Here is a 63,652-nt window from a genome sequence, read left to right as displayed (position 1 = left end):
CACAAATTATATTATAATCAAAATTTATAATAAAAAAATTCCAAACATATATATATATATATATATATATATATACATATATTTAAATCGATAAAAAAAACTATATTGTGATAAAAAAAATATTTTTAATGACTGATATTTTTAATTTAAAAAATATTAAAATTTAATTTAAAACTAAAGATAGAAATGATTGATTAATATAGATAAGCAATAAGATGAATGTTAGCAACATTATTTCTTAAAAAAATTCTACTATTAATTAAATTTATTATAAATTATAAATTTTTGTGAATCTTGTATCTTATTTAATTATTTTTTCTTCTCACTTAATAATAAGACTACTAAAATTTATGGTTTTTAATAAATTTGAATAAATAATGGAGAATATTAAAAAAATGAAAAAATTAAATGGAAGAATGAAAATAAAAATACTGTGGTTTGACTTTGAGATAAAAGTTTTTTTTTTTATTAATTGATAAATTAAATTAAAATTAGAATTAAAATTATATTTGAAATGAATAAAAAATAAATTTGATTGCTCGATACATAAGATTAAAATAAATGCACTGAAACTAATAACAAAGAATATGACTTGCAGCTCAATGCAAAGGAAATAATTAACTTTCGAAAATACTTTCATCCAAACATATTTCTTAAAAGGGCTCCTATTTAATAATAGCTTCTAAAAAAGTGATAATTTCATTAGTAGTATAATACAAATTCAAATTTATAATACAGGAGTAGCTAGATGGTAATAATTAATTATAAATTTCTAGCTATTACTAATTTTTTTGGAGATTTTCGAGATTCACATGTTATGGGATAGCGTTAGCCTGTTTATGTGGTTTTCACAAGATAGTATAGTACAGCCACGGGTTACACGTGCATATGTGAAGACAAATATTATTTTGGACTATCCAAAATACTGGTTTATGATTTGGCATATATATCATAAATAAATCAACATTAAATATATTTTTAAGTCTTCATAATTTTTTTTTTAATTTTAGTTCTTGTAAAAAAACTATGAAAACTAAAATGAAAATATACTCACTTTTTAAGAAAAAAAACATATTTAAACAAATAAATTATAACTTACATGTAAGAGTTGCATCCAACACACCCATCAAGACAAATGTTTGTGTAATACATTTAACTTTATTATAAAAAAAATATTTATTAAAACAACATAAATAATAATATATTTTCCTTTTAGAAAAGTCTCGTTTTTGTGTGTATGTAGGTAAGCACCCGACTTTAGCCTATTTGTTTTATATTATGCTCATCACAATTCATAACAGTGCCAAAATTGATCCTCTTTGGCACAAAAGTAAAAAAAGAATACTCTATTCTTACTCATATTTTAATAACTAATTTTACAAAAAAAATAAAAAAATAATAATAATAAAAAACGTAAAACAGGAGAGTAATGCAATGAAAAAAAAAAGTAGTGAAAATAAGTTTGAGCCTTTAAAATCCGAGAAATGAGGGAGGTGAAAAATAAAAAGAGTGAAAATACGAATGAGGGAAGTTGAATTTACAGTTTTTTTTTTTAAATAAAAAAAATCAAAAGTTTTTTAATTGCTACACTATTTTTTTTAATACATTTCTTTTATAAATATCGACAGCTTTAAAACTGCCAGTTATATTTTTATAAGAATCACAAAATATATATATATATATATATATATATATATATATATATATATATATATATATATATATATATATATATAAACACATACATATTTCAATGATTGAAAAACTTTTTAGTAATAATCAAAAACAAAATCATGAGGATTTAGATCCAAAGCGGACAATATCTCATCATTATGGAGTTGTGTGTAAAATAACTTTATAAAAATATAAAAAAATTATAGCTCTTATAAAATATCTCTTCAGACAAATACCATAAATAACTCTAACAGTAATATCAGAGCTACAAGTTGGATTCGATGACAACTAATAAGTTATAACCCTTATAAAGTGATAATGTGATATACAAAGACAAATTTTGTTGTATGAAAGATTAGGTCCCTTTGTTGGAGTTCAAGTATAAAGTGAAATCTCAAATTTGTTAGAGTTAGGCATGCTAAATAGTATATAAATGAGAAAGAATCACCTATCTAATGCCTTAAAATTTTAGGTTATGTTATGGTGTCAAAATTCATTCGTGTGACTTACTCACTACATCCTTGTACATCAATAAAATAAGAAGAGAAATATCAAGTTATAATCCTTATAAAATATCACCTAAAATAAATACCATAAAATAACTCCAACACAAACAATAACAAAAATATATACCAAAAAGTGTGTACATGTGGAAAGATCAATTTATTAACTATTATATTGTTAATAATTTTACATTAAACAAATTTTGTTGATTCAGAACTGTTAATTATAATTTTATATTATTTTATATATTTATATTAATTTTTTTAAAAATTAAATAATAAAAAATATAATCAAAACAATTCATATTTTTAAGTATATTTTAAAAAGTGCATATTATATCAATTTTGATTTATATATAAATGAGATATCAAATAATTTTGTATTAATATAAAATTTTGTATATATAATGTAAGAGAAATGAATTTTTAATTTAATAGTAAATTTTTAAAAAAATAATAATTTAATTAAAATTATTAAAAATGATGTAACAGTTTATAAAAGTTACACCAATATAATTTTATCATTTTTCCCACACATATGTATTCTTTGGATTTTAATATTTTCACGTTGTACAACTAATTTATTGAAAAATAATTTTATACCGAAACTTAATTTCATTCAAATGGAAAACACTATAAGGATATTTGTAAGTTAAAAGTACCTTTTGAATCATATATATATATATATATAGAAGGGATTCTTTTACTCTAAAAGTAAGTCTACCTAGACTTATTCCGTTCAATGACTCATGTTCTATATCAAATTTTAACGATCCAACCATTCAATTTAAAGTTCTTAATACATAGATCAAATCTACAAATTTTTATAAAATTTAAAAATTATTTAATACTTCGTTTCATTAATTTGAATCAATGTATAAAATAATTTTATGATTATCCGTCAATTTGAATTAATGAAACGAAGTATTAAATAATTTTTATTTTTTTTTTAAATTTGCATATTTGATTTATGCATTAAGAATTATAAATTGAATGGTTATATCGTTGAAATTTGATGTAGAACATGAGTTATTGAACGAAGTAAGTTTAGGTAGACTTACTCGTAGAGTAAAAGGATCCCTCCTCGTGTATATATATATATATATGTGTGTCGTGTTGTGTTTATTTCAATCATCTGACATTCGATTCACATGTTTATATATTTTAAATATTTTTTACACCATCTTTTAAATATGTTAATTAATTATTATTTGAAACACTCCAGTAATGGAGCTGGAATCAATAATTGAGAATAATAAAAGTTTACTTTTTTAGTTGATTTATGACCTAACATACAGGTTTTTGCACGTGCAAATACTTCTAAACTTATAACTGTTTGAATAAATTTATCTAAAAACATTTATGAGAGAATAATATACAAAAAATTCTTTAAAATTAACCTTTAAATAAACTAATTTATAAAAATAATCTCATATCATGATGTTCAAAAAAAAAAATATTTAACTTATGTACATATATAAACTAAATAGAGCTTCCCCCACCCCTTATTATAAGTATTTAGAAAAATTTATCTAATTAAATTAACTTGTGATTGATTTCTCGCCATATATTAATTTGTTTCTCTATAAAAGCCAACCCCGGGGTCATTGAGTTTACATGTTCATAGTTCTTGGGATCTTGGTCTGGGTGAATGAAGATGGCAGTAGGTAAGAGAGTCATGTACGTGTTTTTGACTGCATTTTTGTGGTTGAATGCTCAACATGCTTTTGTGAGCTGTACTTTGACATCAGAGTTGCAAAGCAAAATTGCTAAAGTAAACCAAGAGGGTCCTTATCTAGGTTTAATCATACCAAATTCGTTTGAACTAGACCCTCTTCTTAACAATCCAGGCTACACTGCTAGTGATACCATCATAGATGTCGCAGGTAATTTATATTAAATATCTATCCAACACGGTTATATTTATAAGTAATTTTTCCAGGGTCAAATCATGTACAATAATTTTTCTTTTACCATTTTAATTTTTATGACTATTACGAAGGAAGGAGATTCCGGTTTGGAGCCATTGGCGATCAGTCTGTGATTTTGGTCATGACAGGCTTGAGTGTGGTATGGTTTCACTAACATTGTTTTCTACATTTTTTTTTTCAAGTTGATATTTTTAAGGGTATATTGGTGACTGATGAGTTGAAAAATGCAGATAAATGCAGCTATAACGACTCAGCTTCTGTTGAGTTTATTCTCAGTAGAAGGAGTGGTGCATTACGGCATTGCTGGAAATGCAAACCCCTCCTTGCATATTGGAGATGTAGCCATTCCCGAATCCTGGGCTCATCTTGCACTTTGGAGCTGGCAGGTGCATTACAATATTTCACTTTTTTAGTTTTATTTTTAACAAAATATATTTTTTATCCCCTCTATTTTTCTTAGTTCCTAAATTTTTTCATACATTTTGATAATGTAAAAATGGTCTCCTGGTTTAGAAGAAAGACATAGAGTTGGAGTGATAAGGAGTGAATATATTTTAATTCACTCAATTAACATAATACATTAATTATTAACATTTTTTTATAAAAAAAATATTTGGATACCTCCATAATTTTACATCTCGTCAATATTTATTATTTCTCTTTATCTTCTTTTTATAAAATCTAATAACTTATTACATCTATATTTTTCTTTTCTTCCTCTTCTTCTCATAGGTGCTGTGGTGTGAAAAAAGAAGAAAGAAAACCTAAAAATGTAGATATGAACTGATGAGATATATATTTTAGGAAGAGAAAATAACAAATGTTTGTGAGATGTTCAAATATCGTAACTCTTAATAAAACATTTATAGGACTAACACCATTATTTTAAAATATTTTGGGACACTGCAACAAAATTTAGTATTACTGATAATTATTTAATGACAATAAATTAATTGTCTCTATTTTATTATTTAATAAAAATATTAATGACTATTATATAATGATCACTAAAAATATATTTACATTACATTAAAATTTACTATTAGCGATAATTATTTGTTAGAAAAAACTTAAGTCCCACATCGACTAGAAATAAAATAATTAAAGAGTATATAAGTGAATGATAACTCTCACCTTACAAGTATGTTTTATAAGGTTGAGTTTGGCCTATAACTTACTATTCTAAGTTGGTATTTAAGAGATAAGATAATTAAAAAAATTAAAGAATATATACTTAGAAGATAACCTTCATCTTCTAAGTCACACATCAATTAGAAATAAGATAACTAAAGAGTATTTGTACTCATCTTACAAGTCCTACATCGATTAGAAATAAGATAATTAAAGAGTATTATAAATCTTTTTTAAATTTTTAGCAGCAATTTTAAATGCCAGTAACAAATGATACAAAAAGTTATACACTTTTTTTCGACCATTATGAGGGTTTTTACCAGTATATAGAATAATTGCCGGTAAATATTTTGGCGACACTACATATAATGGCTAATGTGTGAAATGCCGGTAAAAGATTTTTTAACGATTTTTATTGTCACTAAAAATCATATTAAATGCCACTAAAAATTCATTTTATTGTAGTGGGAAAAACATATCTTTTATATATACATACATATATATATATATATCTTTTTACTTATTTATTGAGTTTGAACTGCGCACGAATTTAATAAGAATAACTAAACTCTTTTTGCTGAGTTTTTACAAAACTACATCTATTTTTCTACTAACTAAACTCAATGGTTCGCTGGTTCTTATTATATCATCTCTTATTTCTTCGAAACGAAAGAAAGAAAAAAAACTCATATATCATACATAAGGTATTTATTGTCACTACAAGTAAAAGTGTAAATAAGTGTTATTTATTTATTAGAAAGAGAAAGAAGTTAAGATTAATTTTTTTATATGCAAAATATTATTGAGAAGGGGTTAAAAAAGTACTCCAACTTGTTATCAAGATACGACCTATCCAAAAGGACAAATTAATAAGAACCTTTCAATTGTAATGAAAAAAGTAAGTGCATGCTTTTACTTTTGGTCTGTAGACCTATCCAAAAGGACAAATTAATAAGAACCTTTCAATTGTAATGAAAAAAGTAGGTGCATGCTTTTACTTTTACTTGTTTTGTGTAGATGAAGTACAAATGACTTTTTCTGAATGCTTGGTAACCCATGGCGCGGAGACAAAATAAATTCTAATTAAAGAAAAAGAATTGCGAAATGGTTTTTAAGAAATTTATTGCAAAATGAATTAGAAAAATGTTTTGAAAACGTAGGATGACATAATATGCCAGAATTCAAACAGCCTTCGTTTTTATATATTTAATTTCTGTAATGTGTTAGTTAATGGATGTGATCTGTCACATTAATTAATTAACCGACCCCGTTTGGAATTTGACTGTGCAATTTATTAAATCATTATATATAGATGCGTGGAAGATTAAGGAATGATTTGGGTGTTATATGTTTGCAGAGGTATGGATTAGGGGCAGATAATACATTACCATTGGAAGACAATGGAGACTACACGAGGGAATTCGGATACATAAAATTTGCAGATTTCACCTCAAACGTGACTGGGGACAGTCCAGTTGACAACCAACTAAACAATATATGGTACCAACCAGAGGAGATTTTTCCCGTTGATGGCACTCCAGAACAAAGGCAACATGCCTTCTGGGTTCCGGTTGATTCCAAATACTACCACATTGCTAAAAAATTGGAGGTAAGTCACCCCAAACCCTAATGCTATATCTAGGTTAGCTTTTAATTATAAGAAAAAAAATTAAAAATAAAAGAGAAATTAAATTGAAAAGATATGTTGTTTTGTTGGATATACATAAGGAAGTTTGTGGAACATTTAATTTAATTATCTTCCTCTTTTCTAATGACCTACTTTATTTATGTATGTACTATAAATAGATAATGATGAGAGCAGGTAGCCTCGGATTAGAAGCTAACAACAATTTGTTTCTCCCAACATATTAAAAAAAAATGCGTAGTTAAATAAGGAATCAATTTAAGATGATAGTTGGGTTGGGTGGGCCGAAAACGATATATTATTGGAGCTAGCTACCTACTTGATCGGGAAAATCTAGCGGGTGACGTATAGTTTTGTTTTTATACTATATTTTAATAATAGCATGGCCACCCAAAATTGAAATTGCAAGTGGTGGACACGTGTTTTGTCCAATGCCAAAATATATCAATAATATAATTATTTATATATATATGAGAGACTAAGAATGAATGAAGATGATGTATTAATAATATTGTGACATGTGGTGTTAAAACATGAATGAATTTTTGTCAGGGCTTGGAGCTAGAGTCATGCATAAACGCGACGACGTGCTTATCAACAACACCAAAGGTGGAGCTTGTGAAACGAGGCATTAGTCAAAGCATATACCTAGACAATGCAGCATATCGTTCTTTCATCTACAACAAATTTGAAGTGAGTCCAGTGGACATGGAAAGTGCATCGGTGGCTCTTATATGCCTTCAACAAAGGCAACCCTTCATTGCCATTAGGGCACTCTCCGACTTGGCCGGTGGTGGCTCCGCCGAGTCCAACGAGGCTGATACCTTCTTGTCAATCGCTGCCACCAACTCCGTCACCGTTGTCATTGAGTTTGTCAAGCTCTTGTCACTTCACTCTAAGTCCTGGTCCATGTAATATCATGCTGTTTCTTTCAGAACTCCACGTGTACTTGTCTTGTTTTGGAATAATAAAACTCCTGTGGACCATATTTTGATAAATTTATAAAATTTATCATTTTTAATAAATTTTAGATAATGACATTAAATGTTAAAAATATAATATAGAAAGCATATTAATTTCTAGCATTTATGTACCGAGAAATTCTAATTCCTCCGAAAATTTGAGCAAAAAAATAAGTCGACCCATTTAAAAACCTACACCAGTCATTGCATTTGATTATAAATTAATTGATTTTGAATTTTAAATTTTTTTTATCTTTGATCGAAGGACATGTGGTTGTCATGTGATGGTTCTTGCTTGGTAGTAGAATATATTCTCACGGATTTCATGAACATCAAATGCGACAACTAACGTTTCACCGTTTAACTATCTACATGGTAATGGTATAGACTAGAGTTTTAGCATATCGTAAGATGTTAACCATTATTATTTTAATAATTTATTATTATTATTATTATTATTTTAATTATCAATCTTATCAATTAAAGTATATATTTTTTATTTAAAAATTACGATACCGGATATCACGAGATATGCCTTGAGACATTTAAATCTTTTAATAATTTTATAAATCTCCGGTCTCCACGATAAATTAATTAATCAAGCAAAGCAAAAGGTTCGTTTCTCGCGGAAGGTAATACTTTTATACTCCAGTAATACGTTTTTTTTTTTTTTTTTCACTTATACCTCTCTTTCTCACTTTTTAAGAGTCAAAACATTTGTGTCACAAAATTAAGGTATCAAACTTTTCACATTAATATCGCTAAATAATTTAATATAGAATATGAAATTGATGAATTTAACTGTTGAATTAATTTTTTTAAAATAGATTAAATTTATAAAATTTATGCAAATTTAAAACTAAGATACTTTATTGCACTTTTTCTTTTATGTTAGTCATAATTTTTTTATTTAAAATATAAGTCGATATCGACATTCTCTATCTTGACTTTTGATTTAGGTTAAATTGTATTTTTTGTATCTTTATTTTTATTAATTTATAATATTAATTTTTTTATTTTAAAATAGAGATATTTAGTCATTTTTATTTTAAAAATACAAAATTTTGATTTTCCTATCAAATTAATATTTATTAATAATTAATTTTAATGTTTAATCATACTTAAATAATGTAATATTTAATAACATGACATTTAGAAATAAAAAAAAATATATACATAAATTTTTTATTAATAAAATAAATATTAATCACGCGTAAAAATATACATAAACAAAAAAATTTGCATGTTATTTTTTTTTTATCTTTATGTATCATGTCATTAAATGTCACATCATTTAAGTAATGGTAAATCATCACACAAAATCAAAATTTAATAATTCATAAATATCAATTTAATGATAAGACCAAAATTTTTTATTTTTAAAAATAGAAAGACTACCTTAAAAAAAATAGAAAGACTAAATATTTATTTTAAAATAGAGGAATTAAAATTACAAATAGATAAAATTGGGTTAATAAAAATTAACTTATAAAAAAGTAAAATATAATTTTTCTCTCTATGTGTGTGTGACCTTTTGATTAAATAATTGATTTGATAAATTTAATTTATAAAAAAATTACTCTGTGTATGTGAGACCTATTAATTTAATAATTTGGTTGATAAAAAAATATCTTTACTAAAGCTTCATTTTTACCAAGAATGTCAAAAGGTAATTTCCTTTGAGACATACAAATTATCAAAGTAAGAATTGTCATTTTATTAATTTAAATTATAAAAAATTTAAAAAATAACTTTTCTAGAGTTGTTTTTATCATGAACGTCAAAGATTGATTTCCTTTGAAACATACAAATTATCAACATAAATTTTGTCTCTTTCAATAAAATTTCTCTATACACATAATTTCTTATGTTACCGATCCCGATTTTTCATTTATCTTATATTAGTAAACTCGATTTGAGTTATGAAATTTTAACTAAAGTAAATGAATCATAGATTACAATTTTTTTTTGTTGCTAACAATTATTTTATTTGATTGTTCTCTTACTCTTTTATATACTTGTCAAAAAAAATTGGAAAACTTCTCCATAACTCATAAAAACTTAAAAAATGTAACGTGGTATTCACTAAGGATATCTTTCAATTAGTCCATATTTGTAGATTAACTATTTTCCAAAGAGAAAAATTATTTAAGGATGTCAATCTAATAGGAGTTATTAAGTTCAAGAGCGAGTTAATTTCATTATAAAATAATAAACTATTATTTAAATTTTTACTTAAAAAATATCTATAATTAATATGTGATTGTGTCTTATCATAAAATTTCTGTTGGAAAATACTTGTGAGAATTAAAAAAAAAACTATATAATATCAATTCAGAAGAAGAAGGAAATAACTTTATAATAGCGTCATGTATATTCTCCTAAACTTTTAATTGTATTCATTTAGGGAACACAAAAAACGACAAGGAAGTATCTATCATTGTCCGGTGTGTGATTATAATTTTGAAGCCGAATGATAGTAACCCACCGCTTTTAGGCCCAACTATTGGCAACAGTTCTCCAGACCCATTAATCACAACCGGGCGCATATGTGTAGGCCTAGTGCGGGCCCAATTGTTCCAAATGCTCTTTTTTTTTTTTTTTCCTTTCTGATCTGCTTGGATATATTTCTTCTAGAAATTTCTAGAAGAGAATAATAGAAAAAAAAAAAATCCACAAGTTAAAGCTAGTTTATGAATGAGTTAAAAATAAGATTTTGAAGAAGTTAATAGGAAAGAATTTCTACAAATATAGATTAACTTATGCATAAATTAATTTCATCTTATGAAAAAACTTATTTCATTTTTTTTCTTTCTATTTTTCTCTCCTAAAAGTACTTTAAAAGAAATTTAACTAAACAAACCCACACCTTTATAATAATTTCGTATCCTATGTGTAGGAAGGACATCCGTAGATATTTTCTTTTATGCCTTTAAAAGGGTGTGAACCTGAGTCAAATACTTTGATGATTATGAAGAAATTATTCCCTGAATTAGCTTTTTTCTCTAGATAAACTGGTGTGGTCCTAGCTCCCCTAATTTGTGCAGTGTCTATCACTAAATTACTCAAAAATGATTAGGTAAGTGATCTAAAGAGAAAATGCATTACGAGAGAAAACTATTTGTTTCTCTCTTTACTAAAAATGACATTCACATCGAGGATGTATAGAAGAATATATTTGTGGTGAAGAAAATCAGTAATTATTTTTCAATGTGCATAATTATATCGACACTGTTAAAATACAAAAATAGATGGATAATTAAATATTAATTTGATCTTTGCGTTGCAATGCTTTGACAAAGAAATTAAGGTCTGGTTTGTAACAAAAAATTACTTTTCTTTTTATTGATTATTTTGTTTTCTATTTAAAAAAATATGAATAAAAATTAAAAATAACTAAATGATCTTTTTTATACATATAAACTTTAGACTTATACACACCATGATAGTGAATACACCTAATTATAATGACATTTGTATAATTATAATGACATGTGATAAAGATATAATAAGGTCATCACACCAATACACAATATGATAGTGACGTTCACTTAACTAATCTCACAGTTACTAAATATATCATCTATATATATAAAGTCCTATTTTCCTCTACTCTTACAAGGACCATAAGATTTACTACAGTATAGAAAATATACAAAATTTACAAAGCTCAATGCACAAATAAAAGCATAATAGTAGTCATAATGGCCCTTGTTTATGTTGCTTGAAAGCCAACTTTCATGTCCTCCACCTCCAGTAACACTGTCAACAACACTCAGAAAGAAACTTGCTACCAAATCTGCAACCGAAGTCCCAAGGCCACTAAGAGTGGATGCTAAGCTAGACATAGATGGAGGTAGCTCAGTGAGAAAAAACTCATTCTGTCCAATAACACTTGAGGCCTCAGCCAATCCATCAAGGACTTGGCGTGGCAATAGCCACATAGCAGACATGTTCACCACAGCTTGTGGTTCATCCGAATACCCTTGCTCAATAGCAATTTTGCGTCTAATACTCTCTACAAGTGCCAGTGATGCGAGTGCTATGCAACTAGTTAAAAGGCCAACTCCTATTTTTTGTTTTGCTCCTATGCGTGCCGGGCACCCTTTGATCTTTGATGCCACAGGGACGAAAATGCGGTCATAAATTATAACCCAAAGTATTAGAGATACAATCATAAATGTCCCAAAGGAGGCTGAAGGAATTTGGAAGTTTGAAGTGACGTGGCGGTCCATGGAGGATGCTTCTAGTACCAGAAAGGAACCCTGACTCAGGTTCACAGCCATCATGATTCCTGTTGTCCAAATTGGGACTATCTTCACGAGTGCCTTCAGTTCTTCCACTTGGTTTACTGTGCAAAGTTTCCATGGATTCACTGCTCTTCCGTCTGGTGTTAGATCTTGTAAGGGATTTCTAATGATGCATGCTTTGTTGAGAAACCTAGCCAATAAAAATACTGCTAAATTAAGCCTTTGCTCTCAATTTATTACCCAAAAATATTTTACAGGACTATTCAAGTGAACTAGAAATCATCCAAATAGCATATGGACAAAACTAAGATGAAGTTCTCTAGATGTTTTTGGTATTGTTCTTTAATTAAAATTATTGTTTAATCACGATAATTTATATAACAAAAGTTTTCATTAAAGATCTATGTAGGTTACTAAGGTGAAACTTAAATTTTGATTTAACAACAGCAACAAAAAACATAAGTGACTGCATGCAAGTTTTGTCCATAGCATATATATGCAAGGTTTCAATTTGATGTACATCACGATCATTAACTAACAACTATTAATTATCCATAATGGCACATGATCCACCGGACCAATATTGTAATACTCAGTTAAAAATAGCAATCAAACTTACAGAAACTCTAATAAGTAATAACAGGTAGTTTTCAAGTAAAAACTTAATTAACAACTGTGCTGGTTGTCCAAAGGGGGGGATTGGATTTGATTTTGATGCAATTAGTACCCGTGTTTCTAACAGTAGTGAACATCTCATAAGTCATGACAATCTGATGATATCGAAATTCCAAAAGCATGATAAACTGAACAAGAAACAAAAACATACCTTAATTTTTCAGTTGGCATTAGGAGATCGGAATCCTTCTCAAGGTGGTAGACACCATTCTCTTCCTCCTTTGGTAACTGCAGAAGTCTATTTCCGTAAGAGGCTACAAGGACCTGAGCTAACCCACTTAGCATGTTCCTTTTAACCCCCACCATTACATAAAATGAAGAAGCTAAGAAAAATGATACAGTTGCGAGCAACATAAGGATAACTGGAATTCCAAACCCCACTGTCCACCCCATGTTATCTTGAATGTAGACAACAACAGTTAAACCTATCAGTGATGACATTGATACAGCAGCATAATACCAACTGAAGTAGCTATCTTGGATTCCTGCATCTTTGTCCCTCTTACTCAACTGATCAACACCAAAGGCCAAGGAGCATGATCTTATGCCTCCAGCCCCAACGGACATGAGAGCAAAGGAAGAATGCAAGATCAAAAGCTGAATTGTTGTGGGGGAGTTATTACAGCTGCTGGTAAATTGGTTACAAACTGGCTTTGACATAGGAATCAAAGTTGTTAACCATAGAAGAATCATTCCCTGCACAATCCCAAGACAAACAAGAACCAAAAACAAATTTTAATACACGAATATTATTTATGCACCACAGTGCTTCTCATTACTTATGATTTCATGTTGTACCCTCCGAATCCAAATGTGATTAGAGTAAATATACTGATATGGATCATTGTGTCAGTTATTTACCAGTTTATAATCAAGACAAACATCAAATGGTTTACCATCATAACCATAATTATAGGATGGAATTATTTTATAATATGTGTTTAAGGAGATAATTTTATAAGATTATTTTACATATAACTCTATAATGATGAGATAATGAGATATTGCCTGTTTTGAACCTAAGTTCTCACGATTTTATTTTTAGTTATCACTCAAAAAATCTTTCAAACACTAGAATTTGTGTGTTTTATAAATTATTATATCTTTTCTTATTTTATTAATGTGAGACTTGTTTATATATATTTCAAAATTATATATATTTCCGGTAACCAGGGTCAAATGTGTTTATGCTGGGATTTTTGGAAAATGAGTCTAGAGAATTCAAAATTTTAATATTCCCAAATACAAATATATAACCCCTACTAAGTTAAGATGGAACAGATTATACTCTTAATGTTCTGAGTTTGGATGTTGCTACGTTTTCTAGATGGTCCTCCATGCCGGAACACATGTCTTGAATGATATTGGCACACAAAATTAACAAACAAAACAAGAGCTGCTAAGCTGAGCAGCGGAGGTAAAATGAGTAAGTGAAAAGAGAAAAGAAAGAAAAATACCAATAAGCTTGCCATAGATCCAAAGGCAATCATGGAATATCGACCCACATAGGAGTCTGAAAGGACAGCACCAATGAAGGGTGTGAAATTGGAGGCAGCGGACCATAGTAAGAGAAAATTAGTGGCTTCTGCAGTCTGCATGCCATACTCTCTTGTCAAGTACAATATCATGTTAGGCATTAGCCCAAGGCTAGCCAGTCTCTCAAAAGCCTCATTTGCTGCCACAAGAACATTTATTTACATACAAATTAATAAGGTTTAACAATTGGGAAATTAACATGCATCTGAATAAGTGATACTTCATTACCTATGATGAAAGGTAAGGTTCTGAAGCCGCCCTTGGGGTTGGAGTTCTGCTTGCTCAGAAGAGGTTCTTCTTTCAAATTTTCCAATTCTGAGAGGCTTTCCATTGCCAGAGACACGGTAAAGGGAGATTGTGTGGCTGTGATGAATTGAAAAGTGCACTGCATTAAATACCATATCCAATGTGACACCAAACAGTGGAAATAGACCATTCAGAAACTAAAAACCAAAATGATTCTACATGTTCCCGTAAGAATCATCATCATACACGTGTGAAATTAATGTATCTCTCAGGAAGAGAAATAGGAAGTGTGTGGAACCGTCTAACTTATCCCAATGAATGCAGGGTTAGAAGTTCAACCTTATCATTGATTATGAGTACGAATTTATCGAAAGTTATAAAAATCATCTGAATCTAATTTCATCTTATCATTAAATTTCAGTTAATAATGAAAAGTACGTATATTAGAAGAGTCTGTTGAAATTAGTGTTGACATGTTTTTATCTTAAACGAACGAACATAACTAAGACAATTTTTATATTAAGACTCGTTTTAATAGGTTATATTGATACAAAGAAAAGGGATACAAATAGACACTTAAGTTACCATGTAGTAGATGAAATTATATAGCCTCATTTTCACAAAGAATAAATCAGAGAAATATACCTTCAAAAAAAAAACCAGAGAAATATAATGCGAGTAAAGTCATAAAAATGTGTTAATTACTTACTTCAGGAAGACCCTTTCCACTGTTTGTAAACTTGATTCAAGAATACACCTCAGCTCTGATCTGCGTATGTTCTGCATTGTCGTGTTCTTATACTGGTTGTTCTATTCCTTTCTTCATCTTCTCAAAAGAATCAAAAGTTAGTCTCAATAATTTTTTATTTATTAAAGAATGGAACAGTTAGTTCTAAAATCAAGGAAGTGATAATTCACACCCAACTTTATTTAAACAAAATGATTCCATAGCGTAGCGTGTTAGACACCGATCACTTTGCTACAAAGCATGTGGGTGAATGAAATAATTACCCAAGTTTTTATGCTCTTTTAACACTTTTCTGATGCTGGACTCATCTCTCCTTATACTAATATGATTGCAACGTTAGAATTACCTTGTTCTGATTTTGAAGTTTGTAAATAAATTAATCATAAATTTGTCTTAACTAAGGGTGACAATGTGACATACACTGATTCCTAATTTCCTCTTATAGTTTATTGATTTGGTGAAAGTGAAGTTTTAGTATTCCTTAAAAACGATTAGTTGAGATTCGGAATGAAAAAATATACAATATAGTGTAATTAGAGGAAAGATTCCATTTAAGTAAAGGATAAAGTAAAGTGTCAGGTGTATCCGGTGACATAGATTCAATCACGTGATTCGCATTACGTTGTATAAGAGCACCTCCAATGAAGTTGTTTATAAGCAATCACACTTATTATATCAGCCTAAAAAGGAACAAGTGAATTATTTAAAATTTATCAAAATTGCTTATATAAACACCAGTTCTTAAGAAAAAGGAAAAAATGAAGCCGATGTAGCACGTGAAATTACTTATAAACAACTCCATTAAAAATGCCTTAAAAGCGCTTACCGACAAGCATGTGTCTTTAACAGTAAATATTTTACTGTAATTGCAAAGCCGTTAAAGGGCTTACCTCACCCATTCCGCCCGCCATAAGTTACTTAAAAAAGGTGAGTGTCTCGAACATGCGCACTTTTGGGTGAGTACCAATAATCAAGTCCATTGTATAATATAACTTCTTTTTATCTCTCTATCATTAATAATATTATAGTACAATTTCTTGTTGTATATGTAATATTATTCAAACGAATTTGAAAAAACAGATTAAATGATTTTGAAGAATCAAAGTCACAGTAATTTTCTCTAATTTTTAATTATTAGATCAATATTTCTTTTTCTAACTTTTTTCCAAACATCCTATAATGTTATAAAATAAATAAAATACTTTAGTAAAATATAAAATATAATAATTAAAAATAAAAAAATTATTTCTAGGTTTAAATATTTTTTGTTCATGTAATATATCAGTTTTTTATTTATGATCCCTAGAAAATTTGCTAAAATTTTGGTTATTATAATTTTTTTGGTGTTTGTTGTTGTTACTTTTTCTCTATTTATACATGACTATCAAACATAAACCACTAAAATTTGCTTGAAACATATGTATTTAACGAACACACACGTCATGCAAAAAATAGTAAAAAAAAATATCGGTAGAGACCAAAAAATTATAGGAACCAATAGTTAAGTAAAAAAATTATAGGGATAAAAAAACTAAAAACATGTATATTACAGGAAAAAAATAGTTAAGCAGGAACAATAAAATTATTTTTTATTTATATATTTATATTTTACTAGTGTTTTATTTGTAAAATGAGAATGTTACAACAACTTTGATTCTCCAAAGTCACCAAATCCATTTCCACAAATTTGATATGGACTTTTCCCGAGTTGGTGAAATAAATGATTAATTCAATTTAATTAAAAACACACAAAAAGAAATTGAACTTAATAAAAAAAACACTTTTTATTGTAACTTCCGATCCAAAATTGTACTAATTAAAATATATTAAATAATATTATTCAAATAAAAATCAAAAGGAACTCAAAAAGTGCGTAAATGAGTGGTGAAAATAATTAGGATTTTGGACTTCATAAGATACTTATATGTTAATGTAATATGGTATAAAATTTATGAATTTAGAGAAATTTAATGAAAGTAATTGTAAGTGAAGATAAGAGATTAAGGACTTCATAAAAAGTAATAAGACATTGTACGTTAAATGGTTGGAAAAGTGCTTCATGAAGGAGACCCGTGATGAATTATTGATGTGCATTAGTACAAATATGTGATTGATTGTCATTAATGATTATGCAACGTGATGATGTTGAGAGAAAATAATAAAAAAAATCATTCACTTTTATTTGAAAACAATGATGGACAATGTAGTTTGCTTGTGTTGCACTTGATGTGCTATTATGGAAAAAGAAAGAAGTGACCATGCAAACATATTCATGTGCAAATCCCAATGGGGGAGACAAAAATTATGGGTGGGGGTTGAGAGGCATGTATGTTATAGTTGCAAATTAAAGTTATGCAGTTTGATTTATTGGTTTTGGGAGATGAAGTTGTGGGCTTTTGCTCATGTTTGCATGACTTGTAGTTGCCCTTGTGTACCTTTGAAGAATACAACTTCGTGCAGAACTTGAAAGAATATCGTCTGCGACGATGTCCTCAAAATGAGGATGTGGATAACCATAGAAGGTACTTGAGATATACTCGTTGACTTCAGGTCTTTGGGATAGTAAAGCACTAGGTTGCAGAGACTCAGTGCAATTGGAGAATTCACATATGTTGGCTAGCAAATCCCAACAAAATAATACGAGGCATAATCATGATTGGTGAGAACGTCTACACCAAGTACATGGATAAAATGTGTGCTCCGAATCATTATCCATAAAGAAACTTGTAAGACCACTAGGTTTTAATGGCATGATGGGCTCAATCAGTAAGTTTTTGCTATATATATATATATATATATATATTAGGTGTGCATTAATACTCTTGAGTGACAACACTAGAAAGTCACAATGTGGTGGTATATACGATTGTCGTGAAACTTTCAAGTTCATTGTCAAGAATAGAAGAACCTTACTCCATAAATTTATTTTTCAAAAGGCAATGGATTGTAGCTAACTAACTTTTTAAGGTATTCAACGGTTTGAGGATGATACAAGTTGGAAAGCTATTGCTGATGAGGAAATTAGTAAAGATCCTTCAAAAAGATCAACTTGGGTGTTTAGGGATTGAGATATAACATTATTATTGTATGAAGGTGATTTTATGAGTCTTAGGCTATTTATTATTTATTTATTTGATATGAGTAGTATATGATCTCGGTATTTTAAATTTATTAATCATTGGTATATTCAGTGAAGTACTTGTGTTCTTTACGTTGGTTTATATATATATAACAATGAGATTTGATTTTTTTTTTTTTAATTGCATGTTGTATTCAATGACTTCAATGTATTTATTGTTATTGATGTATGAGACATTTTATTGTTATACTATTGATGAAATATATGACTTGTAAATAGATTATTAATGATTTTTAATTGACATAAATTAATACAGTTATTAGTAAGGATGTTTGATGTATATAAAATAATAGAAAATTATTTTTATTCAAGCAAAAATAATTGAAGAAGCTTCTAATTAAATGAACGACTTTAAAATTTTATAAAAAAAATGTTTCTAACTTTGAAAATTATGAAATATGAGAGTTTCTTTAATTAAATCTGAATTGAATTTATTAATGATGTGTAATGAATGTTTGCGTGTACATTCTAGATTAGGGTGTCACATTTATAGTTTTATATCTAGGAATTAAAACTACATTAACAATCTGACAAAAAAAATGTAAATATCAATCATAATCTACTTAATTAATAACTTATAATATTAATAAATATTTTATAATTTATTAAATAAATTTATTTTATTCTAAAATATATTTATTTTTTATTGTATTGTCTTGATCTCACTCATGTCTCATTTGTTACTCACCTTAAAAAAATTAGGACTAAAATATAATTGTTAGTTGTTAGATTAAAAAAATTAAGAACTTCAATTGATTGGTCCCCGTAAGAATGGTTAGTGATTTTCTAAATTTTTTTATCACAATAAACTTTATTTTGATTTTCTAAATTGAAAGCCTAAAAATATACTTTTATCATTATTCACAAAATTTAGTCATTTAAATTTACGTAAACAAATTCTAAATAGTCATTTTTCTGATTAACATCATACTAAAATTGAGTGAGTATTTCGTTTAAATCTCTTGGATTTCGATAATCATTGTTTATTTTTAATTACCACTTACAACAATCAATATCGTTGAGTGATTCCTGCTCCAAGTCATTGTTGATGTAACCTCATCCCCAACTTATGAATTTAGTTTTCACTGTTCCTGACAACAACAAATAGGAAAAATAAAATAAAAATATTTATCTTCACAATTAGTAATAAAAAAGAATGAGTTCATGAAAAACAGATACATAATATTCTAAACTTCTCTCCTTAAACACAAACAGAGCATACCAAAAGTAGAGAGAGTTTAAAAAAGGAAGGGAATTAGTATGTATTCCTGAATGAATTTTATGTAATCATAAGTTAACGTAATTTTCGTTTGAACAAAGCACATATGGACTTGACTTATAAATTGATTTGAGTATATAATTGTAAATTTAGATAGATAAAATTTTAAAGTTAATTTTATTTAATGAAAAAGTTACTAATTAGTGACAGATCAAAAATTTTAAATTAATAAAAATAATTATTTTTAAAAATTAAAATTAATAATGATCATCATCATATATAAAAAAATAAAATATAAATATAAAAAATAATCATCAATAAGTTCAGTATATAAAATTAAAAAAATACAAAATATGATATCTTTAAATATACATTAATAATTTAATTAAAGTGATGGAATACATTTCTCTATTCTTATTATATATAACTAATGGGAATGAGATATTTCGTACCTCTATTAAAAATAAATAAAAATAAAAATTAAATAATAACAATATATTAATCTAATTGATATTATGATTAATCTATTAATTTCAAGTTTTTAAATTTGATTAAAAGATATTTTTTTTTAATTTTTTAAAATAAAAAGATATAATAATTTAATAAAGTAAAAACTAAGGTAGTTACTCAAGAGGGTATTCCTTTTATATATTAACTAGAGGAATAGAGGCACTTCGTGTCTCTAATAGTTATTCACTAATAAAATATTAGAAAGTTGTGTATAATTATTTAAAAAAAATTAAGATTTTTTTATATTTGAGGATATAATGGTCCATTAAAAATGGAGACCAAAAAGCGGTTACATCTTCTATATCTCCTTTATAATAGTTATAGTATAATAGTTATAGATATAGATACAGATCTAGCATTGCTACGGATAATAGTTTTCAAGTAGATGTGAATTTGAGACATCTTAAAATCAATTTCAAGAATAATTAAACATGCAAGAAAAATAATTCTGGTTATACTAATAGATACTCACCATGAAGAAGAGGGTGGCAAAATGAGTTGAATGGAGCCACCGCACAGCAGAGGAATGAACAACAAAAGCGTAAAAAAGGAGCATGAAATTCGTAACTGCTGACCAGACACTGATCACGTCTACATAGGTGGCTCCGACATCCTCCATGGCGTACAAAATTATGTTCCCTGTTACCCCCAAAACTCATCCATATTCTTTTCTCAAATGTCTTCTTCGTTGCCATATCCGAGGGATGGAGGGGGAAGAAGGTGTGAGTGAAGAAAGAAGGTACATTGAGCCCAGATGCTAAAAGTCATAAACCTTATATATTTCCCACATTTTAATTATTTTGATTCATAACTCGAGGAACACGAGGTCAACATTTTTAAATCAACGGATAAACTTCTCCTTCATACGCGTTGTGATGTGAGAAACATCCCCCAACTCAGCCACGTTTGTTGAAAATGAAATGCACTAGCACCATTATTATTAAATGATTAAAGCGAATGTATGTGAGTAAAATAAATCGTGAAATGAACAAAAATAAAAATGATCAAAAGTTAGGTTTAACATATTTGTTAATCGGTATAAATTAATATAACAAATTTTGATTTTAAATGATTGCAGGGTTTTTTTTAATTAACTTTCGGCCTTACAAATTTAAACAGTTTTGAAAATATTTTTTTTTATCACTGTTTGTTGATAACGTGTATATAGACATACCACCTATTTTTCATTTCAAGATAGTCATGTAGCTCATATATGTTTGAATGTATCATATATATATATATCATTGATAAATAATAATATGTTGTATCTAATAAAATTATATGGACCAAGTTAAATAAAAATACTTTTAAATGACTAAAATTGTATTAATAAAGTAAAAATAAAAAATTATATGAATGTAAATTCGCAAACACACGATAAGTGTGTTGGATAAAGATAAATTATCAGATATTTAATTTTACACGAATAGTTGAAATTAATTTCAAATACTTATATATATATATATATATATTATATATAATACTTATTCTTTACATTCCTACTTAATCTTATCGTATAGAGCATCATTTCGATTATACAGAAGATAAAAATAGAGCATCATTTCAACTATTTCAAGCAGTATGAGTACAGGGATATAGTTCCATTTATGCGAGGAAAACATTTTCTCAAAGAGGCTGTTTATCTTTCTTACTCATTATTAATTTACTCATCATTAATTTTTTATGAGATGTAAAAATATTACTTTATATCAAAATTTATGTATCAATATTAATAAAATTAATGAATAATAATTAGAGAGTTTATAAAGTGTAAGAGATAATGTTAATTTATAAAATTCTCTTCTCATTGTCTAATAACAAAAACACATATTCTCACTAACTTTAATGGGGCTGAGATAAATAAAATAAAATTAATACTTTGTAAACAGTAAAATGCCTTATAGAACATTCATTTCCTTTTAAATATTTTCTTATAATAAAGATGACAGGAAATATTTAATATTATCACACATTTGTTTAGTTGCAAGGACATATACGTATATTTATGTTATTGTCTAAAATTGACGTCAATTACTTCCACCAGAATACACTCCATTTGACTTATTTTTTTCATGATAGTTAAAAGTTTAAACTAGAGAAAGATACATCATTTTGTAAAGTCATAAAAGACCGCACACCATTTATAGTGAGATTTATATAGAGCTTATTAATTATAGATACTTAAAAATTAAATCCAAATTATAATTAGTGTGAGAAGAAAACGCCCCTGAATTTATTTTTTTTCTTTTATTTTTATCTTATGTAACGCATATCATTTTTTATTTAAAATTGAAGGTTATAAGATAATTTATAATTTATTTATCATTGACCCAGAGTTAAATCATGTAAATTTCTTAAAATTATTATTTAACTTTTATTAAAGATTAAATTTATTACATACAAAAAATACATTTCTGCTAGTTGATGGGCCTATTCACCGCTGATAAATTGTTGACTCAAATGATACTAAAGCCCATCTTTATACTCTAAATGGGTCGGCCCGAATTCTTCAAATTGGGGTGACGCATTTTCTGACACACGTGACGTGAGAGTCTCGTCGATAAAAATAAAATCCTGCATTTATTTTTAAAATTAAAATATAGTATCTATCTACTCAATAGCACACCGCTACTTTCTTTGACCACTCAACACTTCCTTTTTCAACGGTGCTTTAAATCCTTATCACAGTCCATATATCAATATCATATTCAAATAAAAAGTGGGCAATATTTTTAATTAAAATGAGTGCATGAATAAACTTTCAACTTCACATAAAGTCAATACAATATTAATAAACACATTTAATTCATTTACTACCGTACTCGGATAAACTTGCTCTCGGGATTTATTCAACCGTGTGAGGGGTTTGTGATTATAATTGAGAGATAAATATGTTTGTAATGGATTAATTAATATTTCTTTTAGAACAAAAGTATCAATCATACTCGAGTCAGATCGATCTACATATCATGTTGGAACTTGGAATAATTCAAGCCAAATGATCCTCGCCTTTGGTTACTAGATTAGTTAATATTTGATTACTCATCAATACATAAAATGATTTCAAATCTCTAAATAAATGTTAATTCAGAGTTTGATATTATTCTTACTAATTTTATGTGGCAAATAATTTGGCAATTAGCAAAATTTATGTATAAATATTTATTCAAGTAAAATACTTATGTATGTTATATGTTTTATAAATTATTTTAATAAAATGATTATGATCATGCGCTGTAAAAATAAGCATTTTAATTCATTCATTTATTATTTGCTCACATTTAATTAGTATGAATGTGTTTTAGAGAAATGTCAGTAATATATTATTTAATATACTCTTTCTCAATATTTTTTTTCTAGTTGGTAAAATTTGCGAGTTCTACTATGTATTGAGTCTTATTAATTATTTCATTTGATTTACATAAAATTTACCAGATAATAAGGAATGTATTAAAAAAATACATTAAATAATATTGTTAATATTTCTTAAGTACGCTGTCTATAAGATTATTAATTAGAATAATTACATTAAAGTTTTCATTAATTAAGTAATTTTTAATTAATATAACGTAAAAAACTTTAATACTATTTGGAACAAAAAAAAAAATCTTGCATCCTACAATATATGAAATATCTCAGTTATAACATAATTTAATTAGCTAGTATTCCGACATCAAATTATCATTAGGTCTTTGCACCATAAAAGACGTCTTGGTAATTAAAGAAAAATATTATTTATAAATTAGTAACCTGAATATCAATTCTTAAATGATGTCAGATTTTTTTTTTCTATAATGAAACAATTAGAATATATTAATGATAAATTTTTTACATTATTATTTAATTATAAATTATTATGTAAAGTAAAGTTGTTAACTTTTATGATAATTGTTTTAAATGTATATTAACAGTAATTTTTAATTAGTTAAAACTATACTTTTTTTTACCCACACACACATATATATATATATATATATATATATAAAACTCTTAATAAAAAGAAAATTAAAGTGCGTGGACATTCACATTCTAGGATAGGTTTATCATGGGTAATCTGAAAATACGTAATTTATTATTTTATTTCGTGAGACATTGAATGAAAATTATATGTGCTGATAGTCCAAAGATTTGATCCATACATCCGCCTAGGTTTGAATTTGGAAGTATCTTGTAAAGTTCCATGACATTGATAACTTTCATCAGTTGTTAGTTTATTTTTTTCTTTTTCATTCATTCCAAGATTTTTATGAATAAATTACATTCCACTCTTCTATAAATACGAATAACATATATTTTTTATGTTAAAAATTATAATTTTCTCCTTGATAAGTTTTAATATAATATATTTTTATCTATTTTTAATTTTTTTTAAAGTTTTGTTAATTTTTGTTGCTTAAAAAAATTATTACCAAAATACTTATACTAACATCTCTTTAAATATATAAATATTATAACACTTTCTATTTTTTGTGATAAAATAATATTATTCTCCTTTAACGAATTTAAATATGTTACATTTTACTAATTTAATTTTTGATTTTTATATTTAATTATTATTTTAAAATTTATTATAAATTTTTATTGAAAATAAGTATATAATTTTAAATTTATATATAAAAAAATCAAACATAAATATTAAGATATTATTTAATCAACATAGTTAATGTAATGCTTTTTTATAAATATTTAAATAAAAATAATATTTTTATTATATAATATTAAATATATATATATATATATATATTTAATATTATATAAAAAATATTAAATATATAAGTATTAAGATATTATTAAATTGATGTTATTAATATAATATTTTAATAACATGTAAATAAATTAGTATTTTATGATAAAATATTATTTATAATATCTAATCAATGTAATGTTAAAATATGTATGTTGAATATATAATTTTTCAAATGAATATATTTATATTAAAAATTTATTATTAAATAAAATATAATTATTATAAAATATAATATATATATATATATATATACATTAATTTTTATTATATATATTGATGTATATATAAAAGTATTCGTATATAATTTATTTTATAGTTTTTTATTTTATTTATTTTTTTAATAAATAAATTTAAATTTAAATTTATGTTATTATATTAAATGATAATGAAATAAAAATATTTTAATTAAAAATATATATTTTTGTAAATAATTGAAGAAAAAATATAATTCTTATGAATAATTAAATTAAAAGTACTTTTTAAAATCTTATGACAATTATTTATTTATTATTTTAATATACAATGTGTCTATAATGTAATATTTATATCTTTGAGAGTATAATTTATATCAATGATATAAAATAAAATAAAATAAAATATATATTTTAATATAAAAATAAAAATAATATAATACTCTTATTTCTTAATAAAAGATAATATAATTTTTTATTACTATTAAAAGTGTCGAGACTCTTTATATCTCTAATAATTATACACAAATAAAATATTAAAATGTTATAAATATTTTATTTAAACAAGATATAAAAAGCTTTTTTTTTCATATCCGAAGAATATAATAATTCATTAAAAAATAAAGATAAAAAAATGATTATATATTTTAATATCTTCTTTATATATAATATATAATAGGTATAGATACACATATATTTCTGATGGAGTTTATTTATATTATTATTTTTTATTTATTTATAACAATATTTATAAAACTGTAACCGTTATCATAAATTGTTATCAAGACCTGTGACATGTTTCTTTCAGTAATATTATATCCTTTTTTAATTCTCTTATAAATCTTTCTCCTACATTACATAGCAAGTATTAAACAAAAATATATTAAAATATAAAATAATTCTGTAAAAAAAACATAATAATTTAATATTTACCATACAAAAGGAGTAAAAGAAAATTGAAAAAGAATTAAAAATTATTCGTATTCTTTTTCTTTAATAAAAGAACACTTGTATTCAAAACAGGATCAATTTTCTTCTTTTCTTGATGTGGAGTTGTAGCATCTGACCATTGACAGCCTTATCCAGTTGAATTCCCAACGGAAACAAATCTTGATAGGAAATGCTTTAAATATTATTTATTCTCTTCATTCTTGAATCTTGATGTGGAGTTTGTAGCATCTGACCATTTAAGAGGCATATATTTTTTAAAGAAAGATTTGTTTCCTTTTAATACGATTTTAACATTAATCATATTTAATTATACTTTATTAATTACTAATAAAAATGTATGAGGAATAGTATATTAAAAACTTTCCTGGTATATAATACTTTTTTTAGTAGTGTATAAAACATAAGACAGAGGAGGAATGTGATGACAGCTAATAGATAAAGTATTTTCCACATTAACTATTGATTGATGAAAGGAATTATGAAGAGAGAATTACGGGGCGTGGACATTAATTGAGGAATAGAATTGTATGTTGCTGACTCAGATTGCGTTTATCCAATGCAGATAAAGCTGGAACAAAAAAAATTAAAATATGTTTCTTGGCAAGACAGAGAAGAAGTCGGTTATTTGTTTATGTTTTTCCGTTTTCAAGAATTGTACCATTATAATATCCTTCCTAAAATGTTTTCCTTCAACGGTAGTAATGAAAAAGTGGTGTTATGAATATTGAGAAAGTTAGTTTATTTTGATGGGATTAAGAAGAGAGAAAGCGTGTGTTGAAATTGAACATGTGTTAGAAGTGTTGTTACTAGGACTAGGACTAGGACTAGGATGATTGATTGGGTTAGGTAACAGCGTAGGAATGTTGAGGGCAATGGACAGGTCAGCAACCAACTTTTAAAAAACAAAACTAAAAACCAAACCCTACAATTCCAATTCCAACCATTATTCTATTCTCTATATTTCTATTTCTCCTTCTTCCATCCATTTTTGTTCTTCTCTCTTTCTCTCTCTCTTTCCCTCTTTCACCATCCGCAACCGGCAATCATGGAGAGGGTTGTCGGTGGCAAGTTTAAGATTGGTCGGAAAATCGGAAGCGGCTCGTTCGGTGAAATTTATATTGGTTAGCACCACTTAAATGTTTCTTTCTCCTTTTTTTTTTTTTTGTTTATGATATGATAGTTATTCCTCTTCTATATGATATATATGCTGATTATTGGGTTTTTCAGCCTCAAATATGGACACCTCTGAGATTGTTGCCGTCAAGATGGTTAGTCTTCCTTTTTTTTTTTCTGGGTTCTCGTCCCTTTATTCTGTTCAATATCAGGACTTGCTATGCTTCAGTTTATTTTTTTTATATATATATTTATTGCATCTTATGCAATTTTCTGGAAACAAGAAATAAAGTCAAAATGATGTGATCTTTATGCAATTATTTGTTGAAACGGAAAATGAAAATATAAATTTATATATATATATATATATATATATATATATATTAATGGAATAGGTTCTTAATTTTATTATTTTAATCTCATTTTTATTTTTCACGTGTGCTTCTCCTGCATGCGCATGCTATGTTGCTTCTATTTGGGATGTTATGTAGATTTCAGTAAAAGGTGATTTCTCTCCATATAACATTATGCAGTTGTGGGATATATGCACTTGATCACATGGGGTTAGGGATAGTGTTGGAATAGGCAGAGTTTGTGGTGCGTAAATGAATAGAATCTTGAGTCAAATTTTAATGGAGAATTTTACTTGTTAGATGTGTGCACTTGTTTTTTGCCCTTCTTTTGGCATGCCTTCATATTTCAATTATTCGAGAATTATACGTATGGTGAAGCTGTGATTTATGGTTCCGGATTCTGATTTTGTAGGAGAGCAAGAAGACCAAACATCCACAACTATTGTATGAAGCAAAGTTATATAGTATTCTTCAAGGAGAAAGTAAGTTACAAAAGAACCTCAGTAAGTTAAATGCTCTCAGAACATTTGTGAGAGTAATGTTCATTGTTTTCTTTTTCTTGGTCTTTGGATTTTAGGTGGTATTCCAAGTATGAAGTGGTGTGGTACTGATGGAGACAATAATGTTCTAGTAATTGATCTTTTGGGACGGAGTCTTGAAGACTTTTTTGTCTACTGTGGGCGGAAGTTTTCATTAAAAACAGTTTTGATGTTGGCTGATCAGATGGTAACCACTTATTCATGTCAGAGGATTGCTTGCTTAAGTTTCCAAGGAAGCGGCATTTGTTCCTTAATCCTTATTGATTTCTAACTTGCCTTCTGGATATTGTTATGTTCCCTGCAATTTACTGTAGCAGTTTTGTTTTTAAATTTTTTACATCTTTTAGTTAATGCTCTTGCATCTTGGGAGTTTTCAATGAAAGTGCATTAATAGAAAATTGTCGATTTTATTAACTTGAATGCAGCTGACAAGAGTAGAGTACTTGCATTCCAAGGGATTTTTGCATAGAGATATCAAACCAGATAACTTCCTTATGGGTCTTGGGAGGAGATCAAGTCAGGTAACGTCATCAATAGTCCTTCTATTTAATGGCTAACTTAGGTGGAAATTTTTCCTCTCTGATAATTCCTTTTATGCTTACAACTTCTCATGTGTTTTCTGCAATTTTTTAAATTTACAGGTTTATGCTATTGATTTCGGACTAGCAAAAAGATATAGGGACCCTAACACAAACAAGCATATTCCTTACAGGCATGTTTAGTTTTATTTTATATTTTTTATCTCTTCATGTTATGAATCAATGTTTTTCCCAGTCTGGTAGTGTCCTGTGTTATAAGGTTTCTAGTGTCACAAATGTATTTGATTGCTTTTTCAACTCCCAAGATGCTTTCCTTTTGATTTTTAGTATACATATTAGTTATGATAATGCGTTAACTGAAGTAGTACAATTTTTCTTATTTGTTTGTTTGTTTTTAATGTTTACAAAAGTTTTAGAGGTGGGACTGAATGAAATCTTTTTTTATTTTTTTATGTCATGGTGGGCTTGACATGTAATTGAAATACCAAGGAAAAAAAAAAGAACAGAAGATAAATTCTGTGGGTGTTCATTATTGAATACATGTAACAAAATATTCTTTGTTCAAATTTTTTATAGTTAAAATCTTGTAATCACCAAGATCTTTTTTTATAACTGGTAGAACTGTTGCCTATACCACCATTCTTGCAGTGTATTTTACTAAAACAGATAATTTTTTGTTTTCTAGAGTAAAAGTACATTGTTGTTTAGCAATGGGAAGCTTTCCAGCTTGTGATCTGTGGAATCTCAAATAATTCTTTTTTTGAATTCTTCTGATTGACTCATTCTCACTGTTGATTGTGCTTTACCAGTTTTAGTTTAATTATATCACTGCCTGATATTTGTTTTAATCTTGATGAACTCATCCAGAGAGAATAAAAGCTTAACAGGAACTGCAAGATATGCGAGTTGCAACACTCACATGGGCATTGGTGAGCAGAAAGAATTTTTCCCTCTATAACTAACTACAGCTTATATGACCTATAAATTGCCCACAAATTGGATTTTATTTTTTCAGAGCAAAGTCGTCGTGATGATTTGGAGTCTCTAGGCTTTGTTCTTATGTATTTTTTAAGAGGAAGGTAAGTTTCTTCTTATTCATTGTAACTTTCCATGCATATGAAAAACAAACTGGTGCATGTAAAGTATCAATAGCACAGTTTTTTCAGGTAAATATACGGCTTGACTATCTGATTCTTGCATTTCAGCCTTCCTTGGCAGGGTCTGAAAGCTGCCACCAAAAAGGAAAAATATGACAATATTTGTGAGAAGAAATTATCGACTCCCATTGAGGTATGTAAAATTTTCAATTTCATAAAACAGTTGAACTCCCTGCCCCAATAAAGTTTTCAATTTTCTTTTACGCTGACCCTCTCATACTGTGACTTACGTTAAAAAGCGGAATAGATTTTGGATATGGTAGTCCCCCCTGCCGTTTTCTATTTTTTTAAGAGTGGGAGCCTGGGGGAGGAAAGGCCAAAGTGTTGCCAAATAGAGTAGGAAATGAAAATCAGAGTTATGAAAAACATGAAGAAACAATGTCAATCCTTAAACTTTGAACACTTGAATCCTTGGCTAAACAATTAAAATAAGAGCTTTTAAGGATTGCTATTATTGGATTAATCAAATGTTAATTCTTGTGGATTTTCTTATTCAAGTTTTTTGTCATTTGTATGTTTACTGATTTCAGATTTCTTGTTATTAGATGCTTTGTAAGTCGTATCCTGTGGAGTTCGCTTCCTACTTTCATTATTGCCGATCTTTGACATTCGATCAACAACCAGATTATGGATTCTTGAGGAACTTGTTTCGTGATTTGTTCAAAAGAGAAGGTATTTGCTGTTCGTTTTTATCAAATTCTTGATTTCAAATACTTTCTCTACTAGTTGGAAATATAGCTCATTGTTTCTTAAAGATGGCAATTCTCATATTGGTTGATTGCTTTAGATATCAAATGAAGTATGATATTTTAAATGAATGCTACCAAGTATTTGAACATTTCTTCCTCTTTCTTCTAGTTATGCTACATTTTGTGCCGCAGTATCTTTATTTTGGCATAGAATTATTTTTCATAGAATATGCTATAGGTTTGAGATAAGTCCAACTTCTGTACAAAGCCATTTATCTAGTTTTATGGTTTATTGTTTTCATCCTTTATTCTTCCTCCAAAAGCATGGGTTCAAGTTTTCAGGCTGTGCGAATTTTATGAACTATTTCATTTAATTTTTAATGTTTTTTGCTGGTTGGGATTAAATAATTTTAGGTGTATCATGCATTACCAATCTGGGTTTAAAGTTTCATTTATAATGTTTCTGCTTGTCTCGTTTGGTATATAACAAAATTTTTGTTTGGCTGAATTTAATGAGCAGGATATGATTCCGATTATATATTTGACTGGACCATCCTAAAATATCAGCAGGCACAACAGTCAAGGAAACAAAATCAATCATCTGTTAGTACTTCGTTGGACTATTTTAATAGTAATTTTGAATAAATTGCTTGCCATGATGTATCCCCCCTCCTTTGAGAAATTATTACATGGTTCCGGTTGATTTTTATGTGACACAATTGAATCATATTAACTATTTTTTGTAAACTGAAAATTTTGATTGTCACATGGAGATTGACCGGGAACTATGACCACATAGAAGTCAAAACCATAGGAATTGGTATAAACTCTTCTCTCTCTCTCTCTCTATATATATATATATATAGCATATCTAGTAAGAACTCTTATTATTGTGAGAAATCAGAAATGTGAACTATAAATCCGAGTCATACAACCATAAATGAATGATTAAAATTAAAAGTTAATAGACACATGACTACTTTAAAAAGTCATGTGCATTTTTCTTTTAATCTTGACCATTCAAATGTGATTTAATAGTCTATATTTATAATTCTCATCTCTCACTAGAAGAGTTATCATTTGATATGCTCCTTATGTATATTAAGTACGGTCTGGCTTGCATTTACTGGAATGTGTCAAGTTATAAGATAGCTTTTGCATTAAACTTTCCTGATTTTGTTCTCTTATCTGAGGATGTTGTGACAATTTGCAGCCTTCAGCTGCGGTGCCTAGCAGTCTAGAACCAGTAGTTGTGGAAAAGCATAAAGGTAACTTCAATCTTGTATCATGTGGTTTATGAAATTATGTTTTACTAGAGAACTTTCTCCCAATCAGTATTCTACTAAGTTTATGATTTGCATGCTGAGATTTATATGTTCTTGTAGATTGAGTTGAAGTTTAAAGTTACATTAATGGGAAAATTAAAATTAAAAGAAATAAGTAATTGGTGCTTAGTTATTTTTCATGGAACTTTGTTGTCTTGGAAAGCAAAACATAATAGCTTCTGAAATGCCTAGATAGTGGTCAATATTCAATATGGATAGATATTTCCCAATTATATGATTCTATTATTATCATTATTATTATCGTCATCCTTTCCTTATGATAAGGAGATTTTCCTTGCTGTAGTCGTGTTGAACTGATATAGCCTTGCAAGTTTGTAGTACAGCGAAGTAAAAGGCTCTCTATAGATCACATTCTCATGCCCATGCTTTACATTCCCTTTTCAGGAGTCAAGGATTCAGCTCATGTTACTGTAACAAAAATGTTAGCCAATCTTGAATGTCCAAGTGCACGTGTGCAAATTAAGCCATCTAATGTCCGGAATCTGAATGCCAAGAATCAGACCGAGAAACATGTTAGTTTCCTCAATGAAATTTCTGCCACTGGCTTGTTGGCCTTTATTCCCTCTTTTTTATGAAAATGATAACTATACCTCTACGAGTTACTAACATATGTTGGCCTTGCTACTTTCTGCATGTTAGAGTAGTTTGTTCAATTATATTGATCTTTAATTTGAATTTTGTTTGACTCAAGAAGTTCATTTGATTGAGATGAAATTTTTGCAGGGTGTGAACAATAGTCCATCTACTTCCTCTACCATGCTCAAATCATCTACAGAAAATGTCTCAAAACCAGAAAGGCACATAGGAACCTCAAACTTTAGTCGTGTATTTGGGAGTAATTCCCGTGTTTCAAGCAGCTGGATTCCTTCACTGCGCCGAATTTCTTCATCCAAATAGTAAGAAAATCATTCATCTAGAATATGAAGTTGAACTCTGCTATATAACTTTATCAGGCTCTCGGCTTTCCTTAGTGATTGCTGTACTTTACTATCACAACACTTATTATCCTAGATGTGGAATATTTTGCTGTACCACTGACTTGGTTTGTTTCTCGGACAGGATTTTGGAGGAGTCACTAAGAGCCTTTTTCACTGTTGTAAATTTCATGTCACTCCACTAGAGGAACAATAGACTGTAATGACAAGCAAGATACAGTGACATGACAAATGTATTGACGGAGACATTGTTGCCGAGTGGGGTGGATGCCTTCATTTTAAGAGTTGGAAAGAGGGAAAGTAACGGAGTATGAACAATTTCGAAGAACGAGGTATGCTGGTGGGATGATCACACGAGGCTCAGGGTAATTGGTTGGTAGGCCTTAAAATGAGAGAGTTTGGCGGGGTTGCATTTTTTTTCTAATTGTGATGAGTCAAACACGTATCGGGGAGGGGAAGCCACAATCATTCTTATTGTACCCGTCTTCAACTGTTCACCTTTAGTTTTTCTTTCAAACAAATTTGTTTGTCTTTTCCTTTTGTACAGTTAGTTTTGTCAGCATACGAATATAAATCACATTGTACCCCAACCCCAACAAGTGAATTATTCTTAACAAGTCAATCCAATTCATAGTTCTTTGATACTAATTGGATTCCTTTTTTATTTTTGTTAAAATGGCGTTGTGTCCAACTAGGCCGTTCATCTTTGGACTTGGGTTAGTATTCTAATTTCTAATAAACCTCCCCGTTGTTGTTAGGATGAAAAGTTCGACAACAAGCAAACACTCAACATTCCAAACTAGTAAAATATGGGACCCTGCAAATGCTGGTGCATGTCTCTTACAAATTCGAGAAAATGATAAGAAATAATTAGGCTTAAATCAAGCATTAAGGAATGAGGGAGTTAACTTTGATGCCTTATACTTGGTAATGGTGGTTGCATCTTTAAATTTCCATTCTACATACTTTAACACTTGTGTATCATGTAATGGTCCCCTTGAAGGATCACCGACTGATTGATATGTCAGAATGACAAATTGTAGTAATCCAACTACCATATATATCTTATGGTGTGTTTGTATTCACGTTTCGGATGAAAATGTCAGAAAAGTTGGCCTTTGATGCTTATCTCATTCCCTTCTTCTCAATAAATAGTACAAAGATGTTTTCAATTATTTATGATAGAATAAATCTAATTCCTAATTTGTAGGAAGTCTAATTATATGTAATAAATAAATTGATTGCTATTCCTAAAATACATAATATATAATAGGAAACAGTAATCGTAATTGATTCCCTCATTAACATCCCCTCTCAAATTGATGCGGCTGATCAAGAAGCATCAATTTGTGAACTAGAAATTGATGTCGTGGACGAGGAACAACCTTGGTAAATATGTCTGCAAGCTGAAGTTGAGAGGTGACATGAGGAAGGGAGATAACATGATTGTCCAAAGCTTCTCGAATAGAATGGCAATCCACTTCAATGTGCTTAGTGCGCTCATGAAAGACTGAATTGGTAGCAATTTGAATGGCACTAGTGTTGTCAGCATGGAGAGGTGTTGCATCTGTTTGAGGGAATCCAAGCTCAGCCAAAAGACCACGAAGCCAAATAATCTCAGAACAAGCTGTTGACATAGCCCGATACTCAGATTCGGTGGAGGACTTAGAGACACGAGACTGCTTTTTACTTTTCCAGGAAATCAATGCAGGCCCAAGGAACATACAATTACCAGTGACGGATCTCCGAGTATCAGGACAACCAGCCCAATCAGCATCACTATATCCCACCAAGGTAGTTGGGCAATCGTTGGGAAAGAAAAGACCACGCATAGAGGTACCTTTCAGATAGCGTATAATGCGACGAACAGCAGCTAAATGATGATGACGTGGAGTGTGCATAAATTGACTCACCTGTTGGACTGCAAAAGCAATGTCAGGGCGGGTAATCGTCAAATAATTAAGACTACCTACCAACTGTCGATATAGTAAAGCATCCGATAGAAGATCACCCTCATCACGATGATATTTAACATTAATCTCAAGAGGAGTATCCACCGGTGTAGTAGAGTGGAGACCGGCGAGAGAAATCAAGTCTTCAACATATTTATGTTGATGGAGAAAGAGACCTGTAGAGTCCATGGAAACCTCGAGACCTAAGAAATAACGAAGAGGACCGAGGTCTTTCATATGAAAAGAAGCCTTGAGCTGCTCTTTAAGATGCTGGATGGATGTATGATCAGAACCCGTAATTACCATATCATCAACATAAATGAGAAGAAGAACAATACCAGTTGTCGTATGGTGAATGAATAAAGAAGAATCATATTGACTTTGAACAAAGGAGAATCCAAGAAGAGTGGATCGAAACTTCTCAAACCATGCCCTAGGTGCTTGTCGTAGGCCGTATAAAGAGCGTTTTAGCTTGCACACGTTAGGGGAAGGAGAAAACAAGCCCTGAGGTGGAGTCATGTAAATATCCTCTATGAGGTCACCATGAAGGAAGGCATTCTTCACATCCATTTGATGAAGTGGCCATCTTTGAGAGGCAGCAAGACATAGAATTGTGCGGATGGAAGTCATTTTTGCCACTGGGGCAAATGTCTCGTCATAATCCACCCCATATTGTTGTTTGTTACCCAAGGCGACCAATCGAGCCTTATAACGATTAAGAGTGCCATCAGAATTCAACTTCACAGAATACACCCATTTGCAACCGATAGGCTTAACACCAGGTGGGCAAGGAATAATGTCCCATGTGAAATTCTCCTGTAAGGCTTGAAGCTCCTCTTGCATTGCTTTCACCCAACGAGCATCCTTAATTGCTTGTGAATAACATGTAGGAATAGATATACCAGATAAAGTAGCAGTAAGAGAAATAGCCCCAAAGCCATACCTATCTGGGGGACGAATAATGCGTCGGGATCTACGTTCTGCTAACGAAGCAGGTTCAGGTGGCGAATCAGCATCACGAAGGGGCGGGGTAGGCTGTCGCCGAACATAAACAAAACCTGGTTTAAAGCGTTCTATAGGACGAGAACCACTAGAAAAATTTGGAAGGGAAACAAAGCCATTAGAAGTAATAGGAGACTAAAAAAAATATTGATGATCAAAGAAAACCACATTCCGAGATATGCGTAAGCGAGAAGCAGTGGCATCATAACACACAAATCCTTTGTGAGTAGAACTATAACCAAGAAAAGCACATTGGACAGATTGAGCCCCAAGTTTATGACGATCAAGAGGTGGTAAGTGGACAAAACAAACACAGCCAAAAGGATGGAGATTATGGTAATCAGGATGAACCTTAAATAGACGAAAGTAAGGGGAATCAAGCCCAAGAACCTGAGATGGAAGACGGTTGATCAAAAAAACAGCCGTGGATAAGGCTTCAACCCAAAATTTAGGTGGAACAGAGCCATCAAGAAGTAGGGACCGAGTGACATCAAGCAAATGGCGATTCTTACGTTCTGCAATGCCATTTTGTTGAGGTGTATAGGGACAAGAGCGTTGAGAGATAATCCCATGTTGTTGAAGGTACTTTTGAAATTGATGAGAAAGATACTCCCCGCCAGAGTCACTACGCAAGGTCTTAATCTTGGTGTGAAATTGGGTCTCAACATAAGCTAAAAAGGTCTTAAACATGGTGAAAACCTCAGCTTTGGATCTAAGAAAGTAAACCCAAGTATATCGACTATAGTCATCAATAAACGTCACAAAATATTTGTATTGAGCATGAGATAAAACAGGAGACACACCCCAAACATCACTATGAATAATATCAAAGCATTTATCAGCACGATGAGCAGAAGAGGGAAAAGGTAGAGTTTTGCTTTTGGCAAGTTTACACACAGAACAAGGAAGTAACGAAGAAGAAATAATATTTTTATTGCCTATCAAACCAGATTTTATTAAATGCGACAAAACAATAGAGTTTGGGTGTCCCAATTTTTTATGCCAAGTCACAAATGTGTTTGGAACATTATTACAAACAAAGGATGAAAAACTAGGAGAAGTAAATTGAAGCGGAAACAATCTCCCCACCTTAGGCCCCTTCGCGATCACTGTCTTCGACACCTGATCCTGCACCAAGCAACCAGCCCGAGAAAAATGAACATCACAATTAGTATCCACCAATTGACCAACTGAGATTAAATTGGACGATAAACCAGGAGACACAAGTACATTTCGAAAGAAAGAATTAATGTCTCCAACAGCAGCTATAGAAAGAGTATTACCGTCCGCAATTTGAATTTTTTCGGTGCCATTGTAAGAGTGAACATTGTGCAAATGTTTAGGAGATCCAGTCATATGATTAGAAGCCCCAGAATCAACAAACCAAGGGGAAGAAGTGGCAGTAGACTTACCCGTGATGCCTAATGCAGAAAGAGCAGATAGTACCATTTGTTGCACCATATCCGTAGTCAAAACACTATTGTCGGAGGGTGTAGGAACAGAAGAGGGACATGCTGAACCAGCCGTGGCAGTAAAGGCTTTCAAGGGACGTTTTGTTGGTCTTGTGGGGCACTTGGTGATAATATGACCACGCTGTTTGCAGTAGTTGCAAAATTTTTTAGTGCAATTTCGAGCAATATGACCGAACTGTTTACAGGAGAAACATTGGATCTGCCGCATGTCACGACTTTTGCTTTGACCTTGAGCAGAATAGGCGATCGTATTATCAGAAATATCAGACATGGAGCCTTGGGTAAGTAGGCGTTGTTCCTCCCTAAGTAATTCACCAACGCAAACTTCTAGAGAAGGAACCGGATGGCGGTTCAACAGTGTAGCACGGGCAGCTTCATATTCTGGGCGAAGTTTCATGAGAAATTGGTCACGTTTACTAACCTCGTAAACAGCTTGAATGGCAGGTAGTGATTCGGTAGGAACCTTAGAATGTAAGATGGCTGAATGCTCTGCCCATAAATTAAGAAAACCAGAGTAATAGTCCTGAATGGACATATCACCCTGTTTATAATTTGCAATGTCAAGCTCTAGCTGAAAGCGTTTTGCAGCATTATCTTGATTGTAAAGTTGCTTCAAGTAATCCCACATGGCTTTGGCAGTCGAAAACGAACGCAGATTATTAACCAATTGAGGCTCAATGGAACCAAGAATCCAAGAAATAACTTGTGCATCCTTGGTCTCCCAAGCTGTCAAAGCAGCGTTGTCTGTGGGGACAGTAGAGGACCCGTCAATGTGACCCCACATCCCCTTCCCTTTCACGAACATCTTGAACTGAAACTCCCAGGCAGCATAATTTTTGCCGCTGAAACGGATACAGAAATTCTCCATAGCCATGAAGACACGAACAAGAACGGGAGAAAACAAAAGTGAACCTCGAACCAGAAGCACGAACAAGAAGTGAAACACGAACGAGAAGCACGAGCCCTAAACGGCTGAGAGAAGCATGGACTGAGACACAAACCAGAGGCACGAGCCCTAAACGGACTGAGAGATAATTACAGGCTAGAAAACCGGACTCGTGATACCATGTCAGAAAAGTTGGCCTTTGATGCCTATCTCATTCCCTTCTTCTCAATAAATAGTACAAAGATGTTTTCAATTATTTATGATAGAATAAATCTAATTCCTAATTTGTAGGAAGTCTAATTATATGTAATAAATAAATTGATTGCTATTCCTAAAATACATAATATATAATAGGAAACAGTAATCGTAATTGATTCTCTCATTAACAAAAAATTCACGTTTAACGTGGATTTTCACGTAATACAAACACACTGTTAGTAATCAGCAACAAAATTAAAGAAAAGATTTATTAAAGAAGGAAAGAAAAGCACCCTTTGTCGTTTGCTTTAATTAACAAGACAAAAGAGCCACGCTGAAACACCAAAAGAATGACATTGTCTCCATGGCAAGGGAAATAGTGAAAGCTGTTTGGATACAAATAAACTCTCGTTATTAAAATATGAGAGTGAAAATCTAAAATGAATAATATCTTACTAATGTAAAATTATCTATGAAATAACTCGATAAAAATAGTAAAAATATAATTCTCCTCTTGATAAAAGTATCTCACTCAAACAAACTAAATCTAATAACTCTAACAGTAATATTAGAATCGTTAGTTGAATTCGTTAATAATCAATAACCTTCATAATTCATACATACAAATAATGAGAAAAATACAATGCAATATAAGATAAATTTTGTTGAATGAGAAGTTAAATCATTTATTTAAAGGAGGATTATTGGATTCAAACAAGGTTTTATAATAAGAGGAGAATAATAATTTATAAAATACATATATGCTCTATTGATTAGAGACCTTTTGTGTAATAATCAAAAATAAAATAATGAAGTTATAAATTTAAAATGAACAATATCTTATTATTATCGTAGAATTGTATGTGTAAATAACAAATAAAAATAAAAAAATATAATATAACTTTCCTCTTGATAAAATATAGGCCAAAAATTACCCTAACAAAAATAGCAAAGACCTGTATGCAATAAAACTTGTACCTGGATCCAATTTGCAATGCTAAACTGACGTTGATCAAGTTATCAAAATAAAGAAAAAACGTACATATGGGTCCCCAAACTCTACTTTAGAAAGTGATAGTGGTGACAAAGGAGAATCCGGGTAATGATGAACTCCGCTGCCATAAAAACAGGTCCTTAACTCTTTATGCATGAACCACTAAGAGATGGAAATCAAAAGCAACAGTTTAAGTTGGAGACAAGAATGAGTGGCCTTTGAATTGGGTCCTTTTGTTCAGCACTAAGAATCTTTTACATTGTTTTCATTTTCCTTAATAAAAAACACTTAGAAACAACGTCACATTTTCTTGTTAAATATCTCACTGTTGCTCATCAGTCCTGTCAGCATCCTGTCTTTGTTTCTTCAATTCTCACTTATGCCATGAGAATTTTCACCTCCCCTGTCTCCTGAGTTCTGAGTGATTGAAACCTCGTTAATCTTTACAAGTGAGTGGTAATATTCGTTGGTTTGTTATAATGAAGAAACTTCTTTTCATATCAAGACAACTACTGAATTTTCTTCTTCAGGCACTAAAAGTTATCGTATGAATATATACACTATACCGGCTTGACAGAATATGACCAAAAATACTTCATGCTTCTTTTAATTCTTATGATTAAGCTTCATTCTGATGAAAGCACGTAACTCCTTTTCAATTTCAGTGAGTTCGAGCACCTCTAACTTTAAATGCTCAGTTCATCAGCTGGAGTACATAGATGAGAATGCTCCTGCAAATTGGCCTGCATCATCTTGTGGCCCTCCTGATACTCCAACTGAATCTATGGAGTTCCTTGCTAGATCATGGAGTCTTTCAGCCATGGAACTCTCCAAAGCACTGCACAGCACCAACATTACCATCCCTACTGATATAGAGATGCCTCTTTCATGCCCTTCAGGCAACCAATTCGATACAAGGAGTTCCACTGCTTCAAAAGATTCTGTAAGAACATTGGCTTTGATTGTGTTTAATTTAAAAGAGTTATTTAAACTAGGCCTTTATTTCTTTTAGCTACTTTCTTCTTAGTTAGCACTTGGCAGTGCAGCATGTAAACTGAAAATCATGCAAAAGCTATGTCAACTCTCTTAAAAGAGATTCTATTTCTATGCCACATACACACACACACGGCTGAGGGGGAAAGAAAAGGAAAAAAGAGATGTTCTAAGCCCTCCAAAAAGGGGGTTTCAGTGGAAAGAAATTTTCCATAACCTGGAACCCCTTTTTTTGGGTTTTTGGTCCTGGGATTCTTCTATATTAAGAAGCATCTAATATTGCTGTGAGTCTGTTGCTTTTATAAGTTAATATTGGTTCGGAACTTCTGATGCAAGATTTTTGTGCAGTTATCTAATGGGTGTTACCCTCCAATATCGCCAAAAGATAGTAACGAAAAGAAGGTACTTTACTACATTTTAACTTGTATGGTGATAAATATGATCATAATGCACAAGAACAATTTGATCCATTTTTCGGTTTCAATTAAGTATTTGAAGTTTATCATGACTGACTGCTTTTTGTTATGGGCTAAATGAACTTCACTTTTCACATTAAAATCATCTACTAACCCACGGGAATTTCAGTCAAGTCAATCATCAAGTGAAGTTGATTTAGTTTCCTCTTGCTAATAGCTGCAAACCATGAATTACAAACACTCAAAAGGGCCACAACTACCAAAACTTGTTTTGTACAGCGAATGAATCTTTAGTGTGTATAGAATAATAACATGGTAATGTGTCATGTACAGGATTTACTTTTACTCCATCAAGCACTCAATCCGGAATTCCTTTCCAGTCAAAACTTGCTCAGAAATGGGGTATCCTGCAATCAACCTCGTGATTATCTTCATCATTATACTCAAATACCAACTCAATCTGTCACTTAGTATTTGTTTCACTTATTTTATTATTGGTGCAAATTATTGCTTACTAGCTTTACAGGAGCTTGATAAGAGGGAGGACAATGGGTAGGTGGTTGAAAGATCAAAAGGAGAGGAAAAAGCAGGAAATTAGGACTCATAATGCTCATTTGCACGCTGCAGTATCTGTGGCTGGTGTTGCTGCTGCTATTGCAGCAGTTGCAGCTTCAACAGCATCACCTGAAATGCCTTATTCCAACCAAAAGAACCCTCCCATGCCTTCTTCTGCAATTGCATCTGCAGCAGCTTTAGTAGCCTCTCACTGCATTGAGATTGCAGAAGATATGGGAGCTGAACATGACCATATCTTAACAGTAGTCAACTCTGCCATTAATGCAAAAACGAATGGAGATATAATGACTTTAACAGCTGGAGCAGCCACAGGTATCAGAATTTATTGATTATTTCTCAATCTCGGAACAAACTGAATTATGTTTTTAAACAGCTTCACCTGGTAGTGATATAAGTAGGATCCGTGTAAGAGGCATACACCAAAGCAGTTTTAATTTTCAGGTGGATTGCTCAATCTTCATTTAACCTAAGCTCAAATGTAAAACACAATAAATATACTTAATGAGCAACATAAGTGTAAGAGAAGTGGGTCTAAAACCTGCAATCTGTGAGTTCATTTCACATAGATAATATTAACACAAAATATGATGAACTGAATGCTTGGTTGGCAGCCTTGAGAGGAGCTGCTACTCTAAAGGCAAGGTTGCAAAAGGGGCCTGGAGCAACAGCAATTCCTCTAGTTGAGGAAAAGTGTGATGAAAGCAAAGAAGTAAACATCTTGACAGCACTGGACTATGTCTTCAGAGGAGGAGAACTTCTCAAACGTACAAGAAAAGGTATGTTTGCCAACATCTTTGCGATAACGGCTTCATTGAAATTGAAAAGGATATTTTTAAAGCAATTTACATTCCTAAAGTCAGTAACCGTGCTATTTTAATTGTTAATAACAGGAGCTCTTCACTGGAAGCAAGTGTCTTTCAATATAAATTCAAATTTGCAGGTAGGTGCTATATATCCATTAACAAATTATAGGCATGGACTCCAATAATTTCTAAGCTAGATGCGAGAGCATAGCTGATCAGAAAATTTTACTAATTTTGGAAAAGGAAAATATTGGATACATTATAATTATCTAGAAAAGAATGCCTTAGCAGCTTTAAAATTATAATTAAAAGAAACAAATAGAAACTAAGTATGTCCATCTTACAATAAATATAATCTCATCATATCAATTATACATTTGTTTCAAGTTGAAGCAAATGTTAACTGTATTAGTATTCATAAAATTAAAGTTGTCAATCAGTCAATATTTTTTTTAAAATACTTGAGTTGCATGTTATTTGTAAGTTTCTTAATATGATTTAATGAAATATATTTTGTAAAGATGGCTGCCCAAATAGCCTCTCAGCTCATGTGGCAAGGCTGATTTATCTGATCCTCCCCATATTACCACAGTGGTGGGAGCCCTGTGAGAAATCAGAAATGGTATTGTGGCAATAATGTTATGTATGTAAAACCACTTTTATATACATTGACAGAGTATCAACTATTAACTCTCTGAAATCACTTCATAGATCAGAGAGAGTCAAAATTGGTTTTGTCACTATCTCCACTAAATAGTTTATTTGGACTATCTAATCAATACAAAATGACAACAGGTTGTAGTCAAAATGAAAAGCAAGCATATGGCAGGAACATTCACAAAGAAGAAGAAATGTAAGCAAAGTTTCATTCACAGCACCTGTTTATTTTATTCTTGCCACTCTCTGTTAACAATGTTAAGGTATGGCCTAAATGGCAGATATAGTCACCGGAGTTTGCAATGATATCCCAGCTTGGCCAGGAAGGGAGAAGGAAGACATCAATGAAAAGAAGGCATATTTTGGAATAAAAACAACAGACAGGACAATAGAATTTGAATGTGGAAGTAAAGGAGACAAACAGTTCTGGCTTGAGGGGATCCAGTATATGTTGAATTGCCGTGTCAAAGTAACATTATAAAAAAATAATAGGATTGACATTGGGATTGCTGTATATATGCCTTTATTTTTCTTTCCTTTTCCCTCATAGTGATTGGAGTGGTTACTTTATAAAGGAGTAGAGTTGACAGTACCACTTTAAGATTTCACTGACAAAATTGTTGAGACTTCCATGATTTCAGTGGAGATGTATGGGATCTAGAACCATGATTTTGTCACTCCAATTCCTTCAGAAAATCAACATTATCAACAAATGCCTGCATGAAGTCATAAACAAGTCAGTCAAGTAATAAAAAAAATAGAGGTTTGGCATGTTAACTTTAACATAATAGGAAGTTTTCCCCATTAGCGCATAATGCTACATAAAATGTCTTCTAATGTAAATTATTGGAGAACTTTAAGGCGACGAGTATGGATAAGAAGTATGGTAACAATATCAGAACATTTAAAGCTCAAATGAAATTTTTTGTTGTACATAAATCACCAATTTATCCGCATGCCGTTCGTCTCACAATTATGCTATTTCATTATGCATTACACATTCCACCAATCAATTCATTAACCAAATGCTTATAACTTTATTAGTGGATGCAATCCAATTTCACTAGTGACAATGCTAAAGTCTTAAAGCACATAATAAAACACATACAAACACACAGATTGAAAGGTCTTACTAATTTCCAACCATCAGGGTCCAAGCAAGCCACAATCTTGGTGTTGATACCTGGCAAGGGCCCAGGTTCACGGATAATCTTCCCTCCACATAATTTGATTGCCTCTGCAGTCTTATAGACATCATTTGTGCCTATGGCAATCTGTTGAAACACAAAAATGAGTTGCATTCTTACAATGACATGCAGCAGTCATGGAGGCCATGCAAAAATCATAAAATTCCTCTTGAAAATAGAAAAGAATGGAATATACCTGAGCATAACCATTTCCTTTGTCATAATTAGTGATGCCATAGTTATATGTCAGTTCTAGAACAGTATTCTTATCTTCAGGACCATAGCCCATAAAGGCTACTGTATACTGCAAAATAATCATAATCAATTTATAAATAACGGCTGTTGATAGATATGGAAAAGAAAGCATAGGAGAATTATCACGAAAAGCATTTGACAACAATCAAAAAAAGGAATCAGCACAAAATAGTCAAAACAGGTACTAAATATTTTAAACTTATCAGCTTTTCATTTGAATGGAAATCATTGATGCCTACCCTTCCAAAATATTAAATAGTTTTCAACAAGGACAGACCTATGTCCATGTTCATGATTTACGCAGGCTAATCAGATGGAATGCACAACTATATTATATAGTCAGCACATCACACTTAACCTTTCTTATGTAGACATTATAAACATAAATAAAAAGGGTTATGTTAGGAACCCAAATATCCATCCATGCATGTATAAAGAGCCACAAGTAAAAGTTACCTTTTGCTCAGGGTTGTCCCTCTTGCGGAGAAGTTTCATACCAACAGCCTTTGAAATCAAACAAAGACAAGGAAAAACATTAAGTAATACCGTAACAACTTGTTAACAGATTGTTAACAAAGTTTGTTATTATATAAAATATAATTCTAAAGTTGTTATGTAAATTAGAAAAGATTGATTATTTAATTTTCTGTTAGAATCTAAGAGATATTTTAGGAGTATTTTGGGAACAGTTTCGTGTATATAAACAACAGACCATTGAGGAGGAATAAAGCATCTGGAACCATTATTCACATGGTATCAGAGCAAACATGGCAGACACAATGGATAAAGGTGCTCAGAAGAAAAAGCCTTCGCCTTACGACTTGAATTCTAGTGACAATCCTGGAAACGTGATTGCCCAAGTACAGCTGAAAGGCGACAATTATGATGAATGGGCTAGAGCTATGAAACGGTCTTTGAGAGCAAGAAGAAAATGGTGCTTCATTGACGGAACCACAGTAGAACCCGAAGAAGGATCTTCAGATTTGGAAGATTGGTGGACTGTTCAAGCAATGTTGGTGTCATGGATTTTGAATACAATTGAGCCAACTTTGCGAACAACCATGTCATACTTAGAAACTGCCAAGGAGATGTGGGATGACATAAAAGAAAGATTCTCAGTTGTGAATGGCCCAAGAATTCATCAGCTAAAATCAGAATTGGCACAATGCAAACAAGGAGGGCTGTCCATGGTAGCCTATTACGGGAAGTTAAAGGCACTGTGGGATGATTTAGCTGTCCATGAACCAGCCTTGACTTGCACCTGTAAAGGGTGCACATGTGGCCTTGCGGGAAAGCTTGAAAAACGCAAGGAAGAAGAAAGATGCCACACCTTCTTGATGGGGCTAGATGACGCATTGTATGGAACAATTCGTTCCAATCTGCTCGCTACAGACCCTATGCCATCCCTGAACAAAATATACTCAATTCTTGTACAAGAAGAACGAGTACGGAATATCACCCAAGAAAGAGAAGAGCGTCCGGAAGTCATGGCCTTAGCAGTTCAAGCAAGCGGGAAGGTCAAGGGGCGTGAAAACAAAAATAAAATTGTTTGCACACACTGTAATAGGGCAGGACACGATGAAGCCGATTGTTTTCTGCTCATAGGATACCCAGAATGGTGGGGAGACCGTCCAAGAAACGATGGAAAAATAACTGCACGAGGACGAAATCAAAACCGAAGTGGAGGAACAGGATCAACTACCTCTCGTGCACCAAAGGGACTTGTACGCGCTAATGCAGTACAAAAATCTGATTCTAATCTTGGTGGTGATGCAGAACACGGAGGACTAAGTAAGGAGCAATGGAAAACTCTAGTAGAAATGCTTAATTCATCCAAAGTCACTCCAAATGAAAGCATGACTGGTATGTTTAAAAATAATGCATGGATACTTGACAGTGGAGCATCAAATCACATGACAGGAAATTTGCAACACCTGTGCAATGTGAGGGACGTGTCTGGATGTCCTGTTGGGCTTCCAAATGGACACACTGTTATTTCTAATAAGGAAGGAACAGTAAAACTTACTGATAATTTAAACCTTGAACAAGTACTTTATGTACCTCAATTGAAATGCAACTTGATTTCTATATCACAATTGTCAGATGAATTAAATTGTAATGTCCAGTTTGTTGGTAATATGTGTGCTATACAGGACCGAACCTCGAAGATGCTGATTGGAGCGGGTGAACGAAGGGATGGACTCTATTTCTTTCGAGAGGCCCTCATGAAGAAGGTGAGCAACGTTGAAGGAATGAATGAGCTAGAAGTATGGCACAAAAGGTTGGGACATCCATGTTGGAAAACTACTCAATTAATTCTCAATGTCAATGGAAGTAGAACTAGTACTGTCAAAAATAAAGCTTGTGATACATGCCAAAGAGCAAAGCAAACTAGAGAAACATTTCCTTTGAGTAATAATCAAGCTTCTAATATATTTGATTTGATACACTGCGATTTATGGGGTCCATATAGAACTCGTTCATCTTGTGGTGCTTCGTATTTCCTTACAATTGTTGACGATTGCTCACGTGCGGTATGGATATATTTGCTAGTTGATAAGAAAGAAGTCATGAAAGTGCTAAAAAATTTCTTTTCTATGGTAGAAAGGCAATATAACAAAAAGGTTAAAACTGTGAGAAGTGATAATGGAACGGAATTCATTTGCATGAGAAATTATTTTCTAGATCGTGGGATAATTTTTCAAACTTCATGTACGAACACACCTCAGCAAAATGGAAGGGTCGAACGCAAACATCGACATATTCTCAATATTGCCCGAGCTTTGCGATTTCAAGGTAATTTGCCTATTGATTTTTGGGGAGAGTGTGTATTGACAGCAGGATATTTGATCAATCGCACTCCAAGCACAGTTCTAAAAGGCAAAACACCATATGAAGTGTTACATGGACAAAAACCCTCCTACAATCACCTACGTGTGTTTGGTTCGTTGTGTTTTGCTCGCAACCAACACACCAATGGTGACAAATTTGCAAGTCGAAGTCGTAGATGTGCCTTTATGGGATACCCTTATGGGCAAAAGGGTTGGAGAGTTTATGATCTTGAAACTCATGAATTTTTTATCTCACGAGATGTGCAATTCTTTGAAAACCAATTTCCATATCAACGTTCTGAAAATGAAAAAGAATCCTCTCACTCCTTGCATGTTGATAATATGGTAGACACTATTCTTGATGACATGGAATCATCAACAGACCTTGCTCTCGACAAGGGGGGTACACACACAAGCACTGTAGAAGCCACAGGCTCCGTAATGGAGACTTCGGACATTACTGGTGGTATTCTTGAAAACTCCGTTCCAGACACCACAAATACCACAATGCCCAGTAATCTTGATAAAAATTTGCTACTTGGACGTGGGTATCGTGTAAAACAGCCATCAACAAGACTTCAAGGGTATGTAACACACACTGCGCAGAAGTTGAGTCCTTCCCCTAGCTCATCAACTCCATCACATCCTTCAGGTACTCCTTATCCTATTGCTCACTATGTAAATTGTGCCAAATTTTCTTTGCCACACAGACACTTCCTTGCAGCAATCACCGTTGAAAAAGAGCCCTTATACTTTCATGAGGCAGTGAAAGATGCAAGATGGAGACAAGCCATGCAAGCTGAGATAGATGCACTGGAACGTAACAATACATGGAGCATGCAACCATTGCCTTCAGGGAAGAAAGCTCTCGGATGCAAGTGGGTGTATCGCATTAAGTACAACTCTGATGGCACCATCGAGCGATTTAAAGCCCGTTTAGTTGTGCTCGGAAATCATCAAGAAAAAGACATCAACTACACTGAAACGTTTGCTCCCGTTGTAAAGATGGTAACAGTGCGAACTGTTCTTGCTGTGGCAGCTGCCAAATCCTGGGAACTTCATCAAATGGACGTACACAATGCGTTTCTACACGGTGATCTCCATGACGAAGTGTTCATTCGCATGCCTCCTGGTTTTTCTGTCTCAACACCAAACATGGTGTGCAAACTTCGAAAATCGTTATACGGCTTAAAGCAAGCTCCGCGTTGCTGGTTCACTAAATTGTCTCATGCACTTATATCTTATGGATTTCAGCAATCATGTCTTGATCATTCTCTGTTCACTTTGCATCAAGAAGGGGTTCAACTTGTTGTTCTTATTTATGTTGATGATCTAATTATTGCTTGCAATGTCTCCTCAGCCATCAAACAATTTAAAGCTTACCTCAATGAATGCTTCCACATGAAAGATCTTGGAAAATTGAAGTACTTTCTAGGTATTGAGGTTGCTCGCAATCCTACGGGCATTTTTCTTTGTCAACGTAAGTACACACTCGATATTATTTCTGAAGCTGGCCTACTTGGAGCTAAACCTGCAGGCACCCCATTAGAGCAAAATCATCGTTTGTCTCTTGCTACCGGAGCTCTTCTTGCCAATCCAGAACGCTACCGCAGGTTGGTTGGGCGATTGATTTATCTGTGTTTTACACGCCTGAAGCTTTCGTTCAGCGTTCACACGCTATCTCAGTTCATGCAAGAGCCACGAATTGAGCATTGGGAAGCTGCTCTCCGAGTGGTTCGGTTTCTCAAAGGCAATCCCGGTCAAGGCATATTGCTCTCTTGCAACTGTGATCTACAACTTCATGGCTGGTGCGACTCCGACTGGGCTAGCTGCCCTCTTACACGTCGCTCCGTTACCGGTTGGCTGGTCCAGCTTGGTCAATCCCCTATCTCTTGGAAAACAAAGAAACAACAAACTGTTTCTCGATCGTCAGCTGAAGCTGAGTATCGGTCCATGGCAACTACTACCTGCGAACTCAAATGGTTAAAAGGGATTCTTTCCAACCTCGGCATCACTCATACCAAACCTATGATCATTCATTGTGATAGTCAAGCGGCCTTACACATTGCTAAAAATCCGGTGTTTCATGAACGTACCAAACACATAGAAGTAGATTGTCATTTTGTTCGTGATGAAGTATTTCGTTACAATATTCTTCCAACCTATGTCTCCACTACCGATCAACTAGCAGATATCTTCACAAAAGCTTTGGGAAAACCGCAGTTTGAATCCTTCTTAGGCAAGTTGGGCATTATCAATCTCCATGCTCCAACTTGAGGGAGGTAATACCGTAACAACTTGTTAACAGATTGTTAACAAAGTTTGTTATTATATAAAATATAATTCTGAAGTTGTTATGTAAATTAGAAAAGATTGATTATTTAATTTTCTGTTAGAATCTAAGAGATATTTTAGGAGTATTTTGGGAACAGTTTCGTGTATATAAACAACAGACCATTGAGGAATAAAGCATCTAGAACCATTATTCACATTAAGCTACTAGTGATGAAGGAACCTTTTTTATAAGAGCAATAAAAGTAAAAACTACTCACTTTTTGATAGAAGGCTATGGCACGATCAAGATCGCCTACTCGAAGCATCACTTGGCATAGGGGTTCAGAAGTAGGTCTTCTCTCCAAAAGTTCAAACTTATAACCATCCGGATCTTCAATGAATGCAATTACTGTACTTCCATCTTTAACTGGCCCTGGCTCCTTTGTAATCTTTCCTCCTTTTGCCTTTATTAGGTCTACTCTCTTGTAAATCTACTAAGTTACAGTATAAAACCATAATAACCACAAATGTCTCAGCAAAATCATACAGCATAGGTGAACACCGAGCACCAAGAAATGAAGATTTTTTGTACTAAAAGTTGGTGGGGTTGTTTTATGATATTTGTCTAGTTATTACACACAACTCCACAACGAATGCATCCAACCTTGCGGATATTTTTATAAGGTTATTTCACACACAACTCGGATTATTTCACACACAACTCCACAATAATGATATATTGTCCGTTTTAGGACTAAGTTCTCATGGTTTTACTTTTGGTCATTACCCAAAAGGCCTCTCTAACATTGGAGTATGTGTGTGCTTTATAAATTAATATTTTTTCTCTTATTTTATCGATGCGGGACTTGTTTGTATCCCAACAAAAGTCACTCTTAACCGCCTTTTAGTTGTTAAATTCTCACAGGAATATCATTCTTTGACAATAACAACAAACCTAACTACTAAAGACTTCCATTATTTGAAGATAAATGCTTGCCAGTCATTCAACTAGTGCAACCAAAATATATAAACTACATAGAATTTGAAAATTCAAAATAACAATCGGATAAAAGTTGGTAACCCCATATGAATGGATTAATGGAAATCAAACCGTTTCTATGCTTTGCATTGCATATGTAGTTAGTTGCAGATGTATACAATAATGCATTGTTATCTTTTAAAAAAATGTCTTACATCTTCAACTGCAACACCAAAATGACCAAAGCCACTTCCAATCTCATAGTTATCCACTCCATAATCTGCAATCTCCGTGAAATAGCAAGTTTGATGAGAAGCCATTTTTTGATAAGTTGCAAGCATACACATATTGATTATACAGAAAAGAGTGGTATTCAAATCTGAACTCACTGTAAGTAAGTTCAACAGTAAAATTGGAGTCTTCAGGACCATATCCAAGAAAAGCATTAGAATATCTGTCTTCAGGTATATCCCGTTTCCTCAATAGCTTCATGCCAAGGCATTCAGTGTAGAACCTGCATACCAACATTATAATCAAATTACATACACCACTGAATCAGATTAAGTATCAGTGAAGTATCATTTCCAAAATTAAAGTACAGTATACTTTATAGTCTTGTCCAAGTCTCCAACACGGTACACAACATGGAGAAATCTTCTGTTGTCATTTTTGACCCAGTCAAACAAATTTTTCTCCGGTTGTGCTGGTTTTTCTGCAGCAGTAGCCTCTGCTACTCTTAACAACTCTGATCCTTTTGCACCAAATAACTTGGATTGTGGGAGAGCTGAATAACCAAATGATGTAGCAGAGAACAAAGTTATGAGTTGTAACTAATGTTATGAAGGCTTTGTGAGTAAAATGGAGAAGAAAGGTACATAGTCATAGATTACCAATGCCACCAGTGGAAACAAGGTGAAAGACAGCAAGTCTTCGTGATGAAGTACATGATGATGATAAAGTGTTACATGGTCTCAGCATTGAAGCAGATGGTAACATCAAGGATGATGCCATTGCTAATCAAATAATGTCCCTTTTTTCAGTAAGTCACAGTATCAGTGTCTCTTATGTTAGAGTTGTAATATGGTATTATGCTACATTCCTATTGGCTATTGCTATATCCAAATCCGTGGGTATCTAATGTCCACGATTTACAGGCTTTCATTGAATTGGACTGTGTTTGTGGTCCATATTGGATTGGACTATATTGCCTGCTACAATTTACAGGCTTCCATGGAATTGGGCTTCTTTAACTCGGCCTATTATCCTTTGCTTAAACTTATATATTAACGAGTGATATTTTCATATCATATATTTCTACAACCCTTTATTATAACTCATTTTTTTCTCTCTTTATCTATTATTACAAACCAATAAAATTTTTCATTTCTTTTTATACTATGATTTATGGTTTTTTATATCGTCTCACATTCCTCTTCTATGTTTTATGATTTTTTTTATATTTTATTGTTTCACTTTCATTACATTCTAACAATTATACCAATTATCTTATTTTATATCAGTATTTTAGCTTGTGAAATTCATAAATTAAATATTTGTGTATAAACCACATATAAGAAAAATATGAAGAACAAATACAAATTCTCTTATACAAAAGAACCACATGATAAGAGAAATCTGTCTGTATAATTTCTAATAATGCGATGAAGAGATAGAAAAATATGTTATAAAAAAATGTGTAGGAAAAACGTAATTGGCATGAGAACTTACATACAGTGGATTTGAAAATACTGCAAAACCCAACCATCACTATCAAATGGTGTCCTACGTAATGCTTAAAAATATATCTTATTTTACTTTATTATATTGTCGTTTCGGCAATTCATTATATTTTTACTCTAGTAATAAAAAAATTCAAACAATTTTTAGGATATTTACATTTTATATTTTTTATTATAAATAACTTATTAAAGAAATATTTTATTATAAGCAACGCGATGTGACCTAAATTATTTTCTTTAAAAAAAAATACAATATCTAAATTCTAAGATATAAAGATAATGAACCTATACATGAAACAACAGCTAAAAGAAAAAAGAGGAGAAGCATGAATCCAAAACTGTCAGAAAAGCACTGGAGTAGCCAGCCTGGAAAGAAGCTATGGTAAGCATTGATAAAGAACAACAATTGGACTGTACGTACTACGTAGTGCCCTTGCAAGAATAGAAAAATATCATTCACTCTAAATCGATGTTTAAGACCAAGTACAAGGTTAATGACACCAAGCAAGATTAGTGTCTCTATAGCAGATAAGTGAGAATAGCAACAAGCTTAGCCTGTAATGAGTGACCGTGACATGTAGGGTTTTGCTTTTACATTAAACATATTTTAAATTAATTAGAGTTTATTAGATGAAAGTTACAAAAGAAGAAGAAAAAAATGTATCATAATTTTAGATTCTTTAAATGAAATACCAAACATGCACATGATATCTCAATAATGTGCTGTATATGCTGTTTATATGTCTGTGCTGCTTGTCCTTTATTATTTTTGGCTCAAGTCGTCTTCAAGGGAAAAAGTAGAATCTTAATTAATGTTGCTTGTCCACATATATATCATGACTAGCACTATGTAACTCCAATCTTTAATGTATATAATTATGATAATATGATCAATGATTTCAAGGAAAAGCTTCCTTTTTTTTTGTGCAAAAAAAAAAGAGCTTTTTCAAAACAATGCAAAACAATGCTCTTTCTTTGTCACATAATTATCCAAGTATATATAACTCGTTGGAAAGACGTAGTATGTGCTATGTTTGATGTACGTCATGCAGGATATTCAAACCCTTCTTTCGTTAAACCCCATGCGTGTGGTTCAGCGGTAGGGGTTGATCTACGCTTAAGCAAGGTCAGGGGTTCGAATCTTGCATTGTGTATGCAGCCGCGTTAAATCTTGAGACCAGCTATCCCACCCTTTGAGGTGCCTCCAACCGAGGAGATTAGTCATTGCGATACTCCAGGGACGAACAAAAAAAAACCCTTCTTTCGTTAGTAACATACTCTCAAAAACTTACTATCTGTTCTACAATAATATTGTTTAGATGATTAGAGAGAGAGGAAGTGCTAAGTTTACCAACGAAAAAAGCTTTTAAAAAAATCTTTATGAATTAGTGTTTGGTACGAAATGAAGTGCGTGTCTCGTTCTCCTAATTATTTTTAAAAATTGATATTCTATATGGATAAAAAATATTATGATCACAATAAAAATTAAACTTAAATTTTTATATATATTACTCCATTTAACATCTTTAATTATATTATCTACTTATATTTATTAAAATATTACTATAAATTAAGTTAATAGGATATTGTAATATCTTTTTTATAGAAAATATGATTATAGATAGAATAGTATTTTTTATCTCAGTATTATTTTTTATAATTGCCTTTAAAAATTAATTCTCACATCAGGTAAAAAAATAATGCGTAAAAAATATTTTTCTTCAATCTCTAATTTTTTTAAAATTAAAATCTCACATCAAATAAAATAATGATGTTGAGCGTAAAATAGTAAGGTAGACGTAACTCAATAGTAATGATAGTCCAAGTATAGAATACAAAGGATTAGATTCAAATAATTATTAATTTAATTGTAATTTTCAATGGTTTGAATAGAAAATTTGATTTAAAAGAAGATGAAAATTAAAGAAGAAAATAAAAAGATTGAAATACAAAGATTAAAAACTCTAGGCTTGTGATTTATTGTCCTTGATTTTTTTTAAAGATAAAATTCATGAATTAATAAATAAGAAATGTTGTCAATTATACTTATGAAATTGTTGACAATCATATAGTTCTATAAAATCAACTATCTTTATTTTAAGAAAAATCCAAATTGATTGCAAGGAATTTATTTTAAAAATAAAGCATAAACACACAAAAATGAATTAATACATTAATTTAATTAGAAATTAAAAAAATAGTTTGATCATGACAATTTTTAAATAATTCAATTATTTTAAAGTTATGTTAATTAAAGGAATTTGATCACATGTAACTTTCAATTAATTAAGATAAGAATTAGAAACATTAAAATAATCACAATTTAAAAGAAATAATTCATGAAGGTTACAAATTTACTCTGTCAAGTCTGCATATAAGGAGATTAGAAATGAAAGGATTTTTGCATCCAATAAAATATTTTCAAAAGTATGGTCGCAAGTAGTTCCAACAAAGGTTACAGCTTTCGCTTGGAAGGTAATTCTTAACAGAGTTGCTACTAAACAAAATTTGTTTATTAGAGGCATCTTGAACAGTTCACAGGTCGAATGCTCTCGCTGCACGGGCCACATGGAGACTAGATCACATATGTTTTTTGAGTGTCATGAATCTTATCGAGTTTGGATGGAATGTTTTAACTGGTTAGGTGTTAGCACAGTTATGCATAATAATTGTGCAATGCACTTGGAACAATTCTCTGGTCTTTCTTTTTGTAACTCTCAGAAAAAGGATTGTTGGATATCTATTTGGTTAACCATCATATGGACAGTGTGGTTGGCTAGGAATGAAGTGGTCTTTTCTTCCACTCAAATATCTGCAATGGAGATGGTAGATTTGGTTATAATTAGAACCTGGAACTGGTTAAAGACAAGGCATAGAAATTTTAGGTACGACTTTGCTTCTTGGTCCATGAATCCAGCAGCTTGCCTCATCTAGATAAATATATTCAGGTGGTAAACGAGTTTATTAGAGAAATCTGATTCTGCAATTTTTATTTCAATGTTGTGGGCTGGTTGTGATGGTCTAGCTTAGGTTCCTTGTTGTGGAACGGTAATTTTAGTTCACATGTAGCATTTTGTAATGGGTTGGAGTACCTCTTGTACTTCCTTTATTTTAAATTATTTGGTTTATCAAAAAAAAAATTCATGAAGGAAGCATGATCATACATATTAGTAAGCACGACCATGCTTAATATTTTGGTCGTGTGGTGACGTGCTTCTTTTGAAGCTCAATCGTGCATAAGTCAAGCATGATTATCGAATGTGTATATCTTCAACTTTCAAATTTACTTTATTTTATCAGTTAATTGTCTTGATTTCATTCTTTTTTAAAATATTTAGTGTTTGTTGCATGCTTAATAAAAAAAAATTGGAGTATTATCCAAGATTTAACATTAATTTTAGGCAAAACAATAATGAATATCAAATTATCATGTAACATTTTGAGGGTCTAACAAATGATACATAAAAAAAAAAATATAATCATAAAATAAAATTTAAATATTAATGAACTTTGACATTTGATCTAGATTTGGTAATGACTTACTTAAGATATTTTCTCTTCTTAAAAAAATATATTTTTAACTTTAAAAGACTTGTAGACAAGACTTATAAAGTATAAGTAGTAAAACAATTTATGTTAATACTAATTATCATTCTTTTAAGTTTATAAAAATTTAACAATATTATTAAAATGTTACAAAATATTACTTTAATATTCTTTTTAAAAATATTATCATTAATATATAAAATATTGTTAAAAATATTTAAACACATAGACTTTTCTTACATTTAATAAAATATTATAAGATTATATTAATAACATTTATTCATAATTTAACATTCTTTTAATATGGCTAAAAACACAATGTTATAATGATATATAATATCTAACTGTTAGCCCAAATGATTTAATTGATATTTTAAAGTGTTGTCAAAATATTAAATAAAGGACATATCGTTTAATATATTAGTAATTCAACACTTTTCAAGTAATAAAAAATACTTAATATTTCTTAATATCTTTCCACAGTTCTAACCCAAAATAAAGGAATTTCATATGACAGTTTTTTTTCTTTCTTTTTTAGCGTACGTAGACTTTCTGACAGTATTTAATATTATATCAAATGTCTATAATATAATAAAGGAGTAACAAAATATTTCTTTTTATATCTGCATTATATATAGTTTAAATTAATCTCTAATTCTTTCCGATAAGTTTTTGGTTTGAATGGTACTGATTCAATTATTTTTAAGTTAAATATTTAATTAGTGTCTAAAAATGTGATTGAGAGAAATTTTTTTATTAAAAATGGTCAACTAAGTTCCTATAATTAATCTCTAAATCCTAAAATTTTATTGATTTTTTAATTAATAATTAAATATATTTTATGTCATAAAAAATAAAAACATTTTTAAAAAAATTCTGATATTAAGTTCATTGTATCTATTTATTGATAAAATAAAAATTAAAAATTAATTGAGATAAAATTAAAGTTTATACTTTATAGTATCCATCTACTCATATAAGACATAAAATATAGGGCTGAAGTATTTTTTTTAAAGTAACTTTTAAAGATTAATTTAAAAAAATTTAATAATTAACAACATTTTACGTAAGCCTAATTCAAAGACCAACTAAGGACAGGTCCTGGATCTGAAATGAAATTAACTTTGCCTATAACTCCGTTGACCTAGTGGTTAGGCATTGGAGAAATTATTACATTATTAAGAAAGAATTATTGTTAGTTTTAAAGAAAAACTGGTCCATTAAAATTTATGTGGGTACAGTGAGCATGTAGTGACAGATGAGAAGAGAAAGTAGTGGCATGGCACCACTGTCATCATGTGAAAATTAGTAAAGTATATAATCACGTCCCTTTTGCATGCCCCACTGCCTAATTAAATTCTAATTATAACCCTAGTCTCCTCACTCCTCACACAACCAGAAAATATTAACATATATCCAGTTTAATTTATTTATTTAAAAATGACAATCAATTAAGTAGAATACACTTTGTTTCTTTAAAAATAATTTATATTTGGTAGATGCATGAATCCAAAAGCCAATAGCTGAACATGTTAAGGCATGGTTAAATTAGTTTTTTTTTAAAATATTTACACTTGAAAATTAAAGGAATTACGTGTCGGATGAAACTTATAAGTTAAGAGCTTAAATATTATAAAATTGAAAATTTCTTGAAATAAATATATAAGTAGAATATTTTATCTATAATTATAAATTTACTTAGTATTGAATAATTTATTTTATTTTAAATAATAAAATAAAAATTGTTATTAAAACGTATAAAAAAGTAAAATGTATTCTTTATATTTTTTATCAAAAGAGTTAATTTTGGGATGTAATTACAAAAAATTTAAAAGATCAAGTACTTGATTTTTGAGAGTTTAGAGACTTAATAAATTTTTTTAAAAATAATCAAGAAAAATAATAATATTATTATTATATTAAATTTATATTTTATAGAATTAATAGAGAGTTTATTTTAGGGAGCAGATTGTTTGTATTTGTCCGTCTTTTTCAGTTATAGTTTCCTTTATAGGTTGGGAGTGTAGCCTGGTATAATCCAAGAAAAAGAAAGTGGCTTTTATGGTATACGACAAAATAATTAATATGGAGAAAGCTGAACTGGTGGAATGCGCATGCAGTATGATGTGCTACTCAAGCTCAAATATGTTTTTTTATTTCCCTACTGGTGAGGGGTGAGGGGTGACGCTGTAAAAATTAAAATTAAAATTGTACCGTGGAGGTCTCCCATGAGCTGACCCGAAGTAGGTCGGCAAAATATTGACATGGAGAGCTATGTACCATGATGGTTTCCCACAGATCGACCAAAGTAAGTCGGCAAAATGTTGATCCAACATGCTCTTTGCATCTTAGTGCTCGAGCATGGAGGGCTATGTACCGTGGTAGTCTCCCATGAGCCGACCCGAAGTAGATCGGCAAAATATTGATCTAATATGCTCTTCGCACCTTAGTGCTCGAGCATGGAGGGCTATGTACCGTGGTGGTCTCCCATGAGCCGACCCGAAGTAGGTCGGCAAAATATTGATCTAATATGTTATTTGCACCTTAGTGTTCGAGCATGGAGGGTTATGTACCGTGGTGGTCTCCCATTGGCCGACCCGAGGCACATCGGTAAAATGACGAGCTCATAATAGGGACCCAAATATGGGAAGATTCACTGGCTCACTCAGACAATCAATAAGATCCCACAATCCGTGGGAACGATAATAAATACCGGGAGTTACGAGTCCATAATGAGGCGTGATTTATGAGATCATAAAGAGGAGTGTGCAATTCATGTCTGTAACGCTACACCATTATATATAGTAATGATTAGGTCTAACAGGTTACTCTTATCAAATGTTCTAGGTCAAGATTGCTATCAAGTTCTTTTAGCTCGGTATTGCTAAGGGTTCTTCGGCGGTGATCTCCAATACCGGAACAAAAATGTTTAATTGTATTTTTAAATTTAATAATATTTATAATTTCTAATAAATATTTATTAGCAACGAAAAAAAAGTGTTTTTAATTAGGTTAATTTTTGTTTAATAATAATAATAAGAATCGGTAGGATAGCATGTGCAATGGCGTTGGGATGAGTCGCAGTTGTGAGCCATGATTCATGAAAGATGCGACATGATTATAATAAAGTCAACGGGGATGCGTGGAATGGGATTCTAGTCCACTTGCAGTTGTGAGTTGTGAAAGGTTGGACCTAATTATTAATATGCCTTTTTGTTTGCATAATTGCATATAAATTGTGACCATATTGTCATGATCAAGTAATTGATGGCCATGGCCAAAATCGCTCTTGGAAGCAGCCGAGAGGCCACTCAGCCAGATTGCATTCAGGCCCTCGTCGTTGAATTCATCGCCACCTTCCTCTTCGTATTTGTCGGCGTCGGTTCTTCCATGCTCGTTGGTACCTACTACCATATGCTATATGCTATATGCTATATGCTATATGCTATAACCTTATTCTAATTTCATCACCTTAATTAATTCATTTTCTACTGTCACTATTAGATAAGCTAGGAGGGGATCCACTAGTCGCCTTGTTTGCTGTGGCCCTCGCCCATGCACTTGTCGTCGCCGTAATGATCTCCGCCGCCCACATTTCCGGCGGCCACCTCAACCCCTCCGTCACCCTCGGCCTCCTCGTCGGCGGTCACATCACCGTCTTCCGTTCCATCCTCTATTGGATCGATCAATTGCTCGCATCTGCCGCAGCTTCTTATCTACTTTACTACCTCTCCGGAGGACAGGTAACAATTAACAAAATTCAAATATCTTTTTTACCATTATTTTTATAATTTTAAATAATATTTTTTTAAAAAAATGAAATGCAGGCGATTCCGGTTCATACGTTGGCGAGTGGCGTGGGGTACGGTCAAGGGGTAGTTTGGGAGATTGTGTTGACGTTTTCTTTGTTGTTCACTGTCTATGCCACCATGGTGGATCCCAAGAAGGGAGCGCTTGCTGGGCTTGGCCCAACCCTCGTTGGGTTTGTCGTGGGGGCCAACATCCTTGCTGGTGGGGCTTACTCCGCTGCTTCTATGAACCCGGCAAGATCTTTTGGGCCTGCCTTGGTTGCTGGCAACTGGACCGATCACTGGGTTTACTGGGTTGGACCTCTCATCGGGGGTGCCCTTGCTGGTTTCATTTACGAGACTTTCTTCATTGATCGATCTCACGTTCCACTTCCTCGAGATGAAGAAAGCTAAGCTACTTAATAGGATTATTAGCAACCTGCACTTTCAATTCACCCTGCTTAATTTCCTAATTAAGTTAATCAATAATCTTCCTTCTGTGTGTTATGTATGTTTGAAGAGGCTTGTTTATGTATAATAATATATCCTTAATCATCTTAATTTCCCCCAAAATATGATCAACAAACATTATTCATACATAAATTAAACGTTTAATTTATTTTAATAAAGAAAATCAGAACTGGCACAGGCACTTGTGTAGAGACTTTATGGACAGCAATATTCCATACTTCCCCAAAAGGGGGTGGGGTGGGACCGTGGGAGAGATGGTCAAATTAAGTGAAATAATGAACTTGTATATAAATATTTTAAACGCAAGTAAATGCTTCATCTACGTCATACCCACAAGGGTGGATATCTAATTTATTTATTTAACATGTTTTGTCGTTTTAATGACAGACAAACGAGTTCGATTGTACAATATATGGACTGTACTGTCGCGACGTATTATGATGTTTACACAATTCAATACGACAACATAAACGCGGGTCTATATAGCCATGGCCCATGGATACACGAGCTGTTAGGCATATTAGTCTTGCGCTATATATCTCTAACCAAAATTAATTTATTAGAGTAGATTATTTTGTGTTAATATTAACATTATTATACATTAATAGTGTGTATAATTTTCTTATCATCAATAAATACTGTAATTAACTAAATCATAGCATATTCATTATGATTTTAAATAACATAATGTGAACTTTATAATGTCTCTATAATCTCACAAACTAACGTGATACTAAACACACACCCCTTAATCAAAAAATAAAAAATAAATAAAAGTACACCCATAAAGGTAGAGAAAAAAGCTTCTTTTTTTAAAAAAAAAAATTTTAAATTTTTTTATAGGTAGAATAGTGAATACTTCATTAATCAAGAACAACTGGATACATAAAAAATGAGACAAGAAGCGCAATGTGTTTGGTAAAGTGGTTTTGATAAGGAAGGATTGAGAGGAATGAAAAGATGGAAAGCAAATTACAATTTTACTATTGTTAGTATTTTTTGTTTCTACATTTGAAAAACATAATAAATACATATGAAGGAAAATATATCAATCTCAATTACTGAATCTCGTAATAAAGCTCACAAATCTTACTTCATTAAAAAATATATTTTTTAATCAACAAAATTAATAAACTTTTACTCTGAATCATTCATAGCACAACAAACGCCAAAAATAACGTTAATAATAATAATAATAATAATAATTCATAATTTTGTACAATTTTTTTAATAGAGAATAACTCAATAATTTTATTTTATTAATTTAAATAAAAATTATTATTTTACAAAATAAATTATATCATAATCATTTTATAATTTTTGTTAACAAGATATAGAGTATATTTTTTCGCTAACAATAACAATAATAACAATAATAATAATAATAATAATAATTATTATTATTATTATTATTATTACAACTAATATGTTATTTCATTTGTTAATCTTTTAATTATTTAAATTTTGACTTTTATTTATTATTTTATATTATAAATTTTAACGTTTAAAGTCAATTAACATTTTTTAAAAAACTTTTCACTATATTGTTTTTCTCATGAAATTCTTTTTCTATTATTAACTATATTATGTAAATTTTTTATTGTTTAGAAAGGAGAGAAATAGGAGAATAAAAGAGGGAGGAAAATATCACTCATGCTAAAATAAAATTACTTATATGAATGACAAGATTTTGAATAATAGTTTTAAAAATTGTGGAATCACTATGGAATGACATATACTTACCCTAAAAGCTTGAATCATATAAGTATATTATCAGGGAGAACATTGATTTTTTTAACATAAACACTTTTTTTCTTCTATGTTATTTTCGTATTTCTCTTAAATAAAATAACTTAAAAATTGATTCATTTTCATTCAACCTTTTTTTTTTCTACTTTATTTCCTGAATCTTTTATTAACCAAACAAAAGCATAAGAAGCGGATGTTTAGAATCGAAGGAGTCGAAATACGAATAATGATTTCCTTTTTTCTTCCAAGCTCGAAGAAAAAAAAAATTATTATTATTATTATCTGTTTCCGAGTGCAGAGTGCAGTGTGCATTCCTATGCTCTCTGCATAATATAACGAAGGAGGGTAGAATTATAGGGATGGCAACGGAGCGGGTTGGGTACGGGCTTCATGATACTCGTATCTGTTTTTGTAAGTTAAATTCATTCCTGTTCGCGTATCCATACAGTTGGATATGTGATTTTCATTCCCACTCCCATCCCTGTTGCGTATCGGCTATACCCGTACTCGTATCTGTATCCGTTAATTTTTTTATTTTTTATTTTTTATAAAAAAATATGATATTTTTAAATTATTTTTTTATTATATTATAATTATAATTAAGTTATTTTTCTATCTCATATTATAATAAATAATCACATATAAAAAATATTTAAATTTTTTAATATAATTAAATTGAATGTGAGTATTAAATAAAAAATAAAAATAGGGACAAGTATAGGTACGAGTACGGGACATGTAAGTACATACTCGTACTTGTACCCGTACGCGATTTAAAGTATTGAGTTTTATCCGTACCTATACTCGTACCCAATTAAATAAGTATTCCCCGTCAAAGTTTAGACGGCTTCAAGTATTACATGGTATATTTGTCATCCCTCAATAAAAACGAGGTAATGATATAGTGATGATATAGTTGCAACAGCAGGTAAAGATGACTACAATTCTCTAAAAACTGCAGCCAGCTCAGTGGAATAGGTACTTTGCCATTTCTGACAGTATCTATATTAAGTTATTAAGTTGAACCACTCATTGGGTAAAAGCACAAGGAACAGATCAGAACCACCATTAACTATCACGGAATTGTTATCCATGAAAATTGAAAATTTTAGTAAATCACATTATGTGAATAAATAAATTTTAATAAATAAATTTAAAATAACATAAATTTTAGATTAAAATTTTGTATAAAATAAATCAATAAAAAAATTAATTCAAAACAAAATAATCAAAAGATCAATTTTTATAACAAATTATTTATATTTGACCAAATTGAAAAAGTAAAAAAAAATTATAATAATATTATAAAAACATTAAAATAAAAAAATAAATATTATATTAAGATATAAATTAAAAAATATAAAAATAATATAAAAATACAGATAAATTATTAAAAATATTAAATTAAAATAAAAAATAAAACAAATAATTATAAAAAAAATAAAAAATAAAAAACAAAATGACTGTACTCCACGATTATAGTGGGTACAGTCGAATTTCTCTAACTGTTATTGCTAAGCGCTCAACCACGCCAAGTTCCCTCAACTTCTATACAACATATCAATTCAAAACACCACGTGCTACTGTCTTCACCACGTGGCCTCTTCTGTAAACATTTGCATCATCGTTCATCACAAGCTCATATAATCAATCACCTTCATCAACTTCATTTCGGTTTATTTAATGCATGGGCATTTTATGAGGGGTGAAATAATAGATAAATTCTTATATATATATATATATATACTCTATGTATACAAATTAAAAATGTAATTTTATTAGAAAAATATATGTTCTATTACATTATACAAATAGCATAATTTTATCATATTTTAAAACCATGGATTAGTTCTAGCAAAAATAATAGTATAGTTTTATTTCATTATTAAAAATGACATTTGCATTCACTACAAGAAAACGGTAAATAAATGGCAAAAAATAAGCATCGGTTAATAGCTGAAGCAAATAGTATCGAAAAAGCCAACACTATTTTAAGATGTAGTGTCGGCTTTTCCGACGCTAAACTTAAAATAAATTTAAATTAAATATTTTAAGTTTAGCGTCAGAAAAATCGACACTATTATTTAAATATAGCGTCGACTTTTCCGACGCTAAACTTAAAATATTTAATTTAAATTTATTTTAAGTTTAGCGT

At 30.8% G+C, this 63,652-nt stretch overlaps 6 protein-coding genes across 16 annotated transcripts; 4 read left to right on the top strand and 2 right to left on the bottom strand.

Annotated features, from left to right (window-relative positions):
* The first annotated feature begins 3,780 nt into the window (after positions 1 to 3,780).
* LOC109801619 (bark storage protein A) lies at positions 3,781 to 7,909 on the top strand. The gene is made up of 5 exons (XM_020362731.2): positions 3,781 to 4,063; positions 4,180 to 4,247; positions 4,339 to 4,494; positions 6,597 to 6,848; positions 7,437 to 7,909. Exons 1-5 carry the CDS (start codon positions 3,829 to 3,831, stop codon positions 7,797 to 7,799), a joined length of 1,074 nt encoding a protein of 357 aa, XP_020218320.1. The 5' UTR covers positions 3,781 to 3,828; the 3' UTR covers positions 7,800 to 7,909.
* A 3,386-nt stretch (positions 7,910 to 11,295) lies between these two features.
* LOC109800775 (protein NRT1/ PTR FAMILY 1.2) lies at positions 11,296 to 20,918 on the bottom strand. 10 transcript variants are annotated; one of them, XM_083077184.1, is made up of 7 exons: positions 20,642 to 20,918; positions 19,438 to 19,531; positions 15,263 to 15,379; positions 14,536 to 14,692; positions 14,229 to 14,446; positions 12,923 to 13,467; positions 11,296 to 12,286 (listed from the first exon to the last, which is right to left on the bottom strand). In XM_083077184.1, exons 4-7 carry the CDS (start codon positions 14,636 to 14,638, stop codon positions 11,446 to 11,448), a joined length of 1,707 nt encoding a protein of 568 aa, XP_082933310.1. In that variant the 5' UTR covers positions 14,639 to 14,692; positions 15,263 to 15,379; positions 19,438 to 19,531; positions 20,642 to 20,918; the 3' UTR covers positions 11,296 to 11,445. The 10 variants fall into 10 exon arrangements, with proteins under 10 accessions (XP_082933310.1, XP_082933308.1, XP_029127801.1 ...); XM_083077182.1 differs by having other exon boundaries at positions 14,536 to 14,670; XM_029271968.2 differs by having other exon boundaries at positions 19,445 to 19,531.
* A 5,943-nt stretch (positions 20,919 to 26,861) lies between these two features.
* LOC109800118 (uncharacterized) lies at positions 26,862 to 33,377 on the top strand. Its single transcript, XM_020360818.3, has 15 exons — positions 26,862 to 27,179; positions 27,286 to 27,326; positions 27,937 to 28,006; positions 28,102 to 28,250; positions 28,489 to 28,584; positions 28,705 to 28,775; positions 29,470 to 29,531; positions 29,618 to 29,681; positions 29,808 to 29,892; positions 30,305 to 30,431; positions 30,969 to 31,051; positions 31,662 to 31,716; positions 32,179 to 32,306; positions 32,518 to 32,690; positions 32,854 to 33,377. Coding segments are annotated over exons 1-15 (1,281 nt in total). The 5' UTR covers positions 26,862 to 27,103; the 3' UTR covers positions 32,855 to 33,377.
* Positions 33,378 to 39,405: 6,028 nt separating this feature from the next.
* Positions 39,406 to 43,355, top strand: LOC109800199 (phosphoinositide binding protein). Its single transcript, XM_020360944.3, has 9 exons — positions 39,406 to 39,682; positions 39,899 to 40,176; positions 40,575 to 40,628; positions 40,976 to 41,044; positions 41,161 to 41,530; positions 41,830 to 41,994; positions 42,109 to 42,158; positions 42,817 to 42,874; positions 42,960 to 43,355. Coding segments are annotated over exons 1-9 (1,245 nt in total). The 5' UTR covers positions 39,406 to 39,681; the 3' UTR covers positions 43,160 to 43,355.
* LOC109800200 (lactoylglutathione lyase GLX1) lies at positions 42,864 to 51,277 on the bottom strand. 2 transcript variants are annotated; one of them, XM_020360945.3, is made up of 9 exons: positions 51,095 to 51,275; positions 50,811 to 50,988; positions 50,594 to 50,718; positions 50,420 to 50,484; positions 49,504 to 49,716; positions 44,577 to 44,624; positions 44,062 to 44,169; positions 43,812 to 43,952; positions 42,864 to 43,394 (listed from the first exon to the last, which is right to left on the bottom strand). In XM_020360945.3, exons 1-9 carry the CDS (start codon positions 51,213 to 51,215, stop codon positions 43,353 to 43,355), a joined length of 1,041 nt encoding a protein of 346 aa, XP_020216534.1. In that variant the 5' UTR covers positions 51,216 to 51,275; the 3' UTR covers positions 42,864 to 43,352. The 2 variants fall into 2 exon arrangements, with proteins under 2 accessions (XP_020216534.1, XP_020216536.1); XM_020360947.3 differs by lacking the exon at positions 44,577 to 44,624 and having other exon boundaries at positions 51,095 to 51,277.
* Positions 51,278 to 58,634: 7,357 nt separating this feature from the next.
* TIP4;1 (tonoplast intrinsic protein 4;1) lies at positions 58,635 to 59,838 on the top strand. Its single transcript, XM_020362089.3, has 3 exons — positions 58,635 to 58,889; positions 58,994 to 59,232; positions 59,317 to 59,838. Exons 1-3 carry the CDS (start codon positions 58,757 to 58,759, stop codon positions 59,689 to 59,691), a joined length of 747 nt encoding a protein of 248 aa, XP_020217678.1. The 5' UTR covers positions 58,635 to 58,756; the 3' UTR covers positions 59,692 to 59,838.
* Positions 59,839 to 63,652: the final 3,814 nt, after the last annotated feature.

This window comes from Cajanus cajan, chromosome 6, assembly GCF_000230855.2.
Source record: "Cajanus cajan strain Asha chromosome 6, NIPB_CcT2T_4, whole genome shotgun sequence".
In the NCBI taxonomy this organism is placed as follows: Eukaryota; Viridiplantae; Streptophyta; class Magnoliopsida; order Fabales; family Fabaceae; genus Cajanus; species Cajanus cajan.
Note: the sequence above shows the minus strand (reverse complement) of the source record. Positions and strands in the feature narration are given on the sequence as shown.

What these genes read in the sequence shown, in the direction of transcription:
- LOC109801619 (XM_020362731.2), top strand. Translation starts at nt 3,829, where the DNA reads ATGAAGATGGCAGTAGGTAAGAGAGTCATGTACGTGTTTTTGACTGCA. An exon ending in TCATGACAGGCTTGAGTGTG is followed by an intron (nt 4,248 to 4,338) that starts GTATGGTTTCAC and finishes TGAAAAATGCAG; the next exon opens with ATAAATGCAGCTATAACGAC. An exon ending in ACATTGCTAAAAAATTGGAG is followed by an intron (nt 6,849 to 7,436) that starts GTAAGTCACCCC and finishes AATTTTTGTCAG; the next exon opens with GGCTTGGAGCTAGAGTCATG.
- LOC109800775 (XM_083077184.1), bottom strand. Translation starts at nt 14,638, where the DNA reads ATGGAAAGCCTCTCAGAATTGGAAAATTTGAAAGAAGAACCTCTTCTG. An exon ending in AACCTTACCTTTCATCATAG is followed by an intron (nt 14,447 to 14,535) that starts GTAATGAAGTAT and finishes TTCTTGTGGCAG; the next exon opens with CAAATGAGGCTTTTGAGAGA. An exon ending in GATCTATGGCAAGCTTATTG is followed by an intron (nt 13,468 to 14,228) that starts GTATTTTTCTTT and finishes GGGATTGTGCAG; the next exon opens with GGAATGATTCTTCTATGGTT.
- LOC109800118 (XM_020360818.3), top strand. Translation starts at nt 27,104, where the DNA reads ATGGAGAGGGTTGTCGGTGGCAAGTTTAAGATTGGTCGGAAAATCGGA. An exon ending in TGATGTTGGCTGATCAGATG is followed by an intron (nt 28,251 to 28,488) that starts GTAACCACTTAT and finishes ACTTGAATGCAG; the next exon opens with CTGACAAGAGTAGAGTACTT. An exon ending in TTGGGAGGAGATCAAGTCAG is followed by an intron (nt 28,585 to 28,704) that starts GTAACGTCATCA and finishes TTAAATTTACAG; the next exon opens with GTTTATGCTATTGATTTCGG.
- LOC109800199 (XM_020360944.3), top strand. An exon ending in AAAACTTGCTCAGAAATGGG is followed by an intron (nt 41,045 to 41,160) that starts GTATCCTGCAAT and finishes ATTGCTTACTAG; the next exon opens with CTTTACAGGAGCTTGATAAG. An exon ending in ATTCACAAAGAAGAAGAAAT is followed by an intron (nt 42,875 to 42,959) that starts GTAAGCAAAGTT and finishes CCTAAATGGCAG; the next exon opens with ATATAGTCACCGGAGTTTGC.
- LOC109800200 (XM_020360945.3), bottom strand. Translation starts at nt 51,215, where the DNA reads ATGGCATCATCCTTGATGTTACCATCTGCTTCAATGCTGAGACCATGT. An exon ending in GACTTGGACAAGACTATAAA is followed by an intron (nt 50,719 to 50,810) that starts GTATACTGTACT and finishes GTTGGTATGCAG; the next exon opens with GTTCTACACTGAATGCCTTG. An exon ending in TACTGTTGAACTTACTTACA is followed by an intron (nt 50,485 to 50,593) that starts GTGAGTTCAGAT and finishes CGGAGATTGCAG; the next exon opens with ATTATGGAGTGGATAACTAT.